General features: G+C 35.2%; 2 protein-coding genes and 1 long non-coding RNA gene across 6 annotated transcripts; 1 reads left to right on the top strand and 2 right to left on the bottom strand.

Annotated features, from left to right (window-relative positions):
- The first annotated feature begins 4,336 nt into the window (after window positions 1–4,336).
- Window positions 4,337–13,671, top strand: LOC110657599 (uncharacterized). Of its 2 annotated transcripts, none has more exons than XM_021814869.2 (7): window positions 4,337–4,481; window positions 7,611–7,703; window positions 8,280–11,528; window positions 11,621–11,851; window positions 11,936–12,094; window positions 12,296–12,454; window positions 13,218–13,671. In XM_021814869.2, the coding sequence occupies exons 2-7, from the start codon at window positions 7,626–7,628 to the stop codon at window positions 13,467–13,469; spliced, it is 4,128 nt and encodes a 1,375-aa protein (XP_021670561.2). In that variant the 5' UTR covers window positions 4,337–4,481; window positions 7,611–7,625; the 3' UTR covers window positions 13,470–13,671. The 2 variants fall into 2 exon arrangements, with proteins under 2 accessions (XP_021670561.2, XP_021670551.2); XM_021814859.2 differs by having other exon boundaries at window positions 4,338–4,481; window positions 7,604–7,703.
- A 10,564-nt stretch (window positions 13,672–24,235) lies between these two features.
- LOC110657608 (uncharacterized) lies at window positions 24,236–27,679 on the bottom strand. The gene is made up of 2 exons (XR_002495407.2): window positions 24,807–27,679; window positions 24,236–24,655 (listed from the first exon to the last, which is right to left on the bottom strand). It is a non-coding gene; the product is annotated as an uncharacterized LOC110657608 (long non-coding RNA).
- Window positions 27,680–29,149: 1,470 nt separating this feature from the next.
- LOC110657613 (uncharacterized) lies at window positions 29,150–37,939 on the bottom strand. 3 transcript variants are annotated; one of them, XR_002495411.2, is made up of 8 exons: window positions 37,671–37,929; window positions 35,382–37,572; window positions 34,695–34,896; window positions 34,418–34,614; window positions 34,261–34,335; window positions 31,738–31,948; window positions 31,516–31,588; window positions 29,150–29,539 (listed from the first exon to the last, which is right to left on the bottom strand). XR_002495411.2 is itself a non-coding variant. In XM_021814888.2 (6 exons), exons 2-5 carry the CDS (start codon window positions 37,537–37,539, stop codon window positions 34,295–34,297), a joined length of 2,598 nt encoding a protein of 865 aa, XP_021670580.2. In that variant the 5' UTR covers window positions 37,540–37,572; window positions 37,671–37,939; the 3' UTR covers window positions 29,150–29,539; window positions 34,261–34,294. The 3 variants fall into 3 exon arrangements, 1 of the variants encoding a protein (XP_021670580.2); XR_002495409.2 differs by having other exon boundaries at window positions 31,516–31,948; XM_021814888.2 differs by lacking the exons at window positions 31,516–31,588; window positions 31,738–31,948 and having other exon boundaries at window positions 37,671–37,939.
- Window positions 37,940–72,089: the final 34,150 nt, after the last annotated feature.

Genomic DNA, 72,089 nt, shown 5'->3' with positions numbered 1-72,089 from the left:
CTGGACAAGTCGGCCAAAAATTATCTCTGAAGATGAAATGACCAAAATGCCCTCCGTTTGGCTTAACGGGCCAAAATTGTCTGTACCGATTGAAAAATTTTTCTAAGCCTTTTCTTGGCATTCTAGTGCCATAGAAACCTCAATGACTCTTCTCTGGAGTCCCAATAATTATTTTATAATTTTTTTCCCTCGGGTCTAGGGCTCCTAGTTGCAAGAACCGCAACTTCTCACTGGGTTACCCATCGCGAGGGCACCGGCTCATTTAACTTGGTTGTATTTTATTTCTAAAATTTTTCCTAAATTTTTCTTATTAATATTTGAGTTAATTATAGTTCCTCACTTTAGTTTAAATATATATATATATATATTTTTTTGACGTTCTAGGTATGCAGATGACATCAGTCACCTAAGACGATGCAGATGCGGACTAGCTAAAATGAGGATGTTACAACACCTTTCCTGACAAAGTCATCCGTCCTGGCCAAGAACTTAATCTTGTCAAGAATTGCTCAAATCCGCATATGACTTTTAACCCTGTTTACTCAAGGCGTCCCCTCTTGACTGAACACTTATCCCAATATATGACAAATATGAGCTAACACGCACCGAAGTATCTATATACAGTACAGATATGTAAGTGGTATCGAGCTCAAACCACCCATATAAGAGACAATCGTGTCATCTTAGGTCTAAGAATTATATGCACTAGTATGACACATATAACATTTTATTGACTCGAGTAAACGCCATGTTCATGTTATCTGAACATCACAAATTTGATCTACTTATTGCATAAGTGTCCACTGTATTTATCCCGATATCTCATATCAGATGGCATGAGGTTCACTATTCCATAGTCATCAGTATCTCATACTGATCAATGGAGATAAAAAGAGGTGACAGCTCTTTGGATATAATGTGCCCATCAAAATATCCTTTAGCTGCGAACTCTGATTTATAACAAATGTCCCATGTATTTTGCCACTCATATTCTTATCTCATAAGAATAGAACACATAACATATTGCTAATAGACAATTTCAAATAAATATGGTATTAAACACACATAACATTTAAATGAAACGTTCATTGCCATCATAATATTTACAATGTTATTTACAAATTACACGATTAGTGCATGCTCTAGGCCACACATAACTAACACGGCGGGTGGCAATGGATTGATGGCCAACGTTAGGACGAATGATGGTGAAGTGTTGTTCCGAATCGTGAATCGATGGCAAGAGTAAGCACACAGAATGGAGAGAGAGAGAGAGAGAGAGAGAGAGAGAGAGAAGAATTTTCATGGGTTTGGTGATTTAGTTTTGAAAGTGATAATTATTGAGTTTAATTGGGGAAGCCTCGAAAAGCAAGGTGAGATTAGTAAAGTAAATGTCATTAATGTTAATACTATGGGAATTATGGTTTGCTATAGTTAGAATTACATGAGGAATTGGACTCTTACAGGATAAAGTTAGCTTAAATTTCAAATTCCAAAGAAGATCACAAGAGATACTGGATTATTTTTGAATTTTGAACAGCAAAGAGATGAGCTAATACCAATTCTTGTCCACCCAGAATGGCTTAGTCAGCCAATCTAGGTGTGAAAGGCAATCGTTTACACTAAAATAATTAATTTATTTATTAATTATTTTTAGGGCAAAAAATTAATTTAATTAATTTTTTGTGAAAATAATTCAATTAATTTTATTTTATTAATTTAATTAAGCTATGGCCTAAGATAATTATTAAGTAAATATTTGTCCATTGCTAGATGGTTATATGAAAGAATGAAGTTGGTAGTAGTTTTAAGTAATTCCAAGCAGTTTCAATGAGTGGGCAGGCAACTATTGATAATTGTAGAACGTGATAAGATATTTTCTAGAGTTTTTCAGGTACCTACAAAGAAAGCTATAAAGATCAGATATTAAAGGCCCCATCACATCAAACAACAACAACAACTCAACTATACTCTAATAGTCTTTTATCTTTATTTTATTAGTTTTTTATTTTTTCAAAGTTTTTTCATTTAATTTTAAGTATTGTACTTTCCTTTTAAGCAATCAAAGTATTCAATTTCAATTCATTTGCCTTTAATTACTTTTTATTCATGAGATTAACGAAATTGTGTATAGTAGAATTAGTTCTCACAATCGTTTGATTCAAGAAGTCAGAGTGCAATCCTAGGTGATATACTTAATATCTGGCATGTCCCTGTAACTATAAGCTATGAGATGGCCAAATTACTTCTCAAAAATAAAATAATTGTTGTATAGAATTGTACATGCAAATAACATAAAAATTTATGGTATTTCAATCACAATCTAATTAATATTATTAGTCATTTTATAATATCCAAATTTTTTATAATTAAATAATATTTAAAATAAATAAAAATATTTCTACCAATATAATATAATTAATAAAATAAACTCGAGCAACGTGTTAGTATGCTACTAATAATTAATGAAATTAAAAAAATTTATTATAATTATAAATTTTAGTAAATATTTTTTATTTTTAACTCATTAATTTATCAACTAATTTATCATTCCATTTCATTCAACACATAAAAATTTACTTAAAAAACCTAAAATATTAATAAAATATAAAAATTTTTTGAGATAAAAAAAATAAAATAACTTAAATATAAACTGAATATATTATTCATCTAATTTTCAGTCTAACCGTCAGATCAACTAGTTGGGCTTTAATTTTTAAATGTTGAATTAATAGAAGCATTAAATTAAAAAGCAAAAAAAAAAGGGTGTAAAATACAAAAATGGAAGCGCAATGGTCAAAATCAGGCAACGAAAAGACACAATAGTCATGTTGGCACGCAAAGGAGGGCGGTTTGGTCGGTCGACTGTGGCCGCCACTTTAAGACCAAATAAGCCAGCCATTTTTCATTCCTCTCCACTGATCAATTAAGGACGTATTTAACATACATTATTATTAAAAAAATTATTTTTTAAATATATTAATTAGAAAAAATTTAAAAATTAAATTAAATTAATTTTAATTATAAAAATATTAAAATAATAAAATAATTTTTTAAACTATTTTTTTAAATATATTTAAAATAATATTTTTATTTAAAAAAATAATTTTAAATTCTGAAATTCAATAACAAATAAAACTTAAATCTTATTTACTTTCTCAATCTCCCGACTAAACTATTTTCTTTTTTTTTTTTAATTTTTGAAAATGATTATATTATAATAAATAAATTATTTTCACTTCATATAATTAAAAATTATTATTTCATAATTTTTTAAAAATAAAATTTTGAATATTTTTAATAAAAAATTATAATATTCTTTACATTTACATATGTGAAATCTTATATAAATTATATGAGATGAATCTCATAAAAAAAATTTTATGAATGAATGAACATTATTTTTAATATATTTAATAATTTTTTAAATATCATAATTTTGCTATATTTCTAGACATAAATTATAAAAATTGAAATTCATTTTTACTTGCATAATTGAAGAGAAATTGAGTGATAAACTTTATAGTGATGAAAACATTTTTCCCTTTCTAAAAACACATTTGTAGTTATCCTAAAAAAATAAATAAATTACTTATATTTATATACTCAAATAAGTACATGCCATTATTTTTCTATAATTACTACATAATCTCCATTTATATGTAAATGTATACTCATTTATGTTAATATATAGTTGTCATTTTATTTATTAGATTGCACTTATAAAATAAATAAATATTATTTAATTTTAATTTTGTAAAAATATTTATTTAAAATTCACCATAGTAATAAAAATTTCATCACAAATTATTCACAAAATATTGAGAGCAAAAGCCAATTGAGTAAATTATTCAGTCTTTTTTCACTTTTAAAACAGTGAATAAAAAGAATCTTAAAATTAGTTATTTTTATATATTTATTTTTAAATTATTTATTTTATTTTAAAATGTCGAGAGATTATTTTCACGGTTTAACTCACTAATTATTATTAATATGTTATGATTAAAATAAATTGATCGTAAAATTAATTATTAAAAAAGAGAGTAATTATAGAGTGAAATTAAAATTTTTATAAAAAATTTATATAAAATAATAAATTAATCAGATATAAATAGATTAATTAGGTATAAATAAATCTTAAAAGTTACAGAATTAATTATTAAATTTTTATTTAATGAAATCTTTTTATATACATTTACTTATACTTTATTGATTTGTTGTTCCATATAAAGCATTATCCAGGTAATCGTCTTATTTTATAATTTCACTAAGGAGGAACCACCAACCAGTAAGTGGAGTCCACACTCTCCCTCTTTGTCCTTCGTTGTATGCCAAATATTCTCTCACAATTTTCAATTCCTTCTTCGTCACCATCATCGTCTTGCAAACTCTCTTTCCTCCTTGCTTTTCAAACTAAAAAAAAAAATAAAAGAAAAAAAAAACTTCTTCAAAGCTAAGGAAAACCTTTTTCGATCTATCAGGCAAGTAATCTGTCTCTTCTCTCAATTATTTTTTTCTTATATTTCCTTTTGTAATCTTCTTCACCTCATCCTCCTCCTAAATTAATCTGTTTTCGATTTCTATGTCTTTTGGGTTGTTGATTCAGAAACAGTGAGTGTGAAATTTATTGTTTTTGTTTTGATTAGCTAATTTGATGATGATAATTGTCTATCAAATAGATTTCTGATTAATCCTTTCATGTTATTTTCCTTTGGAAGCAATTCATATGAGGATCACAGCCATGATCAACTCCTGGCAATAGTGATTGTCAATTTTTTTTTTCCTGATTGAAGTTTTTCTATCTGATCAATTTGAAGTTTGTATTGAAATACATGTACTTTGCTCATTTTAAAAAAAATAGCTAATCTTGATCACTACCCTTTTTTTTTAAATCAAGTAAAACTGATTTATTTTATTTTTCCCTCCTTTTGTTTGCTGAATGTTAGGTAGAGATTTAAAATATGGATGTCAATTTAAATTATTCTGGAATTGTCTGCTTGAAATCATTATGGCTATTCACAGACTAATTATTATTTACACTCTAACAAACAGTAGATCCCTTTCATAGGAACAGGGTGGAAGAGGCTGGAAAAGCATATATATATATATATATATATATATATATGAGGAAAATTTATGAGGAATGGGTGATTAATGCTTGTTATTTACATGTGTGGGGAAAATAAATTGTAATTATTATTATTATTATTATTATTATTATTATTAGTTAAATACGTGTACGCATAATATTGTAGATTTTTATTTAAAAACTTATTTATATTTCGTATTTAATAAGTATTTGTTAAAATACCACTTAAAAGTAAAATAAAAATTGCTAAAGAAAATATTAACAATTGACTGTTATAAATATATTTATTTTAAGAAAAATTATTAAATAAAATTTTCCCTAAATAACTGTAGCCCTTATTTTCCTTATTTTTCAAAACAGTAATTAAAATAGAATGCAATTATTTGTCTTATTGTGAAATTGCAATTAAGGTTCCTAATGAAAGGAGAAAAAGGTTGAGCCGATTGCGCTGTTAAGCTTTTGAAACGCTTAGTAAAGATGGAAAATAGAAGAAAACAAAACAATATTCAAAAAGGAGACGGAGACGGAGACGGAGACGGAATGTCCAAGTTTAGTGGGATCCACCCATCATTATTATTATTATTATTATTATTATTATTATTATTATTATTATTTTCTTTTTGGTATTTATACTGCAAAAAATATGAGAAAAAGTTGAATTCAAGACAAGCTATTTATTCAATGTTCGATAGATGCATCTCATCTTCTGCAATGGACGATTGAGATTGCATCTTTTTGAGTTACTGGAGAGAGAATTGTGTTATTTTTTGTTATATAAAAATAGGTAGAATGAAAACTCTTAAGTAATTTATCTTCTTAGCGAGACAAGCCAGGCATAAATTATGTCTTATTCTTACATGCATGTATGTTTGGGATTATATTTTACATCATAGAGATAACTATTTTGTGCCGACAAATTTAATGGTGTCACACGATAACATCATATGATAATTTGGAGAAGAATTATGATTTTTTTTATACATTTACATTTTTTATTTACATTTTATTTCAAATTTTGAAATGGATTTTATATAGTATTTTTTTTAATTTAGGATAAATTATAAAAAAATATGAAATTTAGCAAAATAGTCCTTATTTTTTAAATAAGTTAAATAATTCTCAACTTTAATTTCTCAACAATTTAGTCTTTTAGTTAAAATATGATATAGTTTAATTTCCAAAATTTGATTGCAACTAACACTTTAATTTTTCAAATGAAATTATTTTTTATCCTAGAAATATGAAGAACTAAAACTAAAATGTGAGGGATTAAAAATTATTTTACTTAAAATATGAGTTTAAATGTAATAAAAAAAATTAAAGTATACATTATTATTTAATATATTTTAAAAATAATAATATAAGTGAATTTTATTAAATGTGATAAAATTTCTATAATTCACCCATTTATTTAATATTTTATAAAATAATAGATTATAAATAATATTACATTAATGTTAAATTTCTTTTTCCAGCATGATCAAAGCTATTATGATTAGAAAATTTGGAAAGGATATATATATATATATATATGACTTGCTATCTTCAATTGCAAAATTATGTCATTTTAAATTTCCTTTATTAAAAAATAAGGACTATATTTTGACATTTGAATTTGTGATGTTTAATATTTCCAACATAATATTGAACGTTGGACCTTTTTGTTCCCGCTTTAATTCCTAATGGTGTCAGTTTCATTTTGCAAGAGTTGTATGGAAATAATGTACAATAATTTTATTTTTAACGTCGCTTTCTGAATTGAATATCTGAGAATTTGGTGCTAAAAGTTTTTGGTAAGATGAAGTTCAAAAACAAATCTTTTAGTTAAGATAAGAAAGGTTTAGCAGTTTAAAACACCTCTCGGCTTTGTACGTGTGAGTATATTGTTATTTTTACGTAGATGTCTTCATGAATTTTACGACCCGATTGTGATAAAGGCAAAATTTGTGATGTTAGTAAAGGACACGGGCCAGTATAAATATTATAATATTTTAGCTTTTGTGATAGTTGTAAGATATACTCATATTAGGATTTGAAAGTTTTGAATATAATTTTTCATTATAGTGGAACTCTTTCTGTAGATATAAACCTTACGGTGGTCTAACTACGTTAAATTCTGTATTATTCTTTTATTCTTTTCTATACTATGTAATTGTGCTATTTGTGTGTCTTAGATTTGCGTACCTACTTATAACATATAGGCTGTGATTTTTTTATGGGTACCCTTTGATGTGTTTTTAGCTTGGCATTGCCAGGTGCCTCTGCTGGCACATATTTCAAGTTGTTTTTTTTTTTAAGAAAAAGATTAATTAGTTTGCCCAGCTCAGCTAAATGCAATTGCCATATAACTGAATTTAAAAAAATAAAAAATTCGGTACTATCTACCATACCATGTGCTGCATGTCTTTCACAGCCAAAATCCTAGAGGTTTTTTTTTTTTTTTTGGCATGTTCTGTGTCATCTTTGCTGTATTGTTGCTTATGTTAGCCTAAGCATAACTATCAACTTGTGAAGATTTCAGAGGTATAAATTTAGAATGGAAGACGAGACCCAAATGGCTTCAGAGGTAGAAATATTGAAGGTAGATACCAAGGAGAAAGACGATCCTATCAAGGTAAGTTTGTAGAATATATTTTATTTTTTTAAAAATGAAATATGCTTTATTATTATGATGAAAGAAGATTGATAATGCATATGCATAATCATGAATATGATAAGTCCAGCGTTTCTCATTTGAGCGCAAATGAAATAGAATTGCATTATAGAAGTCTTATATTCTTAACTTTTTTTAATTCTTGATGAATTTTTTATTTATTTTATTTTATTTTAAATTATTAATAATCAAATTTATGTATATTCTGTAAAGTTTTCAAGTGGTAATCTAACTATTCCGACTATTATTGCTAAGTCATCATTTATTTCATGTTTTCTAGCATGCTCTTGAGAAATTTTTTTATCAGTTTTTTTTTTCCTTATTATGTTTGCTATGAACATGAAGATAATAAAATGAATACAAGAAATTCCGTATAATTCAAAGAAATAGAAGAAATTATAATAAAAAGAATGGATAATAAAGTTGGTGAAACCTTAGCATGCTCAAATTTTATGATAACCAAAACAATTGCGATTCATTATCATGGAATCTGTAATTCTTTCACTGAAAATCATTAATGATTCTAATACATTACAGGCAACAAATGGAGACTTGCCGCAAATAGAAAAAGCAGGAAAGAGAGACGAGGATGAGACTGACGGAGAATTCATAAAAGTAGAGAAGGAATTGCTTGATGTGAAGGATGCCTCTCATACAGCTAAGGCAGCGACTGCGGATGACGAGAAGCCATCAGCAATAGAAAGGAGCTTAAGCAGTTCAACCAGAGAATTATTGGAAGCACAAGAGAAGGTGAAGGAACTGGAACTTGAATTGGTAAGAGTAGTTGAAGCATTAAAGCATTCTGAATCAGAAAATACAAAATTGAAAGAAGAGGTCTTGCTTGCAAAGGAGAACTTGGAGGTTGGTGAAAAGAAGTATGAGGAGATTGAACAGAATCACAAGAAATTGCAAGATCAATTATTTGAAGCTGAGGAGAAATATAGTTCACAGCTTTGCACTTTGAACAAGGCTCTGCAGGCACAAGAAATGAAGCACAAGGAATTGACTGGGGTAAAAGAAGCATTTGATGGTCTTAGCATTGAGGTTGAGAACTCTAGAAAGAGTTTGCAAGAGTTGGAGCAAAAGCTGCAACTTTCTGAAGGTGAGTTAAAGAGGTTTGAGGAGTTGCACAAACAAAGTGGTTCACATGCTGAATCTGAGACACAAAGGGCTTTGGAGTTTGAAAGGCTGCTTGAAGAAGCAAAAGCAAGTGCAAAAGAAATGGAAGAACAGATGGCTTCGCTTCAAGAGGAAGTCAATGGCCTTTATGAGAAGATTGCAGAAAACCAGAAAGTTGAAGAAGCCCTTGAGAACTCTACAGCAGAACTCGTAGCAGTTAATGAAGAATTGGCACTTTCAAAATCACAACTGCTGGACATGGAGCAAAGACTCTCTTCAAAGGAGGTTCTCATAAATGAACTGACACAAGAATTGGACCTGAGGAAAGCTTCAGAATCTCAGGTGAAGGAAGACATCTTGGCATTGGAGAATTTGCTCAGTTCAACTAGAGAAGATCTTCATGCAAAGGTTTCTGAGTTAGAAGGCATCAAGTTGAAGCTGCAAGAGGAAGTCAATGCAAGGGAATTGGTTGAAGCAGCAATGCAAAACCAGGAGGAACAGGTCTCAGCTATACATGAAGAACTGTCGAAAGTAACGAAAGAAAAAGAAGCTCTTGAAACAACTGTAACAGATCTCAGTAGTAATGCTGCACAAATGAAAGAATTATGCAGCGATCTTGAAGACAAGTTGAAGGTTTCAGATGAGAATTTCTCTAAAGCAGATTCTCTTTTGTCTCAAGCTTTGTCGAACAATGCAGAGCTAGAACAAAAATTGAAGCCTCTGGAAGAGCTTTACAATGAATCTGGAGCTGCTGCAGCATTTGCTATCCAAAAAAATCTGGAGCTTGAGGATTCAATCCAAGCTTCAAATGAAGCAGCAGAAGATGCAAAATCCCAACTGAGAGAGCTTGAGACACGATTTATCGCTGCAGAGCAGAGGAATGTGGAGCTTGAGAAACAACTGAATTTAGTTGAATTAAGAAGCAGTGATGCTGAGAGAGAAGTGAGAGAATTCTCACGGAAAATATCTGATCTCAGTACTGCTTTGAAAGAATTGGAGGAGGAAAAGAAACAATTGAGTGACCAGATACAGGAATACCAGGAGAAGATAACCCACCTTGAATCTTCCCTAAATCAGTCATCATCAAGGAGTGCAGAGCTTGAGGAAGAGTTGAGGATTGCTACAGTGAAGTGTGCTGAACACGAGGACCATGCAAACATGAATCATCAGCGCAGCCTTGAACTTGAAGATTTGTTCCAGACATCTCATTCCAAAGTAGAAGATGCCAGCAAAAAGGTGAATGAGTTGGAGTTGTTACTAGAAGCAGAGAAGTACAGAATTCAGGAACTTGAAGATCAGATTAGCACACTAGAAAAGAAATGCGTGGGTGCAGAAGCAGAGTCCAACAAATACATAAACAAAGTATCTGAACTTTCAGCTGAGATTGAGGCATTCCAAGCAAGGTCATCAAACCTTGAAGTTGCACTGCAAACAGCCAGTGAAAAGGAGAGAGAACTGGCAGAATGCCTGAATTCAGTAACTGATGAAAAGAAAAGGTTAGAAGATGCATCCAGTGGTTCCAGCCAGATGCTGGCTGAAGCCGAGAATCTTGTGGAAGTCCTGCGCAACGAATTAACTGTGATGCAGGAGAAGTTTGAGTGCATTGAAAATGATCTAAAGGCTGCTGGATTAAAAGAGAGTGAAGTAACGGCAAAGCTCAAGACTACTGAGGAACAACTAGAGACACAAGAAAAATTATTAGAGCAGGCTATTGTTAGTAAGTCTGAACTTGAATCATTACATGAATCACTGGCAAGGGATTCGGAACTCAAACTTCAAGAAGCTATAGAAAACTTCATGAGCAAGGATTCTGAGGTAAAATTCCTCGTTGACAAACTGAAGACTCTTGAAGACCAAGTGAAGTTATACGAAGAGCAGGTAGCTGAAGCAGCTGGAAAATCTGCATCTTTGAAGGAAGAATTGGATTTGTGTTTGCTAAAAGTGGCTTCTTTGGAAGCCTCAAATGAAGAACTTAAAAAACAGATATTGGAAGCAGAAAATAGAGCTTCTAACTCTTCCTCAGAAAAGGAACTCTTAGTTGAGACAAACAATCAGCTCAAAAGCAAGGTCAATGAACTTCAGGAATTTCTAAATTCTGCTGTTTCTGAGAAGGAAGCCTCGTGTCAACAAATTGCTTCACACATGAACACTATTACAGAATTATCAGATAGGCACTCAAGGGCTCTAGAACTTCATTCAGAAACTGAGACCTGGATGGTTCATGTGGAGACACAGTTACAAGAGGCCATTCAGAGACTGACTCAGAAAGATGCAGAAACAAAAGATTTGAATGAGAAGCTAAATGCACTTGAAGGGCAAATAAAATTATATGAAGAAAAGGCTCATGAAGCATCTGCAATAGCTGAAACTCTAAAACTTGAGCTGGAAGAGACTCACCTGAAATTGAAACATTTTGAAATTATTGTTGAGGAACTCCAAACCAGGTCAAGTCACTTTGAAAAAGAGAGTACAGGGTTAGCAGAGGCAAATTTGAAGCTTACTCAGGAACTATCCTCATATGAGTCCAAACTGAGTGATCTAGAGGCAAAACTGTCTGCAACCAATTTGGAGAAGGATGAAACAGTAGAACAGCTTCACACATCAAAGAAGGCTATAGAAAATTTAACTCAGCATCTTAATGATGAAGGACAGAGACTACAGTCTCAGGTTTGCTAAATCCTTTCTGATGTCTTGGTAAATCATGATTTGGTAATTTAGTTGGTATACAGTTTTCTGACTTAATCAATTGCAAATTGCAGATATCTTCATTTATGGAAGAGAACAACCTTCTTAATGAATCTTATCAAAATGTAAAGAAGGAACTTCAGTCAGTGATCATCCAGTGTGAAGAGAAGAAAGCAAATGAAGATGCCCTAAAATCTGAGATTGAAAATCTCAAGATGGAGATTGTGGAGAAGTCAGCATTGCAAAACCGTCTCAAGGAAGTTGAAGAAAAATTGGCAACAGCAGAGGCCCGTCTGAAAGAAGAGGTATTTGTTATCAACTATTGGAATTGGAAAGGAACCCACAAAATAAGCTTTTGATGTTTAATTGAATTCTATTACTGCTTATAGGTTGAAAACATTCAGGCATCTGCTGCTGGAAGAGAAGCTGAGTTAACTTTGAAACTAGAAGATCATGTACTGAAAATCCATGATAGAGATATGTTAAATGATCAAGTTCTAAAGCTTCAGAGTGAATTACAACTTGCTCAAAGCATCATTACTGAACAGGTTAGGCATTAATGTTATATCTTGGTTTGGCTTTGGCTAATTTAAATGCTGAAGTTTAACATAAAGGTCAGAATAAGAATTATCATTATCTTGTCATATAGTCATAAACCAGCATCTCATATCTGTGAATTGAGTTTTAAGAATTCTGTATTGCTTTTAATATTTGAAGAATGAGCATATATTTGTTGTCAAACCAAACAGAAAGAGGGAAATTCTCAAAAAGATTTAGAAAGAGAAGCAGCTCTGAGGAAATCCCTTGAAGACCTTGATGCTAGGGAAAAAGAAATCATACTTCTAGAGAAGCAAGTCAAGGAGCTTGAGCAGAAATTGCAACTTGCTGATGGAAAATTACTAGAAAAGGTCAGTTTATGTTCATATATGCTAAATTATTAAGGAAAATCACAAAATTATTTTCAAATTATACCCCAATCTGCAAAATTCTTGCAACTGAAGCTCTTATGTTTTAACTTTTAAATTCCTCTCCAATGTAAGAATTCTGTAAATTTTAAAACAATTGAGAGGGACTTGGCCGTCATTGATTGGTGAAGAAAAACAAAAAGAAATGTAAATACTTGTAAATGCTAAATAAAATAAAATAAAAAAAATCATAAATTTATGTTTGAAAAAAAAATAAAAATCTGATAGCCCCCCACCCCGACCCTTCCTCTCTCCCCATTCCCTAGGATTGGCTCCCATTCTCTTTCTCCCTTGTCTATAACTCATCTCTCTTAATCCCCCTGCAAATCGAAGTATAATAAAGAAGAAACCAAACAAAGAAAAATTAAAAGCAGAAGAATTCAATTCAGAAACTGTCAAAGAAAGAAGAAGAAGAATCAATTATTAGATATTTAAATACACAACTGCAAAAATGTACACAAATATGTTATTGCATCATGTAATTGAAGTAAATAGGTTCTCCCTATGCATTAGTAATCTGCATTTGCAACATGACAATATGCTCTTTATTTCTTATGGCCTCTATTGGTCTGAAGATTTTATATGATTTCTAGTGCATAGTATGGCCAGAATGATAAACTTTATATGCATGCCTAACTATTAGTGTCAAACTCAGCTTATTTCTTCTAGGATAAATCAAACAGTAATTTACATTTATCTGCTGCAGGGTGATGGAGGCAATTTGGCCGAACACAAGGACGGAACAGAAATCAAATCCAGAGACATTGGATCAACCATTTCTGCTCCCACAAAAAGGAAGAGTAGGAAAAAGTTAGAGGCCGCATCTGCCCAAACTTCATCCAATGCGGAGACACATGTTAGAACCATAGAGGTTTCCCATGCCATGAACATTAAGTTTATTTTGGGAGTGGCTGTTGTATCTATCATCATTGGCATAATTCTTGGGAAGAGGTATTAATTTTGGTGTTACAGATCTTTGTTTGCCATATATATATATTCCTTGTTTTGTTTACGTTTATGCACAGTAAATGGATACTTCGCCTGTATAATTAATAGCATAGGTTTTCGTAGTTGGTCAGGGAAATTGTTTTTCAATATCATCCCTTGCCTGAATTCAAAGATGTTTGTTTCATGTAATATTCAAGTTTGAGGGTTTTTTATTTTTTTATTTTTTTATTTTTATTTTTTTGCAAATATTCTGATCAAAGAATTAGCTGCAGCAGCTTTGAGATCACAAAATTTATTCATGGGTCTATCAAGTGATACTCATTTGAGCAATGCTTTTTTTTTTTTCCAATAATTTTTACCAACTAATTTTCCTACGTATTTGATAATACCATTTTCTTGGTACTTGGAAAATTCTTATTATCAGAATTTGAATCTCTAATTTCCGACAATATAAGCTATTAGCTTACTAATCCAATGAAAACTTGTACCATATTGGTTGGTATGTAAGAAATGTTAAGAAGTCATTTTTCCTATTTTCAAAGAGAAGCAGTTTAATGAACTTATAATTTCTCATCACATCATCAAATGCAATCATTTGCTTAAACGATTTCAATTTGAATTTGAATGTCAAAAATAACAACTTAGCATTCAATTAATGATAATGTAAACCAAATTGATTCAATGAATCTTTTTGACCACACATATGCCTAAGTTCATAATGAAAACCAAAAGACAGACGCACAAACGCATTATGTAAGGACTAGACAGGAAACAAAGAAATTTTATTATAATAAATAACAAAATAAAATTTGATTGGCATATTAAATAAAAAACATAGTTGTGCAAATTCGTGCACTTAGTCTCATGGTCAAACACCTTCAAATTTTCAACTGTAGTAATCCATCAATTTATAACTCATTTTAATCTGTATAAAATTTAAAATGATTTAAATACGATAATGTGTTGATATAATCGATCTGAATTTTAATTAAAATATTAAATTAACGAAAAGATTAATAGAATAATCCATTAAATGCAAATTGACTGAATATGACCTAAAATTCTTTTTATATAGCGACTCAATTGATAATCAGAACAAACTGCAACCCAAAATGAATCAACACCAAAATCACTACAAAACAAATCGAGATCATAAATGACTTGCAGTAAAAAATAACAAACTCTGCTGGCCTATATCGTTTGTCACTGCTTATAACCAACTATTTCATTTGTATCAATCACTACCAATTTTAACATTTGTATCATTTGCAGTAGCTGCATCATCGAACCTCTAAAATGCAGTTAGTCACATCAAAAATATAGTTGGAGTAAGCAATAATAATATAGATATAAGGTGAAACTGATGCAGATGATGATAGATTAGGGAGAATTGCAATTGACTGAGGGAGATGCAAAAAGACTAGAGAGAGAAGTGCATTGATGACAAAAAAGATAGAGCTACAAGTTCAATGGTGATTGGAGCACATAATTTCTTGGACAGGCCAAAACTGATACAAATATAAAGTTTTCTATATAATTTTGAATTTATTTGATATTAGACCAAGCAAGAAGAATGAAAATGCAAATATAATTAGAAATTTCACTAATGTGTAGCAAAAACATGTACAAAGCTCCAACCTTCTACTCCTTTTTTGTCCACCTGACTGTGAGACAAAAGGCTAGTATATTTTGTCCATCACAGATGAACATCCAATTCTTTGATGATAAAGCTGTGATTTCAAATTACAAAACTGAATCATAACATCCTGTAACACCCTCCCCGTAGCAACTCCGTACATTCTACTGTTCCGGTGACCGGTGTCGGTCCGGACAGCTAGAACGTCCGGAAAAATATTTAAACTAAAGTCAAGAACCATAATTAACTCAAATATTAATGAGAAAAATTTAGTAAAAATTTTAGAAATAAAATACAACCAAGTTAAATGAGCCGGTGCCCAAGCGATTGGTAACCAGAGGGAAGTTGAGGTTCTCGCAACGAGGAGCCCTAGACCCGGAAAAAAATTCATAAAATAATTTTTGGGACTCCAGAGAAGGGTCATTGAGGTTCCTATGGCATTAGAATGCCAAGAAAATATTTAGAAAATTTTTTCAATCGGTACAGACAATTTTGACCCGTTAAGCCAAACGGAGGGCATTTCGGTCATTTCGCCTTCAGAGGTGATTTTTGGTCGACTTGTCCAGTTAAGTAAATAATTATTATGACTCAAAATATGAATAAATATTGCTAAAAATTAAATTGAAATGTGGTAGAAAAGAAAAGAAAAGAAAAATAAAAAATTAAGCAAATAATGACATCACATGATGTCACTCACTTACTCCCAACCAATCACAAGTTAATAAGCTTTATTAAAACACTTAAAAGAGTCAAAGAAGACCAAAAATTCTGGTCATTTTTTCTTCTTCTTCTTCTTCCTCAAGACGTGAAACCCATCTTCCCCTCTCCCTCCATTGAAGCTCTTGTTTCAAGCTTGATTCCCTTCACTTCCCACCATAAAATCTCTTCTTCTTTTCATTAAAATTTGTCCACTCATCTTGGGAGAGTGTTTGGCAGCCAAGAAGAGGAAAGAAAGTGAAGTTTTGAGTTGGGAAATTCTGCCCTATTCAAGGTTAGTGCCTATTTACACTTAAATCTCTTTTAATTCATGTTAAAGACTTAAAGTGAGCAAGGTTTTGTGAATTAAATGAATGGAATCTATGTATATGGACCCTATGAATTTCGGCTGCCCTAAATAAGGAACAAAGGTGGAGTGTTTTTGATGGTTTTAATGGACTTAGAATGAATTAGAAATTATGTTTAAGGTGTATGTACACATATATAATGAATGGAAGTGCTTAATTAGGTGTATGTGTGAATTATAAGGGAAAACTAGGGTTTGGGAGTGAAAAATTGGACTTGGCTTATGAAATGATTAATGGACATACTAATGGTCAATTAGTGACCATTTAAGGCAAGTTAATCATAATTTGAAGTAAGCTAATGCATGGTAAACTAAAATGGGAAGGCTGCCTAAAGACAGCAGAATTAAGGCTGTGAGTCCAGCCTGTTTGGACTGCCATATCTTTGGCTGTGTAGGTCCAATTGGTGTTTGGCCAATTGGACATGAAACTAGACTTATAATGGCACATTTTTGCTGAAGAAACCATGCCCAAAAGACCAAAGCAAGTGGACCAAAAGTTGGCCCCAATCCGGATACCCTGCAACAGCACCTGCAGAAATGACCAAATGAACAGTAACTGTTCATTTGGCCATAACTCACTGTAGATATGGTCAATTGACCTGAAATTTTTACAGCAACAAGTTAAGACATAGAAAAAAAACTTTCATGAAGAAAAATACCCCAAATTATGACCAGAACCTAACCCAAATGGCAGTCACAGTCACTGTTCAAACCTGCAACTTTGCAGATTTTGATTTGAGCAGTAATGTTTGGATGGCTATAACTCTTTCTAGAAAACTCGGATTTAGGCGATTCTTGAACCGATGGAAACCTAAGGCATATTAGAACATTTCATATGAAGAAAGTTAGACCAAATTATGAACTTAACTTTGTCAAATTATTGACCAAAGTTGGACCAAAATCTGCCAAAACCCAAAAGTGCAGCATGAACAGTACACGTGAACAGTAAACTTATTTTGGCCATAACTTGAGCTACAAAACTCCAAATGGAGTGATTCAAAAAAATAAATTCAACTACACAAAATAAGGAACATTTTCTATGAAGGAAGTTTTGTCAAATTCCAACAGTAGATCGACCAATAGAACAGTGCAATTTCGGAGCACCAAAACCGAAAATTGGCAATTTTGCCAAAATGACCTAAGCTTTGAGAAAGTGACCAAAACCAACAAGTTTTAAATGCAAAATATGGTACATTGGGAGTGTTAAAACCAATGCACCTATGATCTATGCAAAAGTCAACTTTTTGTTGACTATTGAAGTGAATAGTGACATAAAAACTTGAAATTCAAAAATTGAAGAATTCAAAAGTATCAAATGCCCTAGTAGGCCTAATGTGATTGGTTTGGATAGGTTGGCATGCCAATAGGGTTCTGATAGCGATCTGCGTATGATGTATGGCTTCATTGCCATTCTGTGATGTGATAGCCTATGGCTATACTGATTATGATGTTTTACTTGGCTTTATGCCTTATTGCTTATATGGCTTATTAGCCATTCTGTTTGCACACCGGGAGACACATTGTGACCGATGGTGTGATGGCCCGAGGTACCTGGTACCCAGTGCTAGTTTACCCGTTTATCCAGTCCGGTCAATTTGTATAGGTTACTTGGGCATGGAAAAGTATAACTGTAATTGAACTGATTGTTAAAGAAAATACGAAAATTAAATATCAGAAATGATTACGATAGAATACAAAGAAACTCAAGATCATGAAGAAAATAAATAAACAAAATGCATGAAGAAGTTAATATCATAAAACGTAATTAGCCCTCGACTAAACATTAAGTTGGTAATTATTATTCTTATGAACACAATCGCTAATAAAATATGATTTTTATTTTCAAAATATTTCTATCTATTTTATTATTTGCACTACTAAGCTTTATGCTTAGCGCGTCGCTTTGCAACGCGTGAGGTATCGAAGATCTTGATCGAGAGCCGTGAGACCACGATTGGGTAAGTCCATCCTGCGATTCGCATAGTGTCCGTGTCACCTCACAGGCTACAGTGTATTGGTAGGACACTAGGTGTCATTTTGGTATTTTGTAATTGATCTTATTTTCTCATGTGTAAATGAACTTATGAAATGTAATTTGATGCTCATGTAAATAATGAGAATTGTGTTTGCAAATGAAAAAGTGAATGTTTATCTGTGATATATATATGATTATCACATGAAATAAATGATTGAGAAATGAATGTGAACTGAAAAATATTGAGATTTTGATAAATGGAGTTGAGATGAATGAATAAGAATATAGGAAGTATTTTTCACAGGTTCCGAAGAACGGTTTTCTCCATTTTTAGCCGGTACTCTGCCGGATTTTCTTTAAAATTTTCAGAACCTCAAATAAATTACAATTTCAATAAATGAATTATATTTCACAAATTATTTTCAAAACTATGATAAAAATGAATTAAGATAAAATAGAGTGCTCCGGCACACTGAGTGGCATAACTTGCTCAGCTACACTGTGGTCGGGTAAGGGCTGTCACATTTAGTGGTATCAGAGCACGGTTTAGGCGTTTCTGGGCCTAGATTGAGTCCATACCATGCATTGCATTTGTAAGAGTCGAGGTGACACTAATGCAGATCTGTTTATCTTTCTTATTTTGAATAGGATATGGACCCTTCATCTCAGAGAGCAGTCGAGGAGGAAGTGGAGAGTCATGCTCCACCAGCAGCAGCTGAGACTGGGGGCATGAGAGAATCTGCTCCGCCAGCTCAAGTAGAGCCTGCTCAGCCTCCACAGGCCATGTTTCAGCAAATGGCCGATTTCTTTAGACAAATGGCCGGGGTAATGCCAGCACCACCACCACCACCAGCTCCACAGCAGAAATCACATCTGGAAAGGCTAAGAAAGTTTGGAGCAGTGGATTTCTATGGCAAGAGAGAAGATGACTCTGTTGCATCCGAAAATTGGTTGAACAGAACGGGCAGAGTCTTAAAACAACTCCACTGCACCCCTGAGCAAAACTTAGAAGCTATTGTATCCTTGTTACAAGACGATGCCTACGAATGGTGAGACACTGTGTCCAGTGAAGTGCAGCCAGAAGCTGTAACTTGGGACTTCTTTCTTGCAGAATTTAAGAAGAAATATGTGGGTAATGTATACCTAGAAGAGAGAAGAAGAGAGTTTATTAATCTGAGGCAGAGACAGTTGTCAGTGGCCGAATATGAGAAGGAATTCGTAAGATTGAGCCGCTATGGAAGGGAGATAGTCCCTAATGAAGCCGAAAGGTGCAAGAGATTTGAAGAGGGACTAAATGACAACATCAAGATCCAGCTCACTGCCTTGGGAATCACAGAATTTACCAAGCTAGTGGAAGCTGCAATAAAGGTTGAAAAGGTAAGAATCAATGAGCAGACCAGAAGGGAGAGACAGTAGAAGAGGGGCCCAGGACAGTCAAGTATACCAACTGATAGTAAGAAGTTTAAGGGTTATAGTTCACAAGATCAAACACAGGGCCACAGAGTCCAGATTGGAATATCTATAGCTAGTTCCCCGGGCACAATAACAAGGGGATCAACCCCAAAGCCTGAATGTATGCATTGTGGTAGAAGACACAAAGGGGAGTGTCGACTGTTAACTGGAGAGTGTTTCAAATGTGGGGCTACGGATCATTTCATAAGAGATTGCCCTCAGAGGAGTGGTTCAATAGCTCCGGTACAAGTTGATAGACCTTCCCCTATAGTTCAAAGGGGTAAAAGATCGGGTAGAGCAGAAACGGCTGACATTACACAGAAGATTGTTTCTGAGACAGTTGAAAAGCCCGAAGTCAGGGTGGCACCACAAGTATATGCTATGGAAGCTCAGGAAGAGCCAAACCTGCATAATCGATGATGCGATACAAGGAAGTGAAGAAACAAGGAGGTAGCATCTACTCGATTACTTAAGTCTGGTAAATTTCGAGGACGAAATTTAATTTAGAGGGGAAGAGTTGTTACACCCTCCCAGTTGCAACTCAGACATTCTCATTCGGTGACGGTGTCGGTCCGGACAGCTAGAACGTCTGGAAAAATATTTAAACTAAAGTCAGGAACCATAATTAACTCAAATATTAATGAGAAAAATTTAGTAAAAATTTTAGAAATAAAATACAACCAAGTTAAATGAGCTGGTGCCCCAGCGATAGGTAACCAGAGGGAAGTTGCGGTTCTCGCAACGAGGAGCCCTAGACCCAGAAAAAAATTCATAAAATAATTTTTGGGACTCCAGAGAAGGGTCATTGAGGTTCCTATGGCATTAGAATGCCAAGAAAATATTTAGAAAAATTTTTCAATCGGTACAGACAATTTTGACCCGTTAAGCCAAACGGAGGGCATTTCGGTCATTTCGCCTTCAGAGGTGATTTTTGGTCGACTTGTCCAGTTAAGTAAATAATTATTATGACTCAAAATATGAATAAATATTGCTAAAAATTAAATTGAAATGTGGTAGAAAAGAAAAGAAAAGAAAAATAAAAAATTAAGCAAATAATGACATCACATGATGTCACTCACTTACTCCCAACCAATCACAAGTTAATAAGCTTTATTAAAACACTTAAAAGAGTCAAAGAAGACCAAAAATTCTGGTCATCTTTTTTCTTCTTCTTCTTCCTCAAGACGTGAAACCCATCTTCCCCTCTCCCTCCATTGAAGCTCTTGTTTCAAGCTTGATTCCCTTCACTTCCCACCATAAAATCTCTTCTTCTTTTCATTAAAATTTGTCCACTCATCTTGGGAGAGTGTTTGGCAGCCAAGAAGAGGAAAGAAAGTGAAGTTTTGAGTTGGGAAATTCTGCCCTATTCAAGGTTAGTGCCTATTTACACTTAAATCTCTTTTAATTCATGTTAAAGACTTAAAGTGAGCAAGGTTTTGTGAATTAAATGAATGGAATCTATGTATATGGACCCTATGAATTTCGGCTGCCCTAAATAAGGAACAAAAGTGGAGTGTTTTTGATGGTTTTAATGGACTTAGAATGAATTAGAAATTATGTTTAAGGTGTATGTACACATATATAATGAATGGAAGTGCTTAATTAGGTGTATGTGTGAATTATAAGGGAAAACTAGGGTTTGGGAGTGAAAAATTGGACTTGGCTTATGAAATGATTAATGGACATACTAATGGTCAATTAGTGACCATTTAAGGCAAGTTAATCATAATTTGAAGTAAGCTAATGCATGGTAAACTAAAATGGGAAGGCTGCCTAGAGACAGCAGAATTAAGGCTGTGAGTCCAGCCTGTTTGGACTGCCATATCTTTGGCTGTGTAGGTCCAATTGGTGTTTGGCCAATTGGACATGAAACTAGACTTATAATGGCACATTTTTGCTGAAGAAACCATGCCCAAAAGACCAAAGCAAGTGGACCAAAAGTTGGCCCCAATCTGGATACCCTGCAACAGCACCTGCAGAAATGACCAAATGAACAGTAAACTGTTCATTTGGCCATAACTCACTGTAGATATGGTCAATTGACCTGAAAGTTTTACAGCAACAAGTTAAGACATAGACAAAAAACTTTCATGAAGAAACATACCCCAAATTATGACCAGAACCTAACCCAAATGGCAGTCACAGTCACTGTTCAAACCTGCAACTCTGCAGATTTTGATTTGAGCAGTAATGTTTGGATGGCTATAACTCTCTCTAAAAAACTCAGATTTAGGCGATTCTTGAACCGATGGAAACCTAAGGCATAGTAGAACATTTCATATGAAGAAAGTTAGACCAAATTATGAACTTAACTTGGTCAAATTACTGACCAAAGTTGGACCAAAATCTGCCAAAACCCAAAAGTGCAGCATGAGCGATTGCGTGAGCGAGTAAACTTATTTTGGCCATAACTTGAGCTACAAAACTCCAAATGGAATGATTCAAAAAAAGAAATTCAACTAGACAAAATAAGGAACATTTTCTATGAAGGAAGTTTTATCAAATTCCAATAGTAGATCGACCAATAGAACAGTGCAACTTCAGAGCACCAAAATCGAAAATTTGCAATTTTGCCAAAATGACCTAAGCTTTGAGAAAGTGACCAAAACCAACAAGTTTTAAATGCAAAATGTGGTACATTGGGAGTGTTAAAACCAATGCACCTATGATCTATGCAAAAGTCAACTTTTTGTTGACTATTGAAGTGAATAGTGACATAAAAACTTGAAATTCAAAAATTGAAGAATTCAAAAGTATCAAATGCCCTAGTAGGCCTAATGTGATTGGTTTGGATAGGTTGGCATGCCAATAGGGTTACGATAGCAAGATCTGCGTATGATGTATGGCTTCATTGCCATTACGTGATGTGATAGCCTATGGCTATCACGATTATGATGTTTTACTTGGCTTTATGCCTTATTGCTTATATGGCTTATTAGCCATTCTGTTTGCACACCGGGAGACACATTGTGACCGATGGTGTGATGGCCCGAGGTACCTGGTACCCAGTGCTAGTTTACCCGTTTATCCAGTTCGGTCAATTTGTATAGGTTACTTGGGCATGGAAAAGTATAAGCGTAATTGAACCGATTGTTAAAGAAAATACGAAAATTAAATATCTGAAATGATTACGATAGAATACAAAGAAACTCAAGATCATGAAGAAAATAAATAAACAAAATGCATGAAGAAGTTAATATCATAAAACGTAATTAGCCCTCGACTAAACATTAAGTTGGTAATTATTCAGTTCTTATGAACACAATGGCTAAGAAATTATGATTTTTATTTGCATATTATTTCTTTCTATTTTATTATTTGCACCACTAAGCTTTATGCTTAGCGCGTCGCTTTTGCAACGCGTAGGTACTGAAGATACTGATCGAGAGCCAGTAGACCACAGATTGGGTAAGTCCATCCTGCAGTTCTGCATAGTGTCCGTGTCACCTCACAGGATACAGTGCATTGGTAGGACACTAGGTGTCATTTTGGTATTTTGTAATTGATCTTATTTTCTCATGTGTAAATGAACTTATGAAATGTAATTTGATGCTCATGTAAATAATGAGAATTGTATTTGTAAATGAAAAAGTGAATGTTTATCTGTGATATATATATGATTATCACATGAAATGAATGATTGAGAAATGAATGTGAACTGAAAAATATTGAGATTTTGATAAATGGAGTTGATATGAATGAATAAGAATATAGGAAGTGTTTTTCACAGGTTCCGAAGAACGGTTTTCTCCATTTTTAGCCGGTACTCTGCCGGATTTTCTTTGAAATTTTCGGAACCTCAAATAAATTACAATTTCAATAAATGAATTATATTTCACAAATTATTTTCAAAACTATGATAAAAATGAATTAAGATAAAATAGAGTGCTCCGGCACACTGAGTGGCATAACTTGCTCGGCTACACTGTAGTCGGGTAAGGGGTGTCACACATCCTATATCACCAGGTGATGTAGAGCCACAAAAAAACACTAAAGGAAAAAACGAATAAACTCTTTAGTTCTATTAATTCATAATTGTCAACATTAATTGTAAAAAGAAACTCTACCAAAATACCAAGATAACATAAGTATTTATAGTATACTTGTTAATCCTACTAATACTAAGATTAGCAATTCTAAAATAAGAATATACGAAACAAACTAATTAGGAATACTACACAAACTAAAATACTACTTTCTAAAATTCTTCTGAAAATAAGTAGATCTAAAATCCTTATTAGAAGATCATGCATCATTCCCTCTTGGTTGAAAAGAACTCAACTCCATAGAGTTGAACTACAGATAAGAATCCAACAAAAAAACAAAAGATCCAAAGTTTAACCTTTTTGGTAATCCAAGTAGCATCGGAATTAGAAGGACCATGCCACTTGACAAGATATCTATGAAAACCACCTTATGAGGAAGTAATGAACTTATCATCTAACATAGTTTCAATGACATCTTTTTGTTGAGGAATAGTGTTAAGGTCCCGTGCAACGGATCAAGTTACAGATCTGTTAACAACTTGCAGAGGGTTAATTAGTGGGAAGGAAGGTGTTGAAGGAGAAGTTTTCTTTTTCTGACCTATGATTGTAAACCAGGATCATTAAAGGGAACCTGAAATCTTTTGAGTTTTAAGTACTCAAAAACTGAATGAATTTCTTGATGATCTTTTATTAAACTAGACTGCCTTTAAATACAGCATGATGGTATAACCATCCTTAAAACAAGAAATTGAAAATTATCTCTAAAACATAAATTGACAACTAAATGATAAGATAAATTCAAGACAGGAATGATCTGATCCTGGTTTTTATTTAGTTAAAATTCTGGTAATTTATCTTGATGCCATCTGATGTTGATGCCTTCTAGACTTTCCATGTGTGAATCTCTTGTACCTTATGAGATTAGGATTCGCTTCTGCTGGCCCATTTGGATCAACCTTATCTGTTGTGCCACTGTTAGCTGATGTAGCGCTAGCATTACTCCCGTCCTCCAAATGATGCTTGTCCTCAAGCAAAAAGTTTGGGAATCGTTGCTGCATTGATGATACAGCATCCCAAGATGCGTCTGGTAGAGAAGTATTTTGCCAAAGAATTAAGACCACAAGAATATTACGGTTGGTTCGACGATCAATAACTACTAAAGATATCTGGTCTGAAATTTCTAGAAAAACTTTTGGAAGAGTAGAAATTGCTGGACTATTGCCATCGTGAAATACCTTTAAACATGAGACATGAAACACCGGATGAATTTTAGTCTCCGGCGGTAAGTCCAACTAATAAGCCATATTTCCAATACGTTGCACAATTGTGAAAGGGCCATAAAACTTCGGTAAAAGTTTTTGATGATGACGATTTGCCATGGACAATTGGCGATAAGGTTGTAGGCGCAAAAGAACCATATCTCCAACTTGAAATTCCAGTTTCTAATGTTTGGCATCACACACACACTCCATTTTGTTTTGCGCATGCAGCAAGTTCTGTTTTAATGAGGCTAACATCTCATCCCTAGACTTGAAGGCCTTTTCCACGGCGTCCAATTTTGAGACTCCAGGGTAGTAGGACAAGAGACGTGGAGGTGGACGCCCATAGACCACCTCAAATGGAGTGGTTAATAATGATGAATGGAAATTAGAATTATAAGAATATTCTACCCAAGATAACCAATCCATCCATTTAGTTGGGTAAGCACTCATAAAACATCGTAAATACATTTCCACTGTGCAATGTACGATTTACTACTTTTGTCTGGCTATTGGATTGTAGATGATATGCTAAAGTAAAACATAATTTAGTGTCACTAAGCCGAAAAAGTTCTTTTCAAAAGGCACTTGCAAATGTGACATCCCTGCCACTCACCATTGTCTCCGATGAGCCGTGTAATTTAAAAATATTGTCAAAGAAGATGCAGGAATACTAACAGTCAAATATGGATGAGCAACTCGTAATAGATTGCAATATTTTGAAAAACGATCAACAACTACCAGAATAACACTTTTACCATGAGAAAGGGGTAGACCTTCGACGAAGTCTAGCGAAATATCTGACCAAATCTGTTTTGGCACTGGTAAAGGTTGGAGAAGACCTGCAAGTTGGAGGGTCTCTATTTTGTGTCTTTGGAAAATACTACAAGCCTGAACAAAGTCTCGAATGAGAGATTTCATTCTAGTCCAATAGAAGTTCTTAAAAGATTGAGAAAAATCTGGAAGTGCTAACACTGGTGTGGTATTCATGGTTGTCTTTAGTTTTTCAAATACTTAGAAGATTCCTCAGTCCAAGTGAAAGAATTTTTGCCAAGCATGTTTGTTAAGGGAGCTACAATGGAACCATAATTATGAATAAATTTGCGGTAATACCTTCCTTTTGAGGCCCAAAAAACCTCTCAAGCCTCGAATATTTGTGGGCTTAGGCCATTTAGTCATGGTTGAAATTTTGTTTGCATCCGTAACAACCCCTTCTACTGTGATTGTGTGTCCCAAATAAGCAATTTGATTTTGAGCAAATGAACATTTAGATTGCTTCAAGCATAGCTTATTTACAGAAAGCAATTGGAAGACCGTTCGCAAATGGTTGATATGCTTTATCAAAGAACGACTGTAAATAAGAATGTCGTCAAAAAATACCAAAACAAAATTCTGTAAGTAATTGCAGAATATCTCATTCATCAATGCCTAAAAAGTAGATGGGGCATTTGTTAATCCGAAAAGCATGACTAGGAATTCAAAGTGGCCGTGGTGTGTATGGAAGGCAGTTTTCTCAAATCAGCTTCCTTCATGCAAATTTGGTGGCACCCCAATTTCATATCCAATTTAGTGAAATATAGTGCTCTAAATAGTTCCTCTAACAATTCATCAATTACTGGAATGGGGAATTTGTCTTTTGTCATTTTAGCATCCAATTCCCGATAGTCAATGCAAATACACCATGAGCAGTCTGACATGGGAACCAATAACACAGGAGATGAAAATGTTGATTGACTGAGCCAAATAATACCTTGCTTTAACATTTTTGAACATTGCCGCTCAATCTCATCTTTCTAAGCACGTGGATAGCGATATGGTTAGACTACTATCGGTTTGGTTCTAGATTCTAGGAGAATCCGGTGATCACAGCGATGGGCAGAGGTAATCCATCTGGTTCCTAAAATAAAGAAGAAAAATTCTGTAGGAGTTGATTTAAATCTGCATCGTGATCAGCTGTGATCGATGTTGATTGAATTGCAACCAATTGAGTTGCTTTTGGAGTTTTAAGTCCCCATAATTCTACCTGTTCACCAAATATGGTAAAAGACGTGCTCATGGTATTGAGCCAATTTAGACCTAATACCACATCAAGCCACTTAAGGTTAGAATAAAGAAATCAATAAGGAAATTGTGAGTTCCTAACCGAAGGGGAATTCCTTTGCACCGCCTAGGACTATTAATTTTTTCTCTATTTGCCACCACGACACGCAATCCCTCACTCTTTTCCGTTGCAATGTTGATTTGTGATACTAACTTGGAGTCTATGAAGCTGTGGGTACTGCTAGAATCTATCAGAATCAAAACCTTTGCACCATTCAGTTTTCCTTGCAATCGCATGGTCTGAGGGGTGGTTATTCCCACAATGGCATTTAATGATACCTCTGGTGGATCATTGCTTATACCTGATTCAGGTTTTTTTAGTTCGTCATCCCCTTCATCTATTGATTCAATCCAAAACAATCTCTTACATTGATGCCCCCTAACGAATCATTCGTCACAGTTGTAACAAAGGCCTTTAAGTTGTCTTTCTTCCATCTGAACCCTGTTTAATTTTTTAACAAATATGGGGCGTAAAGTTGACGATGGCTCAGGAGGTTCAACTCTCCTAGCCTCCTTCATTGGAGACCTGACGAAATTCCCTTTTCGTTCATAAAGCCGAGACATGCTCATTACAATTGCCAAATCTGTAGGATTGTGTAGTTCCACCTTGACTGCAATGTACTATGAAAGACCGCTGATGTAGAGCTCAATTTTTTGTGCTTGGGTAAGGACACCTGCCAGTGTAATCAGTTGCTCAAATTTCACTTGGTAATCTGCCACTAACCCACTTTGTTGTAATTTTGTCTACTCACTCAGGGCCTGTTTGGATTAACCGTTGAATATAACTGATAGCTGTTAGCTGATAACTGATAGCTGATGATAGCTGTTTTATATTAAGTGTTTGGTAAAATTATATTTAGTTGTTGCTGTTAATATGTGAAATGACTAATAAGGGTATATATCATATAATTTATTTTATTATTTAAAAAAATATAAAATTATAAATTTATTACATTATATTATTTATTTTATTATTAAATTAAATATATAATTATTAAATTAATATAATATATTATTTAAATAAATATATAATTATTAATCTTTTATATTATATCATTTATTTTATTATTGAAATAAGAAAATAATTATTTTTTAAGATAATTAAATAATTTTAAAAATATAGATAAAATAATAAAATAATTATTATTGTTAATAGAAAAATTTATAATTAATTTTAAGTTTTTGGATATAAATAAATATTTTATATTTTATGTTATTAATAAAAAAATATTTTAACAAAGTTGAAATACATTAATTAAAATATTAAAATTACAAATAAAAAAATAAAAATATTAATAATATTAATTTTCAAGTTAAATAAAAAAGGATAATATGGTCAAAATAAAAAATAAAACCAGATAAGCTATCAGCTGATGAGAAACAGCTCTAAAAATAGAGTTGATACAAAACGGTGATGGGTATCATATCGATTGCCATCATCGCCTCTATTTTTTAAACTTGCCAAACGCCACAATTTACTTGTTTGGGTGTCTATCAGCTATCAGCTGCACCCAACAGATAAACCAAACACCCCCTTAATTTGTGACTTTTGATCGGTGGACCGAATCGCAAATGACATTGGCGCTTAAATTCATCCCATGTAAGTTGTGGGGTGTCAAACTCCATTTGAAGGAACCACAACTGAGCATTGCCCTCCAAATGGAATGAGATGAAACTGACCTTCTCTTCTTCTGTTATTTGTTGATGACGGAAGAAGTGCTCACACCTGCTCAACCATCCTAGTGGATCTTCATTACCATTAAATTTTGGGAAATCCAATTTGGTGAGTTTAGGAACAATGGTACCACCACTTGAATTTTCAAAACTATTGTTGCCACACCCTTTCCCCTTCAACCCTAGTTGCTACTTCCTTCCTTTGTTGGAGCGTTGTTGAGTCGAGAGGCAGAAAAATCCTAAGTTCATCCAGGTGAGCATTGATAGCTTCCTGCCTTGCAATAATGGCTGCACGTTCTTCTTGGAAGATTTTTAAGAGCTGTCCCAATTGTTGTTGAATGGAATCCCCCATAACTTCCAGCTCTGATATCAATTTGTTAAGGTCCCGTGCAACAGATCGAGTTACAGGTTTGTTAACAACTTGCAAAGCGTTAATTGGTGGGGAGGAAGGTGTTGGAGGAGAAGTTTTCTTTTTCTGACCTATGATTGTAAAATAGACTCATTAAAGGAACCAGAAACCTTTTGAGTTTTGAGTACTCAAAAACTGAATGAATTTCTTGATGATCTTTTATTAAACTTGGCTGCCTTTAAATACAGCTTGATGGTATAACCATCCTCAAAACAAGGAATTGAAAATTATCTCTAAAATAGAAATTGACAACAAAATGATAAGATAAATTCAAAACAGGAATGATTTGATCATGATTTTTATTTAATTAAAATTCTGGTATTTATCTTGATCCCATCTGCTGTTGATGTCTTCTAGACTTCCCATGTGTGAATCTCTTGTATCTTATGAGATTAGGATTTGCTTCTGCTGGCCCATTTGGATCAACCTTATCTGTTGTACCACTGTTGGCTGTTGTAGCGCTAACAAAGAGATGACGACTTCTACACGTTGTGACTTGCAGAAATATTAAAAAGCAGCGTAGAAACTAGAAAGCCAAAAAGTGCCTTAGTAAGGTGATAAATCATCCACATTGAAAACATGACTAATATTCATATGATTTGGTAAATCAAGTAAATAAGCATTAGATATAAGTTTTGGCAAAATGATAAAGGGGCCCCTGGGTCAAGCATGCAATTTCTTTAAGAAATTTTTAACATATCTTTCAAGGTGAACATGGACCATGACATAATCATCAACTTTAAACTCTTTATTCCTACAATGCACATCCATAGCAAGTTTTGAAATTTCATTACTTAAAGCAATCTTTCACCTAATCTCAGCATGCAAATCATAAATATGCTAGGGAAAAGATTCAGCAGGCTGTGAAATGCAATATCAAGAGGAAGAGGAACAAGGTCAACTAAGTTGCGAGGAGAATAGCCATGAACTATCTCAAAAGGGATTTTACCAATATAACTATTAGAATTATTATAAGCAAACCCAACAACATAAAGAATCAAATTTCAATTACCTTGTTTCACTCCTACAAGACAACAAAGAAAATCACCCAAACTATAATTAACAACTTCAATTTGACCACTTGTTTGTGGGTGAAAAATTGAAGAAAACTCCAAGGTAGTGCCAAACAATTTCTAAACTATCTTCCAAAAATAATAAACAAACTTAACACTCCTATCAAACAAAATAGAAGGTAAACATCAAACAAAATTGATATGCTCATCATCTAAATCTAGCTTACCTTCATCCTTAAAATATTCTATAGGTCCCACAACTTCTTCCTCATAGTTAGAGAATCACTATGCTCACTCTGAAGCTCATGTTGGCATGGTGGTGTAAAGTTAATGCATGACGTGGACATTGAGAAGCAATATGATCTTTATCATGATAATGAAAACATTGTATAGAAGAGTTACTAACACATACCCATTAGATACACCAACAAAATGAGAATTAGTAGAGACAAATGCTTTACTCTTACTAGTGAAGTCTTTGTTTCTACCATTGCTATAGAATTAGAATATGAATTTGAAAAAGATTTAGACAGGTTTGATCCTACAGCTTGTGAAGCTGCTTGAAGAAAAGAGGAAAATTTGTTTTATCTTTTTATCTCTAAAGCCTTTTGATAGGCCTCCTCTATCAACTCAAGAGACTGAAGTATGTGTTCCCTTTTAATATATGCTCTCCATCCATTAATAAACATATTAAGAGTAATAAAATGGTCCTTTACCATATCATAACTAAGCAAAGAGTTCATCAAATTTATTCATGTAAATAGTCACAACAAAAGTCGATTGCTTAAGATTTAACATTTGGTACACCAGATGACTCTCATAGCAAATTTTTTTTCCTTCAATTTTTGTTACATGACTATCCATTGAGCAATAGGTGGCTCATTCAAATGCTTCATATTATACTAAACACTTTACCAATAACTTTTAGCAGCTCCAGTTAATTTCGTTTTAGGAAAGCAAACATGCTATAAATCAATCATATGGTAAAAATCACAATAATCCTCCATTCCATCTAACCAATCAATAAAAGCACTAGGATTCAATTTCCCATCATATTTAGGAGCATTAAGTCTGCCCTATATCAACATGTTTCTCATAATCATGTACAGGAGGTTGTCCATGGATCCTATTAGGGGCTGTACCATGAGGACCAGTTGTGCCATAATAGTGGTCTTGCCTATATTGAGTGTGAGTCATGGTGTTTTACTATTGTTCTTGGCGAACAATAGATGATGTCAAGTGAACTGAAATTACCAAAAGTAACGCAAATAATGAACTTGTTGACTCATACCAATCAATTTAAGTGTTATGTTTGACTCATACCAATCAATTTAAGTGTTATGTCTAGGTTGTTTGGGTGAAAAATATCAAAAAGTGAGCAAACAAAAATTTAAAGACAATCAATTGAATAACAATAGTGTTTCTGTAAGTTAAAGGAAGCAATTAAGCAAATTTCAGATCCAAGCTGTAATTCAATGCTCTGACTAACCTTAAATATTCGTTTCTCCCCAAAATGGATGTCAAACTTGAAATCTGGATATCAAAATTAGCAAGGAAGAATTCTGCGAAAAATTTGCTAACGTGGTAAGTCGCTAATGTGGCAAGTGGCATAGTGGTTGATATGGCGAGTGTAAGGGGCAGAATTAGGAGCAAAGATGCACATAACACAACAACATGAGTGTTATTGGCTTTATGGTTGAATCTAACTTACCCAGGAACATGAAGGCATTAGGTTATTCCGACTTGCAATCCGTCAGCAACAACATGTCAATCGATGTGCAACAAGTCTCCAAGGAGGTCTTTGGCAATAGATTATGGGCTGGAGGCGATTCGAGTCCAAACCCAACCCAACCCAAACATATTTTTTTTTCAAGCTGTTTCAGGTGGCTGGTTTCATATCGACAGGGTCTCCTGGTGTTGGACTGTTGATTGGTAGTGGCAGTTAGAACTAATAAGATTTTCCTTAATTTAAGAAATAAGATTCCTCCTTAATTTATAGGATGAGATTTCTCCTTAATTCTTAGAAAATCCCATAATTCAAGGTGGCTTGAATTCTTTCTTACTTTATGAAATATGTATTGTACTTTCCATTATAAATATGAACTATATATTATGTAAATGTGCAAGTGTGTAGTGAATGAAAATGTAGTTTTTATAGCCTTTGAGTTATTTTTTTGTTCCTTCCTGTCTTTCTTCTTATTCTCTCCTTCTAAAACTTAACATGGTATCATGGCCTATAGAAAATTCTAGAATTTCTCCTTTCTTATTGTCATCTTTCTTCATAAAGCTGTGGTTTGAGTCCCAAAACTATTTTCCTTCTTCTAGGTTCGAGTCCAAAAGCTGTGGGTTTAGTCCCAAGCTATTCATCTTCTTCTTCTTCTTCTCCTTCTTCATGACTTAAGAGCCTGGGTTTAAGAACCTGCTCTTCTTCTCCTTTATTAGAGCCAAGAGTTGAAGTCCCTGCTTTGTTCTTCTCCTTCATCAAAGCAAAGGGTTGAAAATCTCTTTTCTGTTTTTCTTCCTTAGAGCAAAGGGTTTGAAGACCCTACTCTATTACTTCCATATTTCTCCTCTATTTCTCAAGAAAAGACATAGACACAAGAAAAAAGACAAATTTAAAATAAAAAATGATAAAATTTAGAAAAAAAAAAAAAAAGGAGAGGGCCTGATGATGAATCTGTGACTGTATAAAAAAAATCTCATCAAGGGTGATTGTTACATTGATGAGATTTTCCTTATTTAAGCAATAAGATTCCCCAATTTATGGGATGAGATTTCTCATTAATTCTTAGAAAATCCCATAATTCAAGCCCGTTTGAATTCTTTCTTAATTTATGAAATATGTCTTGTACTATACATTGTACATATGAACTATGCATTATGTAAATGTGCAAGTGTGAAGTGAGTGAAAATGTAGTCTTTACAGCCTCTGTGTTATTTTTTCCTTCCTTCAGCTCTTTATTCTCATTCTCTCCTTCTAAAACTTAACAGTGGCAATGAAATGATTTGGTGAGACGGTGGTGGCTTATGGATAATAGTAGTTAGGGCTCTATATTGCAAGAGAGACCAACAGGCAAGCGATATTGGCGAGGGGCTTAAGAACAAGAGGAAAATGTGATTGCAACGGCAAAAGTTGTGAAAACAGCAAACCAAAAACACAGGAAAGGACAAAAATAAAAAATTCAATGATGAGAAAAACTCTACAAATAAGCCAAATAAATTCCAAACGTATTCTCTGGCTTATTTTCATAGTCATTTATGTCAAAACCTCTTTATACCAAATTGATGCATAACCACAAAGAACACGCAAAAGGGTAAAAAGTAATAAACTCTCAATTCTATTAATCATCGATTGTCAATAAATATCAACAATAATAAGTTCTACCAAAATACCTAAATGACGTAGGTATTTATGTCATAATTGTTAGTCTTATTAGTGCTAGGATTAGTAATCCTTAAACAAGTATCTACCAAAATACTTAGATGACATAAGTATTTATAGTATAATTATTAGTCCTACTAGCACAAGGTTTAGGAATTCTAAAACAAACACTGATTAGGAATACTAAACAAACTAAAATACTACTTCCTAAATTTGTTCCAAAAATAAATATGCCTAAAATCCATATAAAAGTTCCTGCACAACCAAGCCAAAATTCTTTTATGTTACGTGCAATATGAGACCCAATGGTCATTTTTTAAATCCTACTAACAAAGCTACAACGTGTCCCTATGACGTAAAACTAATTGCAGCTTCATCAATAATCAAAATAAAGTAAGAAATAGAAACTAAGAGACCCGCTTCCCCACAAACCCAAAACTAAGGGTGGCCACCGGATTGGTTTTAGCTACAACCAACATCTCCGGTTCAAGGTTTAGGGGAACAGGGACTGGAACACAGGGTCCCCTTTGATTCTGGTACCGATTTGGTCCAGTGTTAATCAAATCCAGTGGCTGATTTTTTTTTTTTTTTAATTGTTTTAAAGTAAAAAACTCAGTTTTGACCATTTTGGTTCCAAGTTGAACCGGTTTGGTTTTGATCCGTTTAGAAACCAGACAGTGATTGGGTCCACCCGAAGCCCCCGATAAAATAAAACAACAAATGACCAACAGTCTGCATTCACAAACACAAATATCCAACATGAAAGTTAATATCATCCTTTTGTATTCCTTTTCATCTTAGTGACATCTTGGTCTGAGTTGTAACTTCAAGCGTAGACAATTATTACGATACCTTTCTGCAGTTCTACTGACTTGCTACATCATCTTCATTTCTTCAATCCATCAAAAATCTCAAAATCATCAAAACCTGCACATTTAACCTTGCTTTTAATTTAATTAAGAAAAAGAGTTACAATAACAAATATTTCAAGACCAGTAGCTACAATTACCAACTCCCCAGTCTTCAACTTCATCAACAGAAGGTCCAAGTAGTATGTTGTTGGCAGAAGGGGGAACAAGGGACATCCAATCTGAGCTCTCATAGTCTTCTAAACAAAGATCATTTTGCATGATCCAGTCTTCAACAATACCAATATTGTCAAATGATACAGGATCCACAGGAACCTGTTTTTTATTTTCATCAACCCTGCAGGGAATTCAGTTAGCAAACTATACACATGATTACAGGACTTTAAATGTGATTACAGGACATTGTTTTCTGCTCACATTTCTTTGAGACGCAAATTGTACTGCACAAAGACAATATCACTAAGTCGCCGTCGCTCCAAGCAGTTTCTAGTGGCATGTACCTTCTCAAAAGAAATATGATTGTGCTTGCACCCAATTGAACTACAAGTTTGACTGACAATACGAAGTGCCAAATGTGCCAAATTTGGGCAGCTTCCAGCATATGTAGACCACCATTCAGCTGCAAAACAAGGTAAGTTTACAGAAATCATCCAAACATAAAATTAATGACATCCAAGAATTACTTTCAATCTAAAATAAAATTGCAAATCTCATCTCTAGTATAAATTTTAAGATTTTCTCAAAAAGGTATATGTCATTGTCTTTGTGATGAGTCATGCCAAACATGTCCAACATGCTAGCAAACTTTTGAATACACCAGGCACAAGATCAACTTTTCTAAATATTGAATTATACGTAACAGCATCAGTTAAACTTAACAATAACTAGTCACCTATTTTTGATTGAGATATCACCAACAAATATTGCTTAGTGGTTGAATATGCTGCTTAACATCCAATTTAGCATGTGTGAATAATAAGAGACAGCCTACAGGATTCCCCTAAAATAAACTAATATATTTTTCAAAATTGCCATAAGAAAGCAATAGGTCCAACCCATAATATTGCAACTGATGTAATAACAATCTGATAAAAGGCTGCTCACCAGGAAGCAGAGTTTCTCTAGCTCTGATTGCCATCTTCCTCCCAAGATCTCCAACAGCATTCTTGTACAAGTTCAGTTCTTTCACAATCTTATCTTGGACTTCTATATCAGGAACCAATCTCTCTATGCAATCAAACACTCTTGAAAGAATTTCATTATGCACGTCTCCTTCAATACTATAAAAGAACTTGGGATTAAGGAAGAAACCAGCAGCATGAAGAGGGGGATGTTGCTGTTGATCCCACCTTTGATCCATGATATTCCAATAGACCATGTAATCCTCTCTCTTAATAAGTTCTCTCTTAATTGTTTCCTTTGCTTGATACATTCCTGCAAAAATATATCCCATTGCAGCTTTCTTTTTACTACTAACTATTCCTAAAACTCGTAAGAGTGGGCTTGTTAAACGGATGATCAAGATGCATGAAGACCAAAATGACCGATTACTTATAATATCTAATGTAGCCAATCCTCCTAGTTGCTTCGCATATGGGCAATCCATCCACTCCTGTGAGGTAATCATAGTTTGCAAATTGAGCTTAAAATCTGCCATCCTTTGCAGCATGGTGAAGTTAGTAGCAGAACGAGTTATTCCCTGTTGCAAAATGTCTTTTCCAAAAGTAAACTTTCTCATCAGCTTCAAAACTGTGCTATGATTGTAGATAAATCTTGTGACTGATTTAGCCTGTTCAATTACTGCATTTATCCACTCTAGTTTTCCAAAATCCCCTAGTATCAGATCAATGCAACGAGCAGCACAAGGAGCCCAATACAAAGAGGGAAAAGTATCCATCAACCTTTTGCCAGCAACATTATAATGCTCATCACCATTAGTAATCACCTGCAAAACATGACTGGCTCCAACTTCTTCCACTACTTGTTTAAGCAATGGATACAGGCCATCTGTAGAATATATGATGTGTGACACATCAACAGTTTTCAAGAACACAGTAGCCTGAGAGCAATCCACCAAAAAATTTAGCATGGTTCTACCACTTTCTGAGTTCCATTCTTCAACCAAGATGGAACAACCAGTCTTAGCCCATATTGTCCCATATTGATCAATTTCATTCTTTATTTCTTCAACTAAATTCTTCAATATCCAACCACGGAGATCATGATTTGATGGTGCTACTACCCCTGATGCCTGAGAAGAAATCATATCAATCAACCGTGGGTAATAAATTGAGTCTAGTGCATCTAAATTTCCTCCTATATCATACAAGAACCGGCCTATAGTCATTTGAATTGGACTGTCTACCATTTGCAAATTTACTACATTTAAAGGAACAGCATTTGCAGAAGAAGCTTTACCTCTTCCTCTCTTCCTTCTATCCAAATTTTCAAGATTTATCCCATCTTCTCCAACCACTGAAAAATTTGAATTCCGTTCAACTGAATTGAGGGCTCCAATATAATCATCATCATCAGCAGCAGCAACTGCATCATCATCATCATCATCATCATCATCATCATCATCATCATCTTCATTATCATCATCATTATCCCCATCAAAATCATTGGTAAACTTGTCCATATCACTAGGAGCAGGAGCTGAACCAACATGCACTTCTACCAGAGTCTGTTTCTGTTTCTTGTTTTGCTTCCCAACAACCTCATTTAAACTCTGAAGCATCAAATTGCGGACATCAGCTGGAACTTGGTCACAAATAGGTGCAGCACCCTTTCGACCGGCTAAATGCTCCTTGAACCTATGAATGCCACCACCCTTAAATATTTTAGCACAATATTTACACTTAATCTGGACCCTTCCATCATTCTTAAACGTTTGGCAATATTTCCATGCCAAGTCCTTTTTTTGGCGTGTGCCTGAAGTAGGCATAGTTTGTTCAGGACTATCAAATTCATCTGCCAAAGACACTGGTTCTTGAATCACCTTCTTCCGGAGGCCTTTCTTCCTAGCTGAAAGGGTATCAAGAGTCTGTTGCATCAACAGTCTAACATCAGGTGGAACCATTTGACACATTGGTCCTCCACCCTTACGAGCAGCAAGATGCTCCTTCAATCTAAAAACCCCACCACCCTTAAAGACTTTACCACAATATATGCACTTAATGTAAACCTTGTCCCCTTCCTTAACCATCTGTCCATGTTTCCACCCAATGTCTTGCTTATGACCTGAACTTCGTGACGCCATTCAACTTCTGGGTTTCTTTCTTTACCTTGAAACCTTAACAATGGATACATTATGCATGAAATTAAAACGAAAGAGAATGATAAGAAGTAAAATTGCACAAATATATAGCATAAAAGTGAAAAATAACGTACTTGGCTTTGGCAGAGGAGACAGACGTCCATGAAATTTCGAATAAACGATAATAAGTGGTCCGACCGGTTACCGCAGCCGCAACTCGCTTGGATTGACCCGATTGGTTCTGGTTTCACCGGTGATCTGCTTGTGGAGTAGTTATGGGAGAAGATAAACCAAAGATTAAGGTAGGTTCGGTCGCCGTATAAACCAGAAGATGACGGGATTTTCGGGTGAACCAACGATTGGTCTGGTTCTCTATCTAGGTTTATTTATATATATATATATATATATATATATATATATATATATATATATATATATCAATAATCTAGGTTTAGGTTTATGTTTCGGTATTTTCAGGACACGGGATTGATTTCTTCATTCTGACAACGAGTTTTTCCTTTTTTTTTTTTTAACGAAAATTCAATTTTGGCCTTAATTATTTGCTTATATCCGAATAAGTCCATTTCATATGATTTTAATCTAATTAACCCACAATTTTCTATTTAAGTTTTAAATAAATTTAAATAGATTCAATTTTTAGCCAAAAATTAAAAAAATAATTTCTCTCAATTTTATTAATAAAATATTAATTTTTATATTTTTAATATTAAAAATTATTTATTATATTTAATAAAATTAAAAAAAAAAAAAACTAACTCCACCCCAGTAGTTAACGGCACTACCTTCATCTAGGTTATTTTTTGTTTTTAGATTTCTTTTTTTTAGGCGTGGGTTTTGGTAATCTTGGAAAAGTGACGGTGAGAGAGGGTAGACAATAGTTAGGGACTACAAGCAGCTATAATTGAAGGCCTAAAAGTTCTCTATGACTACAAGCAGTTAAGAAGAGCGGCTAGGTCAGGGACTCATGCTGGACTAGACGCGAGGACATGAGCTAGCTCTCTTGACTCTAGATTGGAAAAGACCAAAAGTTGGGGGTGGGGTTGGGAAGGGGCAGATATCAACTTTATATAGGGATATGACAGCCTTATAGGGTACTGGGTGTTATCAGCATCGTCATTGAGAATTGCTTTATAACAAAGACAAGAGTCGTAGCTTGAGCAGAGGCGAGCGATTGGAGTAGAATGAAGATGAGTAGACGACTGATGATAAATTATCAAAGGGCATTGTTTTAGGAATTTAGATTCTAATAGACTGGCTTTCGTTTACTCTTTTTTTTTTTTTAATTTTTTTCATTTGTTAAAAATAATAAATATTTTCAATATTTAAAAATATAAAATTACTATTTATTAGAAAAAAAAAAATTTTTTTTAGCCAAACTCGAGTCTATTTAAATTTAAATAGAATGTTACAAGTTAATTGGTGCAATTGTTGTTGCCACCAATAAGCTCACTCACGTGCTATGGTGGGATTTCCTTGCTAAAACCTACTTTCTCTTTGACTATTCTCTAATAACGTCCTTTTGATTTAGCTATGTGCTGTAACACCGTAAACATTTTTTTAATTAAAATTTAAGTTTAATTAAAATTTAAGGATCTAAAAAAATATTTAATAATATTTTATTACTTTGATATTATTTAATTGTATAAACATTTTAAATATAATTGCTAGTTTTAATTTAAGAAAAATTTTATTCATATTTATTTGTTAATAATATTTTAATTAAAATTTTAGTGTTTCAAAGTATTTGATTAATTTCTATATTAATTAATTATAGGTTCTAAGAGATTGAATTTGGGTATTTATTGTTTTCATTTATATCTAAATTATATCATAATTTAAAAGATTTTATTTAGAATTGAAATATTAATATTTAAATATATTGGCTATTTTAGTTTGAAGGAAGTAATTTAAATATATAAATTATTAGTATTTTATTTGGTAGTAATATTTAAATTATTTATGTATATTAAATTATAAAGAAATTTATTATTTTATTTTATTGGGTTTGAAAGAATATTATCTAGGAATATTATTATAATAATTTTAATTATAATATAAATCAATATTAATTAATAATAATAATAAATTGAATTGAAGCAAAATTTCATCCACATGAAATGAATAATAAAAAAAATTACTTCTTCCTTTTATCTCATTCCTTTCTCTCTTTCCTTCTTTCTGTCTTTTTTTCTCTCTTTCCCGGTTGGCCACCCATAACTGCTTGTTGATTATGCACCACCATTCTAGGCAAGCTTCGGCGACCCCCTAGCGACAAGAACAGTGGCTAGTAGCAGTGGTTTCTAGTGTTGTATCTTAAAGAGAGAGAAAATAGGTCCCGAACTTTGGAGAGTTATATCCAGCGATCCCAATGTTTGATCATAATGATTCCAATGGCTATGGACTCCTGGTGAAAAGAGCTTTCAAATGGGACTAATCATGAGGGATTTGGTGGCCATTTCCAATGCTATCAAGGAGAGAAAAATTAGGTTTTTTTGAAGATAACATTTTTAGCCAGCCAATTGCCAAAATGGATGATCAGATGGTAATCATCATCTGCGTCCCATAAGCTTCAATTTGATACCAACAATGCCTCGATCAGAGATCGAACAAAAAAGGTACTCATCGGACAACCTAAATAAAAATGGTTGATATCAAACAATTGGGAAGGAGTTTCACAAATTGTCTATGAATCCATCATTAGCAATCTTTGGCATTTGGGAAGTGTACTCGGATCACTGATAGCTAACCAATGTCTAAGACTAAGTTTCCAGCCTGATTTGAATGCCTAGCAAACTGTCTTAGAATATAGTCAATATTGCAGTCGATTCTATCATTTTCAGACGTTTCAGACGCATTCCAAATAGCATAATTGACAAAGGTAGGCTCGAACTCATCTTGTGTGATTTTTACCTAGTTTTAGGGTAGTTGATTAATTAATAAAATATTTCTACTATATTGAAAGTAATTAAAATTAATTGTAAGCACTCTAGGATGATATGAAGGATCCCTTGGAATATTTCTAGAATAATTTTTTGTAACACCCTCACTTTAGATAGTCCGTATACTCTACTGTTCTAGTGATCAATGTCTGTTCGAATAGCTAGAATGTCTAGAATTTTATTTAGACTAAAGTGAGAAGTCATAAATAATTTAAATAATGTAAGAAAAATTAAGAAAAAATTTTAGAAATAAAATACAACAAAGTTAAATGAGCCGTAGCCCTAGCGATGGATGACCTAACGGGAAGTTGCTGTGAAGACAGCTAGTAGCCCTAAACTCGAGGGAAATTTCATGAAAAAAATTTTGGGACTCCAGGGAGGAGTTATAGAGGTTTCGATGTTAACAGATTGTTAAGAAAATGCAAGGATAATTAAATCAATCAGTACAGACAACTTTAGCTTAACAAGTTAAACGAAGGGCATTTTGGTCATTTCGCCTTCAGAGATAATTTTTGACTAACTTTTCCAATTAAGTAAATAAATTATATGACATAAAATATGAATAAATATTACTAAAAATTTAACTAAAAGTGAGTGGAAAAGAAAGAAAAAGAAAAAGAAAATGAAAATAAATACCCCATTTATGACATCATGGTCATATGAGAATGATGCAATAAAAACTCATGGACCAATCACCCTTTAACAAACACATTTACATGCATTTAAAATGGGAAAAAGAAGTCAAATAAAAGAATTATTTTCTGCCTTCTTCTTCCCTATCCAGCCGAAGCTCTCTCTCTATGTAACACCCTACTCCTCCGTAAGATGTAACATGATCTCATAGTACACCTAATGAATTACTGTACTTCGTCTACCGGTAACCCATTAAATATATTACAAGGGATTTTAAATTAATTTTCGTGAAATTTAAATCATCGATTAAAATATGGTGTTATAAAAGTTTTTCAAAATATCGACAGAGTGCCAGCTGTGTTTTGAGAAAACAGTTCTTCAAAACCTGCAAAGAAACACACTCCCAATATGTTTTCTCAAATACAACTCCAATAACTTCATTTTAACTCACAATTCAAATCTTAATAATCAAATCAATTCATTTTCAAACCAATCTCATCATAAAAGAAACATTTTATTGATTACAAGACTCAAAATTAATATTACAAAACTATTCAGGTAAATGAAATCTCAAATTTACATTTATAATAATTTACATTTAATTACATACCAAAATATTTTACAAGAGTTTTTATACAACTGCTCAAATAATTCACATACATATTATTACATGCATACATCAAAACCTGTGTACATGGGTATACTTGGAGCTGATCTGAATGTCTCTTCAAAGAAGCTTACTCAATTGCTCTATGCTCTTTTCACTTGAGACAGCATACAAAGCTATCGCTGAGTGGTGAACTCAGTGGTGCACAACTATAACTTAAAACATAGTTCAATATACCTTAGCAAAATTACAGCAAATAATTTGGAAATCAGGATACTCATCAAATTCCAAAAATCAAATTATTTATTGCCAATAATATAAATCATTTGTATGAAATGACTTTGATCGTGAAATTCAATTTATCAAATCACAACTAAACATTTTAGGTAATTCCAAAAAAATCAATTATACATAAATCATAATTGAAATCACAATTCTTTACTATTCAAAACCATTCTTTATCTCAAAAGCCATTCTTTATCTCAAAAGCCATTCTTTATCTCAAAAATCATTCTTTATCTCAAAAACCATTCTTTATCTCAAAAAGACCATTCTTTATCGCAAAAGCCATTCTTTATCTCAAAAGCCATTCTTTATCTCACTAACTATGCAAGATTAATCCGAAAGGGCCATCTTCGGGGTGATTCTAACTCCCTATGGTCGGGGAGGTCGAATCGGATTCTAACTGTGACACCCCTTACCCGTGTACAGTATACCCAAGTAAGTAATGCCACACGGTGTACCGGCACACTCTAATATACCTTAATTAATTTATATCATGCTTTTGAATATAATTTGTGAAATATAATTTATTTAAGCCATTTACTGAAATTATTATTTATTTGAGGTTCCGAAAATTTTAAAGAAAATCCGTGATCTAGGCTAAAAATGGAGAAAACAGTTCTTCGGAACCTGTGAAAAACACTTCCAAATAATTTTCCAAACAATCCCAACTTCAATTCATCAACAAAGTCTCAATATCAAGATCTCAACAACATTTCTCAATCATCCATCACATGTGATAATCAAGTATAAATCACAAATAGATATTTACTTTTCCATTCACAAATACAATTTTCATAATTTACATGAACATCAATATATATTACACAAGTTTAATTGCATATGAGAAAATCAAAATTTATTACAGAATGCCAAAATGACACCTAGTGTCCTACCAATGCACTGCAGGTGGTGAGGTGACACGGACACTGTGCAGAACTGCAGGATGGACTCACCCAGTCTGCGGTCTACTGGGCTCACGATCTGTATCTCCAGAACCTACGCGTGGCAAAAGCAACGCGCTAAGCAATAATGCTTAGTGGTGCAATAATAAAATAAAAGAAATTGCAAGAAAATAAATATGTAGTGAATGTATATATTTCATTTGTTTTGAATTTGTATATCATTAACTTTGTCCACTTTAATTCATTTGGTTGCCCAAGTAACCTACACTAGACGACTGGACTGGAAAAACGGGTAAACTGGCACTGGGTATCAAGTACCTCGGGCCGTCACACCATCGGTCACATATGCATCTCCCGGTGTGCAATGAGCGGCTAACAATGTCAGAATAATATCAGGCACAAGGCCAAATCTCAATACAAGGTCAGAATGGCTAAAAGCCATAAAATCACAGAATGGTATATTGCCATGTGCAGTACTGCTAATTGAACCCTATTGGCATGCCAAACTATCCAAACCAATCTTGTTAGGTATACTAGGGCATTTGAAACTTTTAAATTCTTCAATTTGTGAATTTCAAGTTTTTGGTGTCACTATTCACCTATTGGTCAACAAAAATGTTGACTTTTGGATAGAAAATATGTACATTGACTTTGGCACTCCCAATATACCACATTTGGCATTCAAAACTTGTTGGCATTAAGCATTTATACCATTTCAAAGTTTAAACCAAGGGAAGCAGAATTTTCAATTTTTGTAACTCAACTTTACTGTTTCATTGGACACTGTTGCAGTGGGAATTTGAAGAAATGGCAAACATGAAAGTTGTTCCTTATTTTGTCTAGTTGAATTTCTTTTTTTGAATCACTCCATTTGGAGTTTTGTAGCTCCAGATATAGTCCAAAAACCACAGCTGGCCGGATTTCCATTCTGCAGAAATTACCATATCTACAGTAACATGAACAGTGACTGGAATCACTTTTTTGGATGGGTTCTGGCCATAATTTAGGGTAGGTTTCTTCATGAAAGTTGTTTGTCTATGTCTTAAATTTTTGCTGTAAAAATTTCAGGTCAATTGACCATATCTACAGTGAGTTATGGCCAAATGAACAGTTACTGTTCATTTGGTCAATTCTGCAGGTGCTGTTGCAGGGTATCCGGATTGGGGCCAACTTTTGGTCCTCTTGCTTTGGTCTTTTGGGCATGGTTTCTTCAGCAAAAATGTGCCATTATAAGCCTAGTTTCATGTCCAATTTTCCAAACACCAATTGGACCAACACAGCCAAAGATATGGCAGTCCAAGTGGACTGAAATCTCAGCCACTCTGCTGCTGTCCTTAGGCAGCCTACACATTCACTTTGCCATGCTATATTTTAGTCCAAATTGTGGTCAACTTACCTAAAATGGTCACTAATTGACCATTAATATGTTCTCTAACAATTTCCTAAGCCAAGTCAAATTTTCACTCCTCAAAACCCTAATTTCCATATGAGTTTTCACAACATGCTTTAATTAACTATCTCATTCACTATCCACATGCATACATGGTTTAAACATAATCTCTAATCCACTTTAAGTCCATCACAACACTCCATTATTGTTCCTTCAATAGGGCTGCCGAAATCCATGGTATGTATACACATACTTTTTGTTCATTTAAATTACAAATTCTTACTCAATTCAAGTCACTATCATGGAATATAAGAGTTTTAAGTAAATATGTGCACTAACCTCTTGTAGGCAGATTTTTCACAACTCAAAACTTCACTTTCTTTCCTCTTCTTGGCTGCCAAAAGCTTCCCCAAGAGATATGGTCAAGTTTTAATGAAAGGAGTTAGGGTTTAGTGGTGTAACAAAGGGAGAAATTAAGCTTTGATTGAAAAAAATCCATGGAGGTTGTCTAGGGCATGTTTCGGCTGGAATGGGAGGAGAAGATGGCTGCAGCTTTTTTTTTTATTCTTTGGTCTTCATTTTGTCTCTTTTATTAGTTAGTCACTTGGTTGTTTAAAGGTAATTGGTTATAGCTCTTAATGACATCACCATGATGTCATAAATAGGCATTTTCCTCATTTTCTTTTCTTTTCTTCACTACTCATCTTCAATTTAATTTCTAGTAATGTTTATTCATATTTTATGTCATATTAATTATTTACTCAACTGGACAAGTCGGCCAAAAATCACCTCTGAAGGCGAAATGACCAAAATGCCCTTCATTTGGCTTAATGGGTCAAAATTGTCTGTACCGATTGAAAAATTTTTCTAAATATTTTCTTGGCATTCTAATGCCATAGAAACCTCAATAACCCTTCTTTGGAGTCTCAAAAATTATTTTATAATTTTTCCCCCGGGTCTAGGGCTCCTAGTTGCGAGAACCGCAACTTCCCTCTGGGTTACCCCTCGCTAGGGCACCGGCTCGTTTAACTCGGTTGTATTTTATTTCTAAGATTTTTACTAAATTTTTCTTATTAGTATTTGAGTTAATTTTGGTTCCTCACTTTAGTTTAAATATTTTTCCAGACGTTCTAGCTGTCCGGACCGACACCGGTCACCGGAACAGTAGAATGTACGGAGTTGCTATAGGGAGGGTGTTACAACTCTTCCGCTCTAATTTAAATTTCGTCCTTGAAATTTACCTGATGTAAACAGTTGAGGGAACTGTTGCCTCATCGTCTCTTCACTTTCCCAAGTTGCCTCCTCGGTGTTGTGGTGCCTCCAAAGCACTTTCACCAGTGGAATCTGCTTGTTCCTCAATTTTTTTACTTCCCGAGCCAGGATCCGTAGAGGTTCTTCTTCATATGTCAAATCCGGTTGTATTTCAATTTCTTCCCTGGAGATGACATATGAAGGATCTGAGTGGTATCTTCTAAGCATGGACACGTGGAACACATTGTGGATCTTGTCCAGCTCTGGTGGTAAAGCTAGCCTGTAGGCTACTGGTCCCACACGTTCAATGACTTCATATGGGCCAATAAACCTAGGGCTCAACTTACCTTTTCTTCCAAACCTCAATACTTTCTTCCACGGTGACACCTTGAGGAACACTTTGTCGCCAACCACATATTCTATTTCTTTTCTTTTCAGGTCGGCATAAGATTTCTGTCTGTCCGAGGCAACCTTCAAGTTGGCTTTGATTGATTTTACCTTCTCCTCAGCCTGTTTCACCAGGTCTGGCCCTATCAGTTTGTCTTCATCCAATTCAGTCCAGCACACTGGAGTTCTACATTTTCTCCCATACAGTGCTTCATATGGGGCCATTTGGATGCTAGCTTGGTAGCTATTGTTGTATGCAAATTACGCTGGGAGGGAGGTATCTATCACAACTTCCCTCAAACTCAATGACACAACTCCTCAGCATATCCTCAAGGACCTGACAAGTATTTCACGTTATTGTTATCATTTTAATTCAATATTTGTATCAATTTCATTGGTTTCAATTGTTTACCTGGATTACTCTTTCTGATTGCCCATCCGTCTGAGGATGGAAAGCTGTACTGAAATGAAGTTGTGTACCCAAGGACTCATGCAACTTCTTTCGAAATCTCGATGTAAACCTTGGGTCTCGATCAGATATGATGGAAAGTGGAATCCCATGCAGTCTAACTATCTCACTGATATACAATTCTGCTAACTTCTCCAGTGAGTAGTCAGTCCTAACTGGCAGAAAATGAGCTGACTTTGTCAATCTATCAACTATCACCCATGCTGCATCATGTTTCTTCTGGGTGAGAGGTAGTCCACTTACAAAATCCATGGTGACCCGATCCCATTTCCATTCAGGTATGCGTATAGGCTGTAGCAAACCTGATGGAACTTGATGTTTTGCCTTGACTTGCTGACATGTCAAGCATTTAGTCACATAGTCAGCTATGTCCTTCTTCATACCAGGCCACCAATACTGAAGCTTTAGATCATGATACATCTTTGTACTTCCTGGGTGCATAGCATATACACTGGTGCGTGCCTCTTTTAGAATATTGGCTTTCAATTCCCCATCATTTGGTACACACAGTCTTCCTTTGTAATACAGACACCCATCTGCTTTCACCACATAATCAGTTGCTTTTCCCTCTGATATCTTGCTCATAATAGCCATTAGCTTCTCATCTACCTTCTGCCCATCTAAAATCTGCTGTAGTAGGTTTGGCCTCACTTGCAACTCAGCCAAAATAGCTCCATCTTGAATCAAAGATAGACGGGCATTCAATGATCTCAAAGCTGTGATGGACTTTCTGCTTAAAGCATCAGCAACTACATTTGCCTTCCCAGGATGGCAGCCACTAGAGGAATTGTCCGCTTTGGCCATAAGCCTCACGGTTTTGTCCCATAGGTGGAATGGAGAACTTCCCAGGAGGTCACCCATCCTAGGATTTCTCTCAAACGAGCACGTTTAACCCTGGAGTTCTTCCAACTCTCCAGGCCATTCCACCAAATGGTGCCTCTGTCTAAGGTTGAGCTCCCTCAAAGTTGGCAAATATTTCAGGCTTTTGTGGTCTGTGTAAATGTAGCACTTTTCACCATACAAGTAATGCCTCCATATCTTCAGTGGGAAGATAATTGCTGCAAGCTCTAGATCATGGGTAGGGTAATTCTGTTCATGTGGCCTTAGCTGCCTGGAAGCATAGGCGATCACTTTCCCCTCTTGCATCAATACACACCCTAGCCCATTATGTGAGGCATCACTATAGACCACGAAGTCCTTTCCTGACACTGGCTGTGTTAACACTGGTGCCTCTGTCAACATAGCCTTCAATTTCTCAAAACTGGTCTGACACTTGTCATTCCAGTCAAATCTGACATTCTTGTGTAACAACTTGGTCATTGGAGCAGCTATTAGGGAAAATCCCTTCACAAATCTTCTGTAATACCCAGCTAGCCCCAAGAAGCTTCTGACCTCAGTTGTGTTTCTGGGAGGCTTCCATTCCATCACTGCTTCTATTTTCTTGGGATCCACTCTAATCCCATCAGCTGACACTATGTGTCCAAGGAATGCAATCTCATTCAACCAGAAGTCACACTTGGACAACTTAGCATACAGCTTCTTTTCTCTCAGGGTTTGCAGAACAATCCTCAAATGCTCATCATGTTCTTCCCTGGTCTTGGAATACACCAAAATATCATCAATAAAGACCACTACGAACCGATCTAGGTATGGATGGAAGATACGGTTCATAAGGTCCATAAATGCTGCTGGTGCATTTGTTAGGCCAAAGGGCATCACCAGGAACTCATAATGCCCATACCGGGTCCTGAATGCAGTCTTTGGCACATCTGCATCCTTCACCCTCAACTGATGATACCGTGATCTGAGATCAATCTTGGAAAATACTCCTGCTCCCTTCAACTGATCAAACAGATCATCAATTCTAGGCAACGGATATTTGTTGTTCACAGTCACTTTATTCAACTGCCGGTAATCAATGCATAGCCTCAAAGTCCCATCCTTCTTTTTCACAAACAGCACTGGAGCTCCCCATGGTGACACACTGGGGCGTATGAACCCCTTATCAAGCAACTCTTGCAACTGAGTTTTCAACTCCCTCAATTCAGTGGGTGCCATCCTATAAGGAGCAATGGAAATGGGTGCTGTACTCGGCAGTGTCTAAATAGTAAATTCAACTTCCCTTTCTGGTGGCAAACCAGGCAACTCTTCAGGAAATACCTCTGGGAAGTCTCTTACTGTGGGTATGTCACTCAGGTTTGGCTTAGCCTGCCTAGTATCCACCACATGTGCTAGGTAGGCTTCACAGCCTTTTCTTATCATTCTTCTTGCAACTGTGGCTGAGATGACATTGGACAAGAAATCTGTCCTTTCCCCCACAACTGTGATCTCATTACCCCCAGGAGTTTTCAAAGAAATTCTCTTCAATTTGCAATCAACTATTGCCTGATGATGTGACAACCAGTCCATTCCCAAAATCACGTCAAACTCATGGAAGGGCAACTTAATCAGGTCTGCCAAGAATTCATACCCCTGAATCCTTAACGGGCAACTCTTGTATACTTTGTTCACTACCACACCGTGGCCCAATGGATTAGTGACCAGAATCTCTTGGTCACTCTCCCCTACTAGTATCCCCCTTTCTACGGGTAAGTTGATGCAAATGTAGGAATGAGTGGATCCTGGATCCACCAATGCATGCACAGGTGTATTGTAGAGGGAGAACGTACCCCTGATGACATCCGAGGCATCTTGCTCCTCCTGAGCTCTCATGGCATAAGCTCTGGCAGGTGGTCTGTTATCTGGCCTCTCTGCTGGCTCAGATGCAGGCCTCTGTGATGATCCCACTACCTCTGATTTACCAGGTTTCCTACCCCTTTGTGGTGCAGGAGCAGGTCTGTCTGCTTGTGTTGGAGCAGCTGTAGTAGTTCTGCGCGGACAGTTTCTCAACTGATGCTCTGTTGACCCACACCTTAAGCAGGCACCAGTCACTCTCCAACACTCCCCCTTATGCCATTTCAAGCAGTGTGGACATGCAGAAGATGCTGGGGCTGGTCCCCTGAACCCCATCCCTGGAGAGCTGCCCACTAATGGTGTGGACTGACCTCTCCTAGGGGTAAACTATGGCCTGGGCCCCTGAGACTGACCCTGACCTTGTGGCTGACCTGAACTCTGTGCAGGTGGACCCTTGAACTTCTTCCCAAATGCAGGAGCTGAACTAGACTGACCTGGGCCCCTCTTCTGCTGTCTTTCCCTTCTAGTCTGCTCACTGATTCTTACTTTTTCAACCTTTATTGCCGCTTCCACTAACTTGGTGAAGTCAGTGATTCCCAAGGCAGTGATCATAATCTTTATGTTGTCATTTAGTCCCTCTTCAAATCTCTTGCACCTTTCAGCTTCATTAGGGACTATCTCCCTTCCATAGTGGCTCAATCTTACGAATTCCTTCTCATATTTGGCCACTGACAGCTGTCTTTGCCTCAGATTAATAAACTCTCTTCTTCTCTCTTCCAGGTATACAATACCCACATATTTCTTCTTGAATTCGGAGAGAAAGAAGTCCCAAGTTATAGCTTCTGGCTGCACTTCACTGGATACCGTGTCCCACCATTCGTAGGCATCATCTTGCAACAAAGATATGGCAGCTTCCAGGTTTTGGTCTGGAGTGCAGTGGAGTTATTTTAGTACTCTGCCTGTTCTGTTCAACCAATTTTCGGCTGCAACAGAGTCATCTTCTCTCTTACCATAGAAGTCCACTGCTCCAAACTTCCTCAGTTTTTCCAGATGTGATTTTGGTTGTGGAGGTGGTGGTGGTGGTACTGGCATTACCCCGGCCATTTGTCTAAAGAAATGGGCCATTTGCTGGAACATGGCCTGTGGAGGCTGAGCAGGCTCTGCTTGAGCTGGTGGAGTAGGTTCTCCCCTACCCCCAGTCTCAGCTGCTGCAGGTAGAGCATGACTCTCCACTTCCTCCTCGACTGCTCTCTGTGATGAAGGGTCCATATCCTATTCAAAATAAGAAAGACAAACAGATCTGCATTAGTGTCACCTCGACTCTTACAAATGCAATGCATGGTATGGACTCAATCTAGGCCCAGAAACGCCTAAACTGTGCTCTGATACCACTAAATGTGACACTCCTTACCTGTGTACAGTATACCCGAGTAAGTAATGCCACACGGTGTACCGGCACACTCTAATATACCTTAATTAATTTATATCATACTTTTGAATATAATTTGTGAAATATAATTTATTTAAGCCATTTACTGAAATTATTATTTATTTGAGGTTCTGAAAATTTTAAAGAAAATCCGGCAGAGTACCGGCTAAAAATGGAGAAAACAGTTCTTCGGAACCTGTGAAAAACACTTCCAAATAATTTTCCAAACAATCCTAACTTCAATTCATCAACAACGTCTCAATATCAAGATCTCAACAACATTTCTCAATCATCCATCACATGTGATAATCAAGTATAAATCACAAATAGATATTTACTTTTCCATTCACAAATACAATTTTCATAATTTACATGAACATCAATATATATTACACAAGTTTAATTACATATGAGAAAATCAAAATTTATTACAGAATGCCAAAATGACACCTAGTGTCCTACCAATGCACTGCAGGTGGTGAGGTGACACGGACACTATGCAGAACTGCAGGATGGACTCACCCAGTCTGCGGTCTACTGGGCTCACGATCTGTATCTCCAGAACCTACGCGTGGCAAAAGCAACGCGCTAAGCAATAATGCTTAGTGGTGCAATAATAAAATAAAAGAAATTGCAAGAAAATAAATATGTAGTGAATGTATATATTTCATTTGTTTTGAATTTGTATATCATTAACTTTGTCCACTTTAATTCATTTGGTTGCCCAAGTAACCTACACTAGACGACTGGACTGGATAAATGGGTAAACTGGCACTGGGTATCAAGTACCTCGGGCCTTCACACCATCGGTCACATATGCATCTCCCGGTGTGCAACAGAACAGCTAACAAGCTGTAAATAATATCAGGCACAAGGCCAAATCTCAATACAAGGTCAGAATGGCTAAAAGCCATAAAATCACAGAATGGTATATTGCCATGTGCAGTACTGCTAACTGAACCCTATTGGCATGCCAAACTATCCAAACCAATCTTGTTAGGTATACTAGGGCATTTGAAACTTTTAAATTCTTCAATTTGTGAATTTCAAGTTTTTGGTGTCACTATTCACCTATTGGTCAACAAAAATGTTGACTTTTGGATAGAAAATATGTACATTGACTTTGGCACTCCCAATATACCACATTTGGCATTCAAAACTTGTTGGCATTAAGCATTTATACCATTTCAAAGTTTAAACCAAGGGAAGCAGAATTTTTAGTTTTTGTAACTCAACTTTACTATTTCATTGGACACTGTTGCAGTGGGAATTTGAAGAAATGGCAAACATGAAAGTTGTTCCTTATTTTGTCTAGTTGAATTTTTTTTTTTGAATCACTCCATTTGGAGTTTTGTAGCTCCAGATATGGTCCAAAAACCACAGCTGGCCGGATTTCCATTCTGCAGAAATTACCATATCTACAGTAACATGAACAGTGACTGGAATCACTTTGTTGGATGGGTTCTGGCCATAATTTGGGGTAGGTTTCTTCATGAAAGTTGTTTTTCTATGTCTTAAATTTTTTCTGTAAAAATTTCAGGTCAATTGACCATATCTACAGTGAGTTATGGCCAAATGAACAGTTACTGTTCATTTGGTCAATTCTGCAGGTGCTGTTGTAGGGTATCCGGATTGGGGCCAAATTTTGGTCCTCTTGCTTTGGTCTTTTGGGCATGGTTTCTTCAGCAAAAATGTGCCATTATAAGCCTAGTTTCATGTCCAATTGGCCAAACACCAATTGGACCAACACAGCCAAAGATATGGCAGTCTAAGTGGACTGAAATCTCAGCCACTCTGCTGCTATCCTTAGGCAGCCTACACATTCACTTTGCCATGCTATATTTCAGTCCAAATTGTGGTCAACTTACCTAAAATGGTCACTAATTGACCATTAATATGTTCTCTAACAATTTCCTAAGCCAATTCAAATTTTCACTCCTCAAAACCCTAATTTCCATATGAGTTTTCACAACATGCTTTAATTAACTATCTCATTCACTATCCACATGCATACATGGTTTAAACATAATCTCTAATCCACTTTAAGTCCATCACAACACTCCATTATTGTTCCTTCAATAGGGCTGCCGAAATCCATGGTATGTATACACATACTTTTTGTTCATTTAAGTTACAAATTCTTACTCAATTCAAGTCACTATCATGGAATATAAGAGTTTTAAGTAAATATGTGCACTAACCTCTTGTAGGCAGATTTTTCACAACTCAAAACTTCACTTTCTTTCCTCTTCTTGGCTGCCAAAAGCTTCCCCAAGAGATATGGTCAAGTTTTAATGAAAGGAGTTAGGGTTTAGTGGTGTAACAAAGGGAGAAATTAAGCTTTGATTGAAAAAAATCCATGGAGGTTGTCTAGGGCATGTTTCGGCTGGAATGGGAGGAGAAGATGGCTGCAGCTTTTTTTTTATTCTTTGGTCTTCATTTTGTCTCTTTTATTAGTTAGTCACTTGGTTGTTTAAAGGTAATTGGTTATAGCTCTTAATGACATCACCATGATGTCATAAATAGGCCTTTTCCTCATTTTCTTTTCTTTTCTTCACTACTTATCTTCAATTTAATTTCTAGTAATGTTTATTCATATTTTATGTCATATTAATTATTTACTCAACTGGACAAGTCGGCCAAAAATCACCTCTGAAGGCGAAATGACCAAAATGCCCTCCGTTTGGCTTAACGGGTCAAAATTGTCTGTACCGATTGAAAAATTTTTCTAAATATTTTCTTGGCATTCTAATGCCATAGAAACTCAATAACCCTTCTTTGGAGTCCCAAAAATTATTTTATAATTTTTCCCCCGGGTCTAGGGCTCCTAGTTGCGAGAACCACAACTTCCCTCTGGGTTACCCCTCGCTAGGGCACCGGCTCGTTTAACTCGGTTGTATTTTATTTCTAAGATTTTTACTAAATTTTTCTTATTAGTATTTGAGTTAATTTTGGTTCCTCACTTTAGTTTAAATATTTTTCCGGACGTTCTAGCTGTCCGGACCGACACCGGTCACCGGAACAGTAGAATGTACGGAGTTGCTACAGGGAGGGTGTTACACTAACTCCCTATGGTCGAGGAGGTTGAATCATCGTGCACAGTACACATCACAATAATGAATCTTTCGAAAGGGCCATAACATAAAACTTAGATCTAACCTCTAATTAGAGGAGAATCTAAGCCTGTGCACGTACCATGGTAATCAAAATACAACTAACTCCATTTTCTTCTCAACAAATGAGAGAGACGGGTAATAACCTAGTCAAGCATCTATGGTGAGATACAAAACAATATCACAATCCTTTTAGTGAGCATAAATCACAATACAATTCGATTCAAAGCCAATTTCAATATCCAATAATTTTTATGCTCATCACAATTCAAATCATAAATTTGCATTTTTCCATGCAAATTGCCCATCACAGTTCAAAACATGTTCTATCATAATTTTCCAAAACATAATTTATTCAATCCACAACAACGCTTAATACTTGTGGAAATACTATTTCACAAAGCTAAATTCATACATACTATAATAATTTCAATAATCATTGAATTAAATCCAATTCTTGTTAAACATAATACAAAAGAAAAATATGTTATTTAATCATATGAAATATTCAGAACAAAATTAGTTAAAAACTAGTTGTGCACAAACCTCTGATAAATGCCTCTTGGCTCTGACTCAGTGTTTCCTTCTCCTTCCCTGAGTCTTTGCTAACTGAAACACATAATTTGAAGTGTTTCAATACTCATTTAAACCGTCTCTAATAATAAGGCTTAATAATTAATTTATTGAATTCTATTATTTCCTTAGCCAACCTAAGATGTTGACCCTCGATGCATTCTAGGTGAATTAGTTTTAATGTTACCAATATGTCACATTTTATAGCCCTTTAGTGTTGGTATATGTTACCAATTTTATTTTCAAGTATATTGCATTTTATTGCAATTTGCCGAATTTCGGTATACTAATTTGACCTAGCCGGATGACCTAGTTTCCTCGATTTTCGAGTTTCGATCAAAACTACAAACTTGTAGGTCTATGTCTTATTGCACGCGAGGCAAAATTTCAGGTCATTCTGAGTTGTGTAGGCCAAGTTATGGTCAATTTACCAATGCTGGACATAATGTATCAAAATGGTAACTTTAAGTCATTTTTAGATCACTTTTGGTTCAGCCAGTTTTGGTACCTAAACTTGTACAAGCTATTTGGCTTGGTTCTGGCCATTTCTGGGCTTTGGTGTCTTCATAAGAATTGTATATCTATGTCTAAACTATTCATGATAAAAATTTTAGGTCATTTGGACCTGTTTTGAGTGAGTTATGACCAAAACACTAACTACTGCCCAAATGGTCAATTTTCAGGCTTTCAAGTCACTAATCCGGATTTGGTCATTTTTCAAGTCACCTTCTAGGAAGAATTGTGGTGAGCTTCCTTCATGAAAGTTGGCACATTTTGTGCCTAGTTTCACCTCCAATTAGTCTCATACCAATTGGAGTCACACACTTAAGGTTCTAAGCTAAAATGTACACTTCCCTATTACACATTGTTTATCCTTACCAATTACACATCCAACACTTACCAAATTAATTCTTCCATGCCAATTCTGGTTTGTACCATAACATTAATACACTTTACTTCACATTTTTTTTCATTTTGGCAACTTGTAACCACTCTCAACAAACACATTATAACTCAGAATTTTTCCAAGTCCAATTACAACAATTAACCACATGACATACCTCATTTACATGTCCCAATTCAAACCATTATACACATATCCATGCTGCCATCAATAACAACATCTTAGACAACCATAAAAAAGTAAAAACAAGCTACATATACAGAATTTCCATGGCTGCCAAAATGTACATCTCCATTAAAACATCAAACTTCAAAAATTCTTCCATAAATCAACTACCCACAACGTTGGTTATACTTTTAATGAAACAAGAATTGAAAGCACTCACTTACCACTTTTGAAGTTCTTCAAAACCTCACCAAAACTTAACTTTCTTGCTCTTAGTATGCTGCCCAAGGTATAGAGGTCAAGTTTAATGAAGGGAGCTTAAGGTTTTTATGGCTAAATCATGGTGCATGGAGGTGTTTTTACTTTGGCCATGGGAGCTTTCATGGGAGAGCTTCGGCTGGTGCAAATTCTAGAGGTTGAAGATGACTTATGCTGTCCCATTTGTGATATTTTAATGTCCACTAGCTTCACTTAGTGGAGCACTAAGTGTGGTTAAGATTAATTAATCTAAAGTTTCACAATTTCCACTTTTTACCTCATTTCCTTTTCTATTTAAATTATGTACCACCATTTTAATTTTTCATGACATTTTCCAAGTGTAATATCATTTATTTTTAATGGACATTTAGGTCAAAAGGAAACTTGGGATGTCAAATGACCACAATGCCCCTATTCGGGTTGCATTCCCGATTTTTCGATAACACCGAGTTTTGTCGTTTTCTCGATTTCTTGTTTTTCTTTGTACTAATTATTTAATTTTTCTTTGATATTTCTAATGATATTTATACTTCAATAGATGTTCATTTAAGTCTTAAAAATATTTTCCAGGGTTTTTCGTGGTCCAGGGCTAGTCAACAGTCCACGCTGCAACTTCCTAGTGCGGTCACCCATCGCTATGGTTCTTGGCTCGTTTAACTTGGTTATATTTCATTACTATTATTTTTTCTTTATTTTTCTTGTATTTTCTTTTCTCGTATTTCATTATTTTATGTCTCCTCATCCATATCTATGTATAATTCTAGGCATCCTAGCTGTCCGGACAGACACTATCACCAGAATAGTAGAACGCACTACCGAACGTAGGGGTGTTACAATTCTCCCCCCATTAAAATAAATTTCGTCTCGAAATTTTACTTGGCATCATTTTTTGAACAGCTGTGGGTGCTGTCTCCTCATGTCCTCTTCACGGTCCCAAGTAGCTTTCTGGCCTGAATGATGGTTCCATAGCACTTTAACCAGGTGTATCTATTTATTCCTCAACTGCTTCACCTCATATGCCAGAATTTTTATGGGTTCTTCCTCATATGAGAGGTCTGGATTTACCTCAATCTCTTCAACTGATAATACATGAGATGGGTTAGATCTGTACCTCCTTAACATGGACACATGGAAGACACTATGTATCCTTTCTAGCTCTAGAGGTAATACTAACCGGTATGCCAAAGGACCCACTCTCTCCAGAACCTCGTATGGTCCGATAAAATGAGGACTTAGTTTCCCCTTTCTGCCAAATCTCATAATCCTCTTCCAAGGAGAAACTTTAAGGAATACCTTATCACCCACTACATATTCAATATCTCTCCTTTTCAGATCAATATAGGACTTCTGACGGTCTAATGTAGCCTTGAGTCGATCTCTGATCAATCTGATCTTTTCCTCTGTCTGCTGAATAATTTCTAGCCCAATCATCTTCCTTTCACCTACTTCATCCCAACATAGGGGAATTCTTCACTTTCTGCCAGATAAAGCTTCATATGGAGGCATCCCAATGCTTGATTGGTAGCTGTTATTATAAGCAAACTCAATTAAAGGCAAGTGTATATGCCAACCACCTTCAAACTCAATCACACAAGCCCATAGCATATCCTCCAATATCTGAATTACCCTCTCAGACTGGCCATCTGCCTGTGGGTGAAATGCTGTGCTGAAGTTCAATTTAGTTCCTAGGGCTCTTTGAAGACTACCCCAGAATCTAGAAGTAAACCTAGGATCTCTATTAGATACAATCGATACTGGCACTCCATGCAGTTTTACAATCTCATTTATGTACATTCTGGCCAATCTCTCCAACTATAGTCCATCCGGACTGGCAAAAAGTGAGCGGACTTAGTTAGTCTATTACTCATACTTCATCATGACTATTCTGTGTCCTCGGAAGTCTCATCACAAAATCCATAGTTATCCATTCCCTTACAATGTTTCATAGGGTGCCATTTGTATGCTAGCTTGACACTTATTATTGTATACAAATTCTGTTAGTGGGAGGTATCTGTTCCATCTCCCCTCGGATTCAATGACACAAGTTCTTAGTATATTCTCAAGGGCTTATTACATTTTATAGGTTATTATTATCATTTCGTTTCATTATTTATAGAAACTCAATGAGTTTCAGAATTTACCTGAATTACTTATTTCGACTGTCCATCCGTTTGAGGATGATAAGTCATACTGATATCTCTAAACTTATAGTAATTACTATAGTACAGGTAGTTCACATTATTGTAACCGAGTTACTGACTCCAGCTACCTTACAAGTGTAGTCTTTCGACAGGCTAGTTCTGAAGTTTTAAATTTTTGACAGGCTAGTTCTGAAGTTTTATTTTATTATACCACGATGAAGCACGTAGCTCTACACAATAATCTCGTGTCGATACTATAATTTGCAGCTTGCAATACAAACATCGAGAACATTACATAGTCACTACGTTATAACCTCATGGACTAGGTTTTCTAACATCTTATCTTTCTCGAATCCACTAATATCCTAAATCGATTCTGATTACAATATCCCTTGATAATTACTAACAGTAACATCTTTGCCCTCATCTAGAGTAATTCTATTATCGCAACTTACTTTTATGTCCTCTTGCCTTACATTAAGTAGGCTTTCCATTTAGCTTTATAATTTATGGTGTGTGTAACACCCCTATTTGCATAGCTTAGTGTATTTCACTATTCCGGCGACCGGTGTCGGTCCGGACAATTAAGGGGATTAGAACCATACTTAAGACAACTAGATAAGCTCTGAACACAAATAATTAGTAATTGTCAATTAGTTAAGTATAAATAAGAAAAACAGAACATAAGAAGTTAAATGAGCCGAGAGTCACAGCGATGGATGACCTTCTCGGGAATGACTGCGAGGTCAATCTAAACTCAAATTTCGAACTGTAAAATGTGACGCTGCGATCCTTAGGACCATTGTGAACACAGTGGAAAAGAGAAAATCACGAAAAAGAATTTTTAAGCCAGTCAAATAATTAGGTCAGGGAGCCGAAAGAAATATTGAATTATTTTCAAACCGGGTTGAACCGGCGAGGGGCAATTTGGTCAATTCATCCCTAGAGCTGACTCCTGACCTAACTGTCTAATAAAATTGGAGAAAAGAAAATTTCGGGATCAAGAATTAAATTAAAGAAACAAGGAAAAAAAAAAGAAAAGAAAAAAACAACTTTATTTACATCACCTTAGCTCACCATTATGATGTCATAAATTAAATTAAAATTTTCCTACAAAATTAGACCAAGTTAAAAGCAATTTTAAAGACTTAAAAATACATTAAAAAGAAAAAAAAATAGATCTCCTTCTCCAAAATTCGGCCACCCTTCTCTCCCTCACTTCACCATTGGAGAAAACTCCATTAAAGCTTGAAACCAAGCTTCTTCCAACCACCTAACCCCACTTTGTCCCCAAATTCTTCCATAAAAACTTGTTAACCTCACTTGAGAAGAAGATTGATCACAAAAGAAAGAAGAAAAGAAGAAGGAAATTGAAGATTTAGCATCCAAGTTGAGGTTAGTGATTTAAGTTGCAAAATTTAGTTTATTAGTTGTGTTTATAGCTTAACTAACTTAGAAATAAACTTAAAATGAAATGAAAATAATTGTTGGAGGACTAATCAAGGATTTTTGTCAGCTAGGGTTTGCTATGGTAATGCATGAATTTGATTAGATTAAAAGTGTAGGCAAGCTTGTATGAATGTGGAGGTGATGTTGATATGCTTAGATTTGGTTAAATGTAACAACTAGTGTAGTTAGGGTTGGCACCTAAGGTTTAGAGGCAAAAATGTGAGAATTGGACAAGTGGTGTGTTTGACCTTGTTTGAGATGAAAAATGGTCATTTGTGACCAATTGAGATGTGTTGGAAGTGTTAGAAGTGAGTTTAATTTCGGATTGCTTAGGGTCATGCTACAGGCAGCAGGACCAAGGTTCCTTTCAGGGACCAAAACTGAAAATTTACAAGTCCAATTGGTATGAGACCAATTGGGAATGAAAATAGACACAAAATGACACATTTTTCATTTAGGAATCATGCCCAAAAAGTGACCAAAACCTAGTGAACAACTTGACTAAATCTGGATTTTTGCAGTCTGACCTGCACAAAAATGACCAAATAAATAGTGTTTGTTCATTTGGCCATAGCTTGGGCTAGGTAAGTCTAAATGACTTGAAATTTTATCAGTAGATAGCTGAGATATAGACCTAAAACTTTCATGAAGAACACAAACCCAAATTATTCCCTTAATCAAGTCATTTGGCCACCCAAAATTGGTGACCTAAAACTGCCAGAACCAGTTTGGTGCCCAGAAATCTAGGTTAAGTCTAATCCGGCAGCCATGATTCAAATAGCTATAACTTAAGCTACAAAACTCCAAATGGAGTGATTCAAAAAGGAGAATAAATTTAAGACAATAGGGAACATTTTCTATGAAGAAAGTTTTGCCAAATTCTAACAGAAAAATGACCAATGGAACAGTGCAACTTAAGACACCAAAACTGAAAAATTACAAATTTGCCTAAAAGACTTAGAATTTGAGTAAACAACCAAAACCAACAAATTTAGTTACCAAAATGTGGTATGTGGGTGAAGTTGGAATTTCCATACCTACTAAGCCTTAGAAAGTCAACAAATTGACTTGAATAGTGTAGTGAATAGTAATCCCAAAACACAAATTTTAAATAATGTCAAGTTTAGCACATTAAAGCTAGGTAAAAGTGAATTTAAATTTATTTTTGGATTTATGCTAAGTTATGGTACTGAAACACTGTGAAACTGTATGTTTCAGTAGAAAGGAACACCGGGAAAGAACCCAAGGAATCGAGTCAAGGCCAAGAGACGACTCGCTTAAGGTTTGTGCACTACGTATAATTTCTGTAAATTATCTTCTGCATATTGTTTTGAATAATTTGAAATATTGAATTGTGACATCATGGTGATGAAATGTTTATTATGCTTTTGATTTAAATTGTTGAAAGTTATTTGTGTATATTTGAGATGGCATAAATGTTTAGTAAATTGTTAAGATAAGTTTTGAAACCACAGTGTCATGACCATATATTTGAACACCTCACTAGCGTGACTAGTGGGGTGTCGATTCAATTTTGATTCCTTCTCTGGCTGAAGTGTTGAGGTGTGTGCCAGTAGAAGAAGAAATTGAATGGATATCCATATATTTGAGCTAGCTAGCCTTGTGATGTGACTTCTCCTTAGCCTCTGGCTATTGAGATTATATTTGTTTCGAATGGCATGATATAAGTGTGGGTTTTATGAAATGTGTCTTGACACTTCGAAATGAACTTGTTTAGATTAAAATCTCATAATTCATGTTTTATATTTAATTCTCATGTTCAGTCCAATTTTTGAATAAATATGATTTAAACTCTGCATAAAGATTATTTTAGTATGTTGTGCACCACTGAGTCCTAGTACTCAGCGATGGCTGTTATTGCTGTCGCAGATATAGAGACTAGAAGAGTAGCAGAGTGAGTTACTGAGGACAGAGGAGCTACCTGCTTTGAAGGTATCGGGTATAATTTATACCCTGACTGTAAAAATTTATTTTGATGTATGTAATGCACGTAAATGTATGGACATGTAAAATTGGTCTTGAGCAGCTTGTATAAAGTTTGTAATAAATTTTAGTTAGGATTTTTCTAATGTAAATTTTTAGTATGATGTAGATAAATTGTTTTATCCTTAATGAAATATGAATGGAAATATTTTATTTTTAACTTGAATGAAATTGATTGATAGTATTTTGATGATTACTGAATTTTTGGAAATTGAGAAATGATGATTGTTCAATTTTGAAACTTGAGAAATTGGTTGGGATTGTTGTGGAGTTGTTGAAATTATTGAGATAAATTATTAGAAGTGCTTTTTACAGGTATTTGAAGAACTGTTTTCTCTAAATACAGACGACACTCTGCCGAAATTTTTATAAAATTTACAGAAAAATAAAATGGGCCAAAAATCTTAACTAGTTTTCAACTTTGAATAAAATGATTTTAATACCTATTAGAAAATGCTCACCACTTATAAAAGTAAGAAAATTATTGTAAAATCCCTTGTAGGGTACTTAACGAGTTATCGGTAGGTAAAGTTCGGTAGTTCATTAGGTATTCTACGGGATCATGTTATGCCTTATAGAGGGGTAAGGTGTGACATGTTTTAGTGGTATCAGAGCAAAATTTTTAAAGTACGTTTTAACTTATGAATTTGTGTCTTTTCTTTGTTAAGTACAATTGCTCAATGTCCTTATTTGTTACATACAGTGCATTATATCTTAAATATGAACTAACAGAGGGAAATCTCCTTGTGTTATTTGTTCAGGAGATACCCTAACTTCAGACTGAAATGGAAGAAGGGGATCGCTTAGTTGAGCAATCTGTTGAAGCTGAGGCACAAAGGGAAGCCCCAGCTCTATATAATGTTAGTGGATCAGTAGTACCAGCCCCACAAATGCTGCAGTTTCCTGCACAGTTTGCATAGCAGATGGCTACGATGTTTCAACAAATGGCTGGGGGTATGCCTACTCAAGCTCCACCCCAAACAGCTATAGTACAACCATTGCCTCCAGCCAGACAGTATGACAAGTTATTGAAGTATGGAGCCACTGAATTTAAAGTGCGATGGGCCGCTGAGGCAGAGCAATGGCTTGAAAGAATGGACAGAGTGTTCAAGAAGCTGCACTGCCAAGATGAATTGAAGTTTGAATACTCTGTGTCACTACTGCAAAGGGATGCATATGATTGGTGGAAGACCATCCCCCACAGCTTGGCTGAACCACCAGTACTGAACTGGAATGACTTCATCAGAGAATTCAGACAGAAAATACATCCTAGACGCATATGTGGATCAAAAGTTACAAGAATTTCTGAGTCTAAAGTAAGGGAGTAGATCAGTGGCAGAGTATGAGAGGGAGTTCTCCCGTTTAAGCCACTATGCTGGGAGTCTCCTTTCTACCAGCAAGGTACGGTGCAAGAGATTTGAGACTGGTTTGAAGCCCAGTTTGAGGATGCAAGTAGTGGGATTCAGACACAGCAACTTCTCAGAGCTCATCTCTCAAGCACTTGAGCTAGAAAGGATTGAAACAGAAGCGACACCTGTAAAAGAAAAATCAGAGAGGACTAAGAAAACAGAGAAAGATAAAGGTGAAAAGTTAGTAGAGCCAAGTTCTGGTGGTACTTCTGGGAAGAGGAAGAAATTTAGTGGACCTAGCAGAGGTCGAGATGGAAGATTTGGAAGGGGAAGATTCTCTGGACAGAGACCCCCTAGGTCTGGTCAGCAGTCAAGCAGGGGTTCATATCCTGCCCGCCCCTGTGAGACTTGTGGCAAGATTCATGGGAGAGAATGCTATTGGGCCACTGGAGCCTATTTTAACTGTGGAGGCAAGGGCCATCTTGCTAAAGACTGCACTAGTGCTCCTAAATATAGTCCAGCTCCTACGACTACAGAAGTATCTATTCAAAGTCCTGCTCCCAGAGGTTCATAATTAGTTGGCAGAGGAAGAGGCAGAGGTAGAGGCACTGCTTCTGACAGTCAGGGCACTGTTGGTTAGTCAGCACAAGGAAGTGTGTCAACTAGAGTCTACACAATAAGACAGTGAGAAGAGGCTGAGACTTCTGATGTTGTAACTGGTACATTCTCTATTTTTGATCAAAAATTATTTGTATTGTTTGATCCGGGTTCAACCCACTCATATGTTAGTGCTAGCATAGTCAGTTCACTTGCTGTTCCATGTGTCCAAATGGGTTTTGAAGTGCTAGTAATTATTCCATTAGGACAAGAGGTTCAGGTCAACAGAATTTATAGAAACTATCCTTTGGTGATCCAAGGACATGTTTTTCTGTCAGATTTGATTGAAATGCCTTTCAGAGATTATGATATTATCTTGGGCATGGATTGGTTAGCCAAGCATCATGCCATGATTGACTGTAGAGGGAAGATAGTCACTTTTGGTCTCCCTCTATATGGTAATGTGGTAATACATGGGGAGAGGCATTTACTACCATCAAACATTATTTCGGCTGCACTAGCCAGAAGGATGATCAGAAAGGGGTGTGAAGCATATTTGGCACATGTGATAGACACCCAAGTGGGGATTCCAGCACTGAGGGACATCCCTACTGTATGTGACTTTTCGGATGTGTTTCCTGATGAATTGCTAGGATTACCTATAGAAAGAGAGGTGCAGTTTGAGATTGATGTTATGCCTAGTGTGGACCCAATCTCCATAACGCCATATAGAATGGCACCTGCAGTATTGAAAGAGCTGAAAGTGCAGTTACAAGAATTGCTTGATAAGGGCTTTATCCGCCCTAGTGTGTCACCTTGGGGAGCGCCAGTGTTATTTGTTAAGAAGAAGGATGGCACTCTCCGCTTATGTATTGATTATCGGCAGTTAAATAAGGTGACAATAAAGAATAGATATCCTTTGCCCCGCATTGATGACTTGTTTGATCAATTGAGGGGTGCAGCTTTGTTCTCCAAAATTGACTTGAGATCAAGTTATTATCAGCTGAAAGTATAAGAGCAGAGTATTTCTAAAACTGCCTTCAGAACCCGCTATGGCCATTATGAGTTCTTGGTCATGCCATTCGGGTTGACTAATGCTCCGGCTGCTTTTATGGATCTAATGAACACTATCTTTAGACCATACCTCAATCAGTTTATTGTGGTATTCATAGATGATATATTGGTCTATTCGAGGAGTGCAGAAGAGCATGATAGACATCTGTGGATTGTACTATAGACTTTGAGGGAGAAACAGCTATATGCCAAATTGTCGAAATGTGAATTTTGGCTGAAAGAAATATCTTTCTTGGGGCATGTAGTATCAATAGAGGGCATCAAGATAGATCTAAGTAAGATTGAAGCTGTCCTTAATTAGAGGCCACCCAAAAATATCACGGAGATTCGTAGTTTTCTAGGTTTAGCTGGATACTACCGTCGATTTGTGAAGGCATTCTCCATGTTAGCATCTCCATTGACCAAGCTGCTTAGGAAAGATGTAAAATTTCAGTGGACGGATAAATGCCAGCAGAGTTTTGATGAATTGAAGAAATGTTTGACTGAAGCTCCAGTCCTTACTTTACTTACTCCGGGTAAAGAATACACAGTTTATAGTGATGCTTCTCACAATGGGTTAGGCTGTGTATTGATGCAAGATTGAAATGTCATTGCCTATGCATCACGCCAGCTAAAACTGCATGAGAAGAATTATTCGACACATGATTTGGAGCTTACAGCTATTGTGTTTTCTTTTAAGATCTGGAGGCACTATTTGTATGGGGAGAAATGTTACATCTACACAGATCATAAGAGTTTGAAGTATTTGGGCACCTAGAAAGAGTTGAATTTGAGACAGAGGAGATGGTTAGAGTTGATAAAAGACTATGATTGTCTAATAGACTATCAGCCAGGGAAAGCTAATGTTGTGGTTGATGCCTTAATTCGCAAGACTATGGCGAGTCTATGAGTTACTCCTTTGCCTATGGTACATGAGTTGAGGTCATTGCATGCTAGCTTAGAGATTAATGATGATGGGTAGACAGCGGTTGCATGGCATGTACAGCCAGTGTTGATTGACCAGATCAGAATGGCTGCTCAGAATGATCTGAAGCATCAGAAGCTGTTGGAAAAAGTCAGACAGGGCAAAAAACCAGAATTCTCAATCAGAGATGATGGTCTATTGCTACACCAGGGCAGAATATGTATTCCTAATGATGTTGATTTGAGGCAGATCATTTTGAAGGAAGCACATGAGTCTCCTTTTATCATGCATCCTGGTGGTACAAAAATGTATAGAGGGCTAAAGGAGCATTACTGGTGGATGGGTATGAAAAGAGATGTGGCAGAGTTTGTTTCCAAATGCCTAACTTGTCAACAAGTGAAGGCAGAGCATCAAGTACCTGCTGGGTTGTTACATCCACTATCAGTGCAAGAATGGAAATGAGAGAGAATAACTATGGATTTTGTGATAGGACTTCCGAGCACACAGAAGAGTCATGATGTAGTATGGGTCATTGTTGACAGACTGACCAAGTCTGCTCATTTTTTGCTAGTTCGGATGGACTACAGTTTAAAAAGATTGGCCTAGTTGTATATAGATGAGATTTTGAGACTGCATGGAGTGCCAGTATCCATTGTATCAGACAGAGATCCTAGGTTCACTTCTAGATTCTGGGGTAGTTTTCAGAGAGCCCTAGGAACTAGATTGAACTTCAGTACTGCATTCCACCCACAGACAGATGGCCAGTCTGAGAGGGTAATTCAGATCTTGGAGGACATGCTACGGGCTTGTGTGATTGAATTTGAGGGCAGTTGGGACACACACTTGCCTTTGATTGAGTTTGCTTACAACAATAGCTACCAATCAAGTATTGGGATGCCTCCATATGAAGCTTTGTATGAAAGAAAATGTAGAACCCCGTTGTGTTGGGATGACGTGAGTGAAAGAAAGATGATTGGACCCGAAATTGTTCAGCAAACTGAGGAGAAGATCAGGGTGATCAGAGATCGACTTAAGCCTGTATCAGACCGTTAGAAGTCCTACATTGACTTAAAGAGAAGGGATATTGAGTATGCAGTGGGTGAGAAAGTATTCCTCAAGGTTTCCCCATGGAAGAGGATTATGAGATTCGGCAGAAAGGGGAAACTGAGTCCTCATTTCATTGGGCCATATGAGGTTCTAGAAAGAGTGGGTCCTTAGGCATATCGTTTGGCACTACCTCCAGAGTTAGAAAAGATACATAATGTCTTCCATGTGTCTATGTTAAGGAGGTATCGACCAGACCCATCTCAAATCGAAGTGAATCCAGACCTCACATATGAGAAAGAACCCATAGAGATTCTGGCTTATGAGCTGAAGCAACAAAGAAACAAGCAGATCCCGTTAGTAAAAGTGCTGTGGAACCATCATTCGGGCCAGGAGGCTACTTGGAAACGAGAGGAGGACATGAGGAGACAGCACCCACAGCTGTTCAAAGATTGATACCAGGTAAAATTTAGAGACGAAATTTATTTAAGAGGGGGAGAATTGTAACACTCCTATTTGTATAGCTTGGTATATTTCACTATTTCGGTGACTGGTGTCGGTCCGGACAATTAAGGGGATTAGAACCATACTTAAAACAACTAGATAAGCCCTGAACACAAATAATTAGCAATTGTCAATTAGTTAAGTATAAATAAGAAAAACAGAACATAAGAAGTTAAATAAGCCGAGAGTCACAGCGATGGGTGACCTTCTCGGGAATGACTGTGAGGTCAATCTAAACTCAAATTTCAAACTGTAAAATGTGACACCGCGGTCCTTAGGATCATTGTGAACACAGTGGAAAAGAGAAAATCATGAAAAAGAATTGTTAAGCCAGTCAAATAATTAGGTCAGGGAGCCGAAAGAAATATTAAATTATTTTCAAACCGGGTTGAACCGGCGAGGGGCAATTTGGTCAATTCACCCCTAGAGCTTACTCTTGACCTAACTGTCTAATAAAATTGGAGAAAAGAAAAATTTGGAGAAAAGAAAAATTTGGGATCAAGAATTAAATTAAAGAAACAAGGAAAAAAAAAAGAAAAGAAAAAAACAACTTTATTTACATCACCTTAGCTCACCATTATGATGTCATAAATTAAATTAAATTTTCCCACAAAATTAGACCAAGTCAAAAGCAATTTTAAAGACTTAAAAATACATTAAAAAGAAAAAAAAATCAGATCTCCTTCTCCAAAATTCGGCCACCCCTCTTTCCCTCACTTCACCATTGGAGAAAACTCCATTAAAGCTTGAAACCAAGCTTCTTCCAACCACCTAACCCCACTTTGTCCCCAAATTCTTCCATAAAAACTTGTTAACCTCACTTGAGAAGAAGATTGATCACAAAAGAAAGAAGAAAAGAAGAAGGAAATTGAAGATTTAGCATCCAAGTTGAGGTTAGTGATTTAAGTTGCAAAATTTAGTTTATTAGTTGTGTTTATAGCTTAACTAACTTAGAAATAAACTTAAAATGAAATGAAAATAATTATTGGAGGACTAATCATGGATTTTGGTAAGCTAGGGTTTGCTATGGTAATGCATGAATTTGATTGGAGTAAAAGTGTAGGCAAGCTTGTATGAATTTGGAGGTGATGTTGATATGCTTAGATTTGGTTAAATGTAACAACTAGTGTAGTTAGGGTTGGCACCTAAGGTTTAGAGGCAAAAATGTGAGAATTGGTCAAGTGGTGTGTTTGACCTTGTTTGAGATGAAAAATGGTCATTTGTGACCAATTGAGATGTGTTGGAAGTGTCAGAAGTGAGTTTAAATTCGGATTGCTTAGGTCCCTTTCAGGGACCAAAAATGAAAATTTACAAGTTCAATTGGTATGAGACCAATTGGGAATGAAAATAGACACAAAATGACACATTTTTCATTTAGGAGTTATGCCCAAAAAGTGACCAAAACCTAGTAAACAAATAGACCAAATCCAGATTTTTGCAGTCTGACCTGCACAAAAATGACCAAATGAACAGTATTTGTTCATCTGGCCATAACTTAGGCTAGGCAAGTCTAAATGATCTGAAATTTTACCAGTAGATAGCTGAGATATAGACCTAAAACTTTCATGAAGAACACAAACCCAAATTATGCCTTTAATCAAGTCATTTGGCCACCCAAAATTGGTGACCTAAAACTACCAAAACCAGTTTGGTGCCCAGAAATCTGAGTTAATTCCAATCCAGCAGCCATGATTCAAATGGCTATAACTTAAGCTACAAAACTCCAAATGGAGTGATTAAAAAAGGAGAATAAATTTAAGACAATAGGGAACATTTTCTATGAAGAAAGTTTTTCCAAATTCTAATAGAAAATGACCAATGGAACAGTGCAACTTAAGACACCAAAACTGAAAAATTGCAAATTTGCCTAAAAGACTTAGAATTTGAGTAAACAATCAAAACCAAAAAATTTAGTTACCAAAATGTGGTATGTGGGTGAAGTTGGAATTCCCATACCTACTAAGCCTTAGAAAGTCAACAAATTGACTTGAATAGTATAGTGAATAGTAACTCCGAAACACAAATTTTAAAGAACGTCAAGTTTAGCACATTAGAGCTAGGTAAAAGTGAATTTAAATTTATTTTTGGATTTATGCTAAGTTATGGTACTGAAACACTGTGAAACTGTGTGTTTTAGTGGGAAGGAACATCGGGAAAGAACCCGAGGAATCGAGTCAAGGCCAAGAGGCGACTCGCTTAAGGTTTGTGCACAACGTATAATTTCTGTAAATTATCTTCTACATATTGTTTTAAATAATTTGAAATATTGAATTGTGGCATCATCGTGATGAAATGTTTATTATGCTTTTGATTTAAATTATTAAAAGTTATTTGTGTATATTGAGTTGGCATAAATGTTTATTAAATTGTTAAGATAAGTTTTGAAACCACAGTGTCATGACCATATATTTGAACACCTCACTAGCATGACTAGTGGAGGTAATCAGGTTCTAATTTTGATTCCTTCTCTGGCTGAAGTGTTGAGGTGTGTTCCAGTAGAAGAAGAAATTGAATGGATATCCATATATTTGAGCTAGCTAGCCTTGTGATGTGATTTCTCCTTAGCCTCTGGCTATTGAGATTATATTTGTTTCGAATGGCATGATATAAGCGTGGGTTTTATGAAATGTGTCTTGACACTTCGAAATGAACTTGTTTAGATTAAAATCTCATAATTCATGTTTTGTATTTAATTCTCATGTTCAGTCTAATTTTTGAATAAATATGATTTAAACTCTGCATAAAGATTATTTTAGTATGTTGTGCACCACTGAGTCCTAGTACTCAGCGATGGCTGTTATTGCTGTCGCAGATATAGAGACTAGAAGAGCAGTAGAGTGAGCTGCTGAGGACAGAGGAGCTACCTGCTTTGAAGGTATCGGGTATAATTTATACCCTGACTGTAAAAATTTATTTTGATGCATGTAATGCACGTAAATGTGTGGACATGTAAAATTGGCCTTGAGCAGCTTGTATAAAGTATGTAATAAATTTTAGTTAGGATTTTCCTAATGTAACTTTTAGTATGATATAGATAAATTGTTTTATCCTTAATGAAATATGAATGGAAATATTTTATTTTAACTTGAATGAAATTGATTGATAGTATTTTGATGATTACTGAATTTTTGGAAATTGAGAAATGATGATTGTTCAATTTTGAAACTTGAGAAATTGGTTGGGATTGTTGTGGAGTTGTTGAAATTGTTGAGATAAATTAGTAGAAGTGCTTTTTATAGGTATTTGAAGAACTGTTTTCTCAAAATATAGACAGCACTCTGCCAAAATTTTTATAAAATTTTCGAAAAAATAAAATGGGCCAAAAATCTTAACTAGTTTTCAACTTTGAATAAATGATTTTAATACCTATTAGAAAATGCTCACCACTTATAAAAGTAAGAAAATTGTTGTAAAATCCCTTGTAGGGTACTTAATGAGTTATCGGTAGGTGAAGTTCGGTAGTTCATTAGGTATTCTATGGGATCATGTTATGCCTTACAGAGGGGTAAGGTGTGACAGTGTGTTAGAAAATACTTTTCGCTGATAAACTCTTCCAGAACTAATTTCACTTATTATCGCATTCCTTATCTTAAAGGACTAATCACTACTACATCAAAATTTATTCCTATGTAAAGGGATAACAACAGAACATATAGTTCTAACACTAACATACAACTAAGTGGGGTTGGAATCAAACAAAAATAATTAATTGTTTCTTTCAAAAATTAAGAACTTGCCAACAGCTACATCCGAAGTTTCTGTTCTTTCCCTTTGGCGCATAGTGGACGCTCTGACTGGTGCGCTACAACTCTATTTCTTTCTCGACTCTGACTGACTATCTATGAACTCCGGAGAGCAGATCGAGGTGCTCTAGTAAAATCTCTAACAAAGTGTCCAAGCTTTCCACAATTGTAGCAGGCTCCAAAGGCCTTACGACAAATACCTCCATGTAGCTTGCCACAAACATGGCAGAAATGGGCAGAATAGGAACTTCTGGTTGTTCGACGACTAGATCTTAGTGTTCTCTGCCCTGATGATCCACCTCTGTCATATCCCTAAGCTGGGGGTTCCTCAAATTCTTTTCTCTTCCCCAAAATACTGTTCAAGCTCTGACCCATAGGTTTCTCCCTCTTTTCTATTTCATGTTGCCCTTGTGGGGGTTGGGTTTGTGCTTGAGCTTGAGCTGATAGAGTATCAGCCATTTGTTGAAAGAAAGTGGCCATTTGTGCAGTAATTTATATTGGCAAAACTGGTACAGTCGGGCCTTCGACACTTTGTGGGGCTGGAGCCTCAACTTGTACTTCTGCAGTCACAGACTATTCTATTGTCTCATTCTTCTTTCCATATCTTTTCACAGGATTTTCTATTCATGTACAACCAACACAAGGAGATTCCTCTCCATTAGTTCATATTTATGATGTAAATGTACTATATGTATCAAACATTTGAGCAGTTGTAGTTACCGACAAAAAGATTTCAAATTCACAGTTCGAAATTTACTTTAAAACCATTGCTCTGATACCACAAAACATGTAACACCCTACTCCTCCGTAAGATGTAACATGATCTTGTAGTACACCTAATGAATTACCGTACTTTGCCTATCGGTAACCCATTAAATATACTACAAGGGATTTTAAATCAATTTTTGTGAAATTTAAATCATCGATTAAAATTTGGTGTTATAAAAGTTTTTCAAAATATCGGCAGAGTGCCGGCTGTATTTTGAGAAAACAGTTCTTCAAAACCTGCAAAGAAACACACTCCCAATATGTTTTCTCAAATACAACTCCAATAACTTCATTTCAACTCACAATTCAAATCTTAATAATCAAATCAATTCATTTTCAAACCAATCTCATCATAAAAGAAACATTTCATTGATTACAAGACTCAAAATTAATATTACAAAACTATTCAGGTAAATGAAATCTCAAATTTACATTTACAATAATTTACATTTAATTACATACAAAAATATTTTACACGATTTTTTATACAACTGCTTAAATAATTCACATAAATATTATTACATGCATACATCAAAACCTGAGTACATGGGTATACCTGGAGCTAATCTGAATGTCTCTTCAAAGAAGTTTACTTAATTGCTGTATGCTCTTTTCACCTGTGACAGCATACAAAGCTATGGCTGAGTGGTGAACTCAGTGGTGCACAACTATAACTTAAAACATAGTTCAATATATCTTAGCAAAATTACAGCAAATAATTTGGAAATTAGGATACTCATCAACTTCCAAAAATCAAATTATTCATTGCCAATAACATAAATCATTTATATGAAATGACTTTGATCGTGAAATTCAATTTATCAAATCACAACCAAATATTTTAGGTAATTCCAACAAAATCAATTATACATAAATCATAATTGAAATCACAATTCTTTACTATTCAAAACCATTCTTTATCCCAAAAGCCATTCTTTATCTAAAAAACCATTCTTTATCTCAAACCATTCTTTATC

Source organism: Hevea brasiliensis, chromosome 5 (genome assembly GCF_030052815.1).
Source record: "Hevea brasiliensis isolate MT/VB/25A 57/8 chromosome 5, ASM3005281v1, whole genome shotgun sequence".
NCBI lineage: Eukaryota > Viridiplantae > Streptophyta > Magnoliopsida > Malpighiales > Euphorbiaceae > Hevea > Hevea brasiliensis.
The sequence above is the reverse complement of the archived record's forward strand: the minus strand, read 5'-3'. Positions and strand labels throughout refer to the sequence as shown.

Excerpts from the sequence above, each read along its gene's own strand:
- LOC110657599 (XM_021814869.2), top strand. The coding sequence starts at position 7,626 with ATGGAAGACGAGACCCAAATGGCTTCAGAGGTAGAAATATTGAAGGTA. Across the intron at positions 11,529-11,620 it reads GACAGAGACTACAGTCTCAG|ATATCTTCATTTATGGAAGA; the intron begins GTTTGCTAAATC and ends TGCAAATTGCAG. Across the intron at positions 12,455-13,217 it reads ATGGAAAATTACTAGAAAAG|GGTGATGGAGGCAATTTGGC; the intron begins GTCAGTTTATGT and ends TATCTGCTGCAG.
- LOC110657613 (XM_021814888.2), bottom strand. The coding sequence starts at position 37,539 with ATGGCGTCACGAAGTTCAGGTCATAAGCAAGACATTGGGTGGAAACAT. Across the intron at positions 34,615-34,694 it reads AATTTGCGTCTCAAAGAAAT|GGTTGATGAAAATAAAAAAC; the intron begins GTGAGCAGAAAA and ends AATTCCCTGCAG. Across the intron at positions 34,336-34,417 it reads AGTTGAAGACTGGGGAGTTG|GTTTTGATGATTTTGAGATT; the intron begins GTAATTGTAGCT and ends TTAAATGTGCAG.